We start from the raw sequence: 72089 nt of genomic DNA, 5'->3' as shown, positions 1-72089 counted from the left end.
CAAGATGTTGGAGATCTTCTACCAGTCTGTTGTTGCCGGAGCAATTTTCTTTGCTGCTGTGTGTTGGGGCAGCAGCATCAGAGCCAGCGACACTAACAGACTTGATAAAATCATCAAGAAGGCTGGCTCCGTACTTGGTCCTGTTTCTTTTGAGACCGTGGTGGAGAGGAGGACGCTGAAGAAACTTTTATCCATCATGGACAATGATCAGCACCCTCTCCATCACACAGTAGACAGACAGCGGAGTACCTTCTCTCACAGGCTGCTTCAGCTCCGCTGTCGAAGGGACAGATACAGGAAATCTTTCCTGCCACATGCCATCACACTGTACAACAGCAGCTAAAACTCTGGTCATAACATACAGTCTCTATGCACTTTATATGTTTTTACATTGTTCTGCACCTTATCTGTTCACTGCACCTTATATTTTATTTTGCACTACAATTAATACTGCTTGTGTATACATCAACACTGCTCATTTATACATTTTTATACATATTTTATATATATATATACATTTTTTATATTACATTTTATATTGCTATGTTAATATGTCTAGGTTGTTCTTTTTATTTCACTGTGTTGTCATTCGTCTCTGTGTATAATGCTGCTGCTACACCTTAATTTCCCAGCTTGGGATCAATAAAGTATATCTATTCTATTCTATTCTATTCTATGAGGTATCAAAAAGACAAACTGATTCTTTTTCTTTGCATTTTCTTTGTCATTATGCTAAGACGTGAAGCCATGTAGCATTATAGTTTTCCGTATATTGATGTTAATTTTGAACAGTGCATTTGACAAGTCTTGAATAGATGGGGCAACATTATCCCTGCCTTTACAGAACTTAAGCTTTTTAGCAACAACAGCTCCAGCCAGCACTTCTTATGTTATTGATTAGAGTCTAGACAGAACCCCCATTCTGTGTGGCACTGTAGTGTTGGAGTTTGCTTTATACATAACACCTCTGGAAGACTTCAGCCCAAAACCCATGAACAATAACACCTTCAATTAACATAAGGTTTTTCAAATTTTGTAAGAATACATTTCTAGAACATTTTTGGAACCATAAATCCTTCATACTTTGCTGGGAGCTGTATCTCTCACTTTAAATCTGCATAGACTACAGTTGGTAGGCCTTACTGCAGAGCAAAGACCATACAGACAATGTGGTCTCTTTACAAACCCCTAGTGATTTAATGCTGGATGAGGTCCTGCCAATATATAGCATCTCTTAAGAGCACAACTTAAAGGTCCAGTGTGAAAGATTTAGTGGCATGTAGCAGTGTGGTTGCAGATTGCAAACAACTGAACACCCCCCATTTCACCTCCCCCTCTGCTTGAAATGTGAAAAACATGAAAGGCCCTCTCTAGACACAGTGTTTGATTCTTAGTTGTTTTTTTTGTTTGTTTTATTATAATTTTTTTTTTTTTCAAGAAGCACTTGACTGATTGTTTTTCTGCCTTAACAAACTAAATACACTCTTATATAAAAATTCTGAGTTTGAATTTCTTCACACCCACCGCAGCCACAGGCTGTTCACCCTGCTGCCATCTGAGGAAAGATATAGAAGTATCTGCTGCCATACCAACCGGACTACAGAGCAGCTCCTTAAAAATAAGGGCTTTCACACCATGCTATCATTTGGGCAGAGGCAAAAAGGAGCCATGTGAACACAGAGAGAAGAGGACGGGAGAGTCAGCTAGAGCAGGTCTGAGCAGATAGGTCTGCCCTTTAGTTTCTGGGTGAACTAGTGAAACTCTGTCCACTGTGCTAAGCAAACACCAAAATCTCTAACTTGAAGAAATACAGTCACTGCTTGAAATTAAAGTTTTAAAACTTTAGCAAGATGAATTGAGGTTGGAGATGCAGACAATGAGATAGTAAATATGTAAATACTTCCAATACCTGGAAGTTTCTGTAATTTACGCAAGTTTTAACATGAATTTACTGAGTCTGCTGTCATTAATTGGATTTTGCTGTGGCCTTCTTTGTGGTTATTGTGCTTGTGTGCTTTCAGAGGTGCTCTGGGGAGGCTGAGCGTGGTTTCCTGTTTGGTAGGAGCTGATGACTCTTACACCCCTGTAGCTCATTGGTTCAATCAGCGCCAACCTAAGAACCCTGGTCTTCCCTCTACTCGTTGCCAGATTATTTCTTCCACTAGATGTGGTACATGGTCTACCAGTTAGGGCACATTATCACTTAAAGGATAAGTACCGTTTTTTACAACCTGGACCTTATTTCTGGCAAAATATATGATCATTTACTCACCCAGATAACTTTGGTGTCATTCGGCGTCGTTCGGACGAAATTAGATCCAGTGTAGCGGCGATATATCCATATAATGGGAGAGACGGCGCAGCGACACACAGCCTCTATATAACGCATTATCTGCCACGAAACTAGTTAATTTCACCAATATTTTGTTATGAAATGCTAGCGCTATTAGCCTCTGAGTCCGGGCTCGTCTATTGTCAACATCCGGGGTCTGTAGGCTGATCTACTACCTCTGACCTGGAAGATGTCGTCTCTGAGCTGCGCGCGCACCCGCGACAGCGCGGCTTGTTTACCTGTAGCTGCTACTGCTAGTTTGACCCCGGATGTTGATAACGGACGAGCCCGGACTCAGAGGGGAATAGCGCTAGCATTTCATGACAAAATATTGATGAAATTAACTAGTTTCGTGGCAGATAATGCGTTATATAGAGGCTGTGTGTCGCTGCCCCGTCACTCGCATTATATGGATATATCGCCGCTACACTGGATCTAATTTCGTCCGAACGACGCCGAATGACACCAAAGTTATCTGGGTGAGTAAATGATCATATATTTTGCCAGAAATAAGGTCCAGGTTGTAAAAAACGGTAGTTATCCTTTAAGTTTCTCTTGTTTCTTGTGTTTTTTGTCCAGCACCGCTGCCACCAGCCTCCTCAAACATTGGAGCTTCAGTGTTTCACTCACCCAAGCCCGCCACCTGCGCCACTGTGAGTCTCCCACTCTACACCAACGGATCCATCAACTTAAGCCTCAGCCCTCCTCCACCACTAACCTTCAGCAGTATTTCAATAATTTCCCTTATACCTTCCCTCTGTCTTGGTGTCCGCTATCGGGTCCTACAAATATCTTGTTACATTTAGTAGCAAGGCTAGGAGAGGACCCAAGTGCAGACACACAGGAACACACACAGGAGGCAGTATAGGGGGGAAACATAAGGCGAGCTTTTAATAAGCAAATCTGAACTACAGACAAGGGGGAATACATAAAACTAAAATGAGACCAGAAGACAAAAACCAAAGTAGCAACAAAAGGCTAAAGCAAAGTGCAAACAAAAACAAAGTACAAATCAAAAAAGAAACCAAAACTACAAACATACCAAACGGGAGACACGAGGAGTCACTGGAGGAGACACTGGGGAGGAAGCTGGTGGGGAACACAAGACATCACGGAGAAACACGGACAAACACAGAGGAAGACAGACCAAGATGGACACAGGCTAAGCTAACACACGCTAAAGCGGAGAAGGTCGGGAAGGCACGGAAACAGGAACGGGACATCAAAGGATGGGACATGAAGCAACACAGAGGGAAACGAAACGATCTGACCAAGACATGAGGGACAGAGACACTAATGACGGGATGAGGTACAGGTGGAGTGAGGACGGACATGGACAGGTGAGGGGATTAACGGGAGAACACACAAGAGAAGCAGGACGGGACACACGAGGGTACAATTTCAAAGTGAAACAGAAACCAAACAGACACTGACACTGAACCGTGACATATCTACTACGAAGCATAACAACTGCAGTGCTATATCTCCTTTTGCCATGTTATTTAAAGAGTTTGCTAGTGTTCAACTACACATTGTTTTGGGGGTTTTAACTGAAATCAGAAATTAATTCATCATAATTTATCTGTTTGTTACTTATTTAATTTCTTTATGTAATGGAGGCTCTCTTTTTGGGCTTTTTCTAAAAACAAGCATGTTTCATCTTCAGCAGAGAGCAAAAACAGTGTCCGAAGACAGTTGCACTGTCAACATTGTAAAACTTGCTCCTCTTGTCATTTTATGTTGCAAAAGGGGATCAATATAGCTGTGGGTGTGTCTAACAGAATGGACTTTTGCCAAAGCAACAAAGCTCTGACCTTAGGCTTTGCCAGTGGGAGAGGTGGCTAACTTTCCTATCTCAAATTCAGTCAGTCAATTTAAGAACAGTCTAGGGCCTAGACTTAAACTAAGTTTATGCATCTGCCCCTGAAGGCAACCAGTAGTTTAAGAATAAAAAATATGATTAAGAATTAACGTTTAAGAATGAAAAATAATCGGGGTGTTGAGTAGAAAACACATTAGGTCAGTAGTATTATGTGTATTACGCTCCTCATCTCCTCTACTACTTGCATAACACAACCGAACCTCTAACCGAGCTGGTAGGTCAAGCAGCATTGTAAGTTGTGGAGGCACCAGGTTATGACAAGACAACCCAATTGCCAGAATGAATGTTGGCAATGTACGTTTCTGCAAATCACGGATATGATGAAACTTATACTTCATAAGGTTGAGCAGGAGACTGACACCTTTGTGTCATTTTCTCCTCTGGCCACCTGCCTGTTTGTTATTTGAACAATAGTTTGTTTGACAGACGGTCAGTCAGAAAGCTAGGTGGAGGCACACAAATAGGAACTTTTTTTCTACTCAGGCACCTCAAATACTTGACCTCTCCTCTCTCCCTATGTTTCTCTCCTCTCTCTTTCCTCCAACACACACATGTGCAAAAACACAGCACCTCCTGTCACTTCCTGGTTCCCGTAGTTCATTGCCTGCCTGATGACAGTGCTGACAACTTGCTCAGGCTACACACCCCTCATGCATTAGCCATGACAGGTGTGTGTGACTGAGAGAGAGAGAGAGAGAGAGAGAGAAGGACGTAGAAAAGGTCAGACCATCTCCCACCCCAGGTGATGTGTGTTCAGGGGACACTCTCTCTCTTTCTTTGATCTCTTGCTTCCTCTCACCTCCAGACACACACACACCCACAGACTTGCATGCACTCCATATGTGTGTGTATATATGCCATGTATGTTTTAATTGCGTGTCAAGTTCGGTATAGGCACAACTCTCCTGCCAGACAGTCCTAACCTGCAGTTCCATTAGCCCTCTCTCCCCTCCCACCCAGTCAAATTGTCACCCCGATCTCTCCTTCCCTCTACACCCCCACCCCTCACTCTGTGTCACTCTATGCTAAATAGCATTCCCTTAGTGGAGGGATCTCCTCTCAGTGGAATCTGATAACACTGTAGTGTACTTTAGCTTAAGTTGAATTCAGTTTGAATAGCCAGCTGCAGAATAACTAGCTGTGAGTAGCCCCAACTGAACTCTGGCAGTAAGCTGGAGTTCAGTTGGGGCAACAGTGGCCAGATATGGTCTTTCTTTCTCACCAGTCTACACAACAGTGTGATGTGCACTGTGCAAAATTCAGCTCCTCCTGGGGAACAGGTGACAGAACATCAGCTTTCAGTGTTGTGTTGATGACACACAGCTCCACCTCCTCTTAAATTCTACTCTGTAGGAAAGTGTTAGTGGACTTAAATTGTAGGAGGTTTTTAATGTCTTACAACTAAGTCATAATAAATCTGATACGGTCTAGTACTTATCCTCCCCCTTCCTGCTGGAACAATAAGGACTTAAAATCAACTGAGATGATTACTGTTTGTGAATTTTCATTGTTTTTAAATGATGTGGATGATTGTACGATTGGTCAATGTGTCTTGGTCTTCCCCCTTTATGCATCTTACCTTAATTTTGTCTATACTCTTTTATTCGATTATAACTGAATGCACAGTGTGTTGTATGCTGCATTCTAGCCAGGTTTATTCTGAAGATTTTAATTCAAACCCTCTTACCTGGTTAAATAAAGGAAAGTGACAATGAAAATCATGTAAATACTGCAGCTTGTAGACAATGACCCAAAGTGTTTGTTTTCTATTAGCTCAGAAAATGTGGCAGCAATTTGTCGGTTCCAAGCAAAATGCAACAAACTGACTGTTAGACTGAACCAGAAGATTAACAGGACATTATCTACAGACATTAGATGTTTAAAGTGCAATATATTTGTCACCCCCATTTTGTGCACGTACAGCTAAACTTCACACAGCGATTTGGATGTGAAAATACATTGACACAATTTAAGAATAGACGAGAATTGATAGAAAGGACGAGAAAAAAAGGCAAGAAATATGTAGGGTTACTTATTGCGTGTACCACATTTGGACCCAACAATGAGATCAAGATACATTTTGGAATTGAAAGATAAAAAATAAAAAAGTGTTGTACATGGAGTATGTGTCAGATCGGCTACTGGAGTATATTCTCTGACAGCTATCATTTAATAGTGTGTCTCTCATCAGTACTGTCTGTCAGTCAGCATGCAGAAAGACTCCCTGAACACATGCAATTTGAGGGGTTTCTTAAATGTTTGAATATATATAGCTAGCTCTGGAAAAAATTAAGAGACCACTGCAAAATTATCAGTTTCTCTGATGTTACTATTTAAAGATATGTGTTTGAGTAAAATGAACAGTTTTGTTATTCTATCAACTACTGACATTTCTCCCAAATTCCAAATAAAAATATTGTCATTTAGAGCATTTATTTGCAGAAAATGACGGTCAAAATACCAAAAAAGATGCAGTGTTTTCAGACCTCAAATGAAACAAAGAAAACAAGTTCATATTCATTTATAATCAACACAATACTAATGCTTTAACTTGGGAAGAGTTCAGAAATCAATATTTGGTAGAATAACCCTGATTGTCAATCACAGCTTTCATGCGTCGTGGCATGCTCTCCACCAGTCGTTCACACTGCTGTTGGGTGACTTTATGCTCTCCTGGTGCAAAAATTTAAGCAGCTCAGCTTTGTTTGATGGCTTGTGACCACCCATCTTTCTCTTGATCACATTCCAGAGGTTTTCAATGGGGTTCAGGTCTGGAGATTGGGCTGGCCATGACAGGGTCTTGATCTGGTGGTCCTTCATCCACACCTTGATTGACTTAGCTGTGTGGCATGGAGCATTGTCCTGCTGGAAAAAACAATCCTCATAGTTGGGGAACATTGTCAGAGCAGCATGAAGCATGTTTTCTTCCAGGATAACCTTGTACGTGGCTTGATTCATGCGTCCTTCACAAACACAAATCTGCCCGATTCCAGCCTTGCTGAAGCTGAAGCACCCCCAGATCATCACCAATCCTCCACCAAATTTCACAGTGGGTGGCAGACACTGTGGCTTGTAGGCCTCTCCAGTTCTCTGTCTAACCATTAGACAACGAGGTGTTGGGCAAAGCTGAAAATTGGACTCATCAGAGAAGGTGACCTTACGCCAGTCCTCTATGGTCCAATCCTCATGGTCTTCTGCAAACCTCAGCATGGCTCTTCTTTGCTTCTCATTGATGAAGGGCTTATTTCTAGCTTTACATGACTTTAGCCCCTTGGAGCCTGTTTCGAACTGTTCTCGCCATGCACCTCACCCCAGCTGCCATTTGCCATTTTTTTTAGGTCACTTGATGTCATCCTACGGTTGCTGAGTGACATTCAAATGAGTTTTCGCATCTGCCAGTCTGTAGCTTTGTTGTCCCCAATGTCTGCTGCTTGACCTTGTTCTTATGAACTACCACTTAGAAATTTAAATGATGGAAGCAACCTGACGCTCACAGTATCCCTCTGCCAGTCAAGCCAGAATTGAACCATTCTTTTTCTCACTCAAAACTTTTCTTTTCAACTCTTTTGGCATGGTCAATAGTTCTTTTTTTGAGGCACTACTAGCACTGTAGTGATGACCACAGCAGTGGTTTTTATACTTTTCCTCGTTAAATAAGATTTGGGTACAGGTGATCACCAAATCAGTACCCCATTAAGTAGAATGAGGTGTGCTTGTGTTGGAATTCAACAGACACTGGAATGGAATGGCTGTCATACATGTAGAGATGCTGATTTCAGAAAATTTTGCAGTGGTCTCTTAATTTTATCCAGATATATTTTTCCACATATATATATATATATATATATATATATATATAGGAATCCTGTGTGTGTGTTAGGGCTGGGCGATAAAACAATCTCGATAATTTTCATGATAAAATTTTCCACGATAACGATGATAAATGTATGTATATTTTCGATATAGGTTTTTTTGAGCCCGTTTTCCTTTACCTAGAAAACACTACCTCAGAGGCCAATCGCACAGCAGAGAAACAAATGCATGTTTCCGGCCCCTCCCACTCACAACAACTCAGAGTGACAGTGACCACCTGTGTGTCTCGCCGACACAAGAAAATGAGCGGTCCGGCTAGCGAAACCAAGTGTAAGGAAACTGACAAAGACAAAGAAATTGTACTGAAGAAAGGTCATACCACTTCGGTTATTTCGAAATAGTTCTAGCTACCTGAAGTCTGACAAAGCACAGACCAGCATTAGGTGCAAAATGTGTAGGCGACCACTCCTCAGCAGAAATGGAAACACCACCAACCTCTTCCATCATCTCAAAAGGTACCGTCCCAAACAGTACTCCGAAAGTATGAGTTAGCGCTATCATGCCAGCGCCAGTCTCTCCTCAAGTAGTCAACAGCCCAGCCCCACTGCTTCTTACGGTGGCCGACAAGGGCAAACGCGCCGCAACGGCCAAACGCTGCAAATACACTGAACAAAAATGTTAACGCAACACTTTTGTTTTTGCTCCCATTTTTCATGAGCTGAACTCAAAGATCTAAAACATTTTCTTTATACACAAAAGACAATTTCTCTCAAATATTCTTCACAAATCTGTCTAAATCTGTGTTAGTGAGCACTTCTCCTTTGCCGAGATAATCCATCCCACCTCACAGGTGTGGCATATCAAGATGATGATTAGACAGCGTGATTATTGCACAGGTGTGCCTTAGGCTTGCCGCAATAAAAGGCCACTCTAAAATGTTCAGTTTTATAACACAGCACAATGCCACAGATGTCGCAAGTTTTGAGGGAGCGTGCAATTGGCATGCTGACTGCAGGAATGTCCACCAGAGCTGTTGCCCGTGAATTGAATGTTCATTTCTCTACCATAAGCCGTCTCCAAAGGCGTTTCAGACAATTTGGCAGTACATCCAACCGGCCTCACAACCGCAGACCTCGTGTAACCACACCAGCCCAGGACCTCCACATCCAGCATGTTCACCTCCATATATGTATATATATATATATATATATATATATATATATGCTGAATTTATAATATATGTGTGTGTGTGTATAAGCTCCTCAAAACGATGTTGCAGCAAATGCGTGCCATAATCAAAGCTAAAGGCTGTCCAACATATGTGTGTATATATATAAATACAATTTATTGCTTTTAGGATTAGTTCAATTTAGTAAGTAATTCAAGTGAGTCTCATAAAATTCTGCATGCACTCCCTGTTCCTTCAGTGTCACTACAGTTTTTCTGCATCTGTGCACAACCCTAGTTAATTGCTGCTTACCATTAAGATTTACTGTTTTAATGTTTATTACTAAGAGTCAATGAGGCAGGTCTACAGCTGGACCTGAGAGAGGGAGTCACTCACACAATGCTCTGTGTTAGGTAGCAGTGTTGTAGATTATGCCATTACTGACATTGAACCACAATATATAAATGCATTCACTGTATCACCACTACAGCCCTTTTCAGAACATAGCCAGATCACCTTATTTCTGAAAAAGTCATTGTCAACCACCATAAATCCAAATCCTGAGCCAAGGCTGTTTCCTCTACCGAGGAGATACAAGTGGACAGAGGAGAGCACTGCTGCCTATACTGCTGCGCTAGACTCTGCTCAAATTCACAACATGCTGGATATTTTTCTCAACACCCAATATCAGCCTGAAAGAGAAAACGTAAATCTGGCCACACATCACTTAAATACAATATTTACTAATTTGGCAAAAGAATCTAAATTAAAAATCTCACAAACTAAAAAATCCAGCATGAAACAAAAAGAACGTTGGTTTGATAAAGAATGTGCTGTATCCAGACAAAACCTGAGAAAACTGTCAAACAGAAAACACAGGAACCCAAATGACCTATAAGGACGGCTTGAATATGTCCAAGCCCTGAAAGAATACAAAAAACTCCTTTGTGTGGAAAAAAAATGCATTATATGGAGGGAGAACTCAACAAAATTGGAAAAGCCTTTTGGAAATTATGGAAAAACATCAACAGAAACCCATGTACAGAGACCAACCCAATTCAAAATGGCAAAATCTGGAAAGATTACTTTGATGACCTCTATAAAAATCCAGAGTGTCACGGTCTGAATCATAACCAAATTTTAACAATAGACAAACTGAAAGAACTAGAAAGGACAGTGAAGGACAACCAATGTGCTCTTGACTACCCCATCACCATTAAAGAAATACAGCACAAAATCAAAACCCTTAAAAATGGAAAAGCTTGCGGTATAGACAGCATTAACTCAGAGATGCTGAAACACAGTAACTTAAAACTCCAACTTGCCATGCAAAAACACTTCAACCTGGTGTTTGCCACTGGATATTACCCCAGTGTTTGGAATAAAGGTCTCATTTCTCCTATATTTAAAAATGGAGACAGGTATAACCCCAGCAATTACAGGAGCATCTGTGTTAACAGCAACCTGAGTAAACTCTTCTGTGGCATCCTCAACTCGAGATTAATCACTTATCTCACTGAACATAATATTCTGTCTAGAAGCCAAATTGGCTTTTTACCCAAACATCAAACATCTGACCACATATACACTCTCCATACACTCATCCAACAGCATGTTCACAGAAAACACAAAGGAAAGATATTTGCATGTTTTGTAGATCTAAAAAAGGCTTTTGACACAATTTGGCACAACGGGTTATTTTTACAACTTCTCCGATATGGAATTGGGGGTAAAATGTATGATTTAAGCAAATCCAAATATTAACAGAGTTCTTCAAACAAGGAAAAGGAGTGCATCAGGGGTGCAACCTGTCTCCCACTCTGTCCAACATCTATATCAATAAATTGGCCACTCTTCTTGAACAGTCCTCAAGCCCAGGATTAGATCTACAAGGCAAAGACATCAAATTCCTCATGTATGCAGATGATCTGGTTCTACTGTCCCCTACAGCAGAACCTCTCTCTGCTGGAGACGTTGTAAAGCCCTCTGAGGCAAACTGTGATTTGTGAATTTGGGCTATACAAATAAAATTTGATTTGATTTGATTTGATTTGATTCTGTCAAAACTGGTCGGCATAAGAAAGAGTGGAAGCCCAGAGAATGAAGAGTCTGTAAACACTGCTCTTCAGGAGAAATAGAAACTGAGGCCCATTTCCTCCTCTCCTGCCCACTGTACCAAACTGAGAGAGAGGTTTTCCTACAGCAGATCACTGCAGCAGATCCATCGTATCAGGGAAAAACATGTGATGAGCTGTTAAAAGTCTGTCTGGGAGAAGATCCACAATATGTAAAGTTAGCTGCACAATATGTAACACTCTGAAATGAAACTAGAGACACACACAAATGCTAACCACAACCATTATTGCTATGGTATAATATTGTTGTTGTTGTTGTTGTTGTTGTTGTTTTTCATTTCTTTATTTTATATATTATTATTATTATTATTATTATTATTATTATTATCATCATTTAATATGAACTGTACATATATATATTTTAATTATATATAATAACTTATAACTGTCCAATGACACCCAATCTGTGTATAAGAGAGAGACAGCACTTGATCAACACACACACACACACACATAGGGTATACAGTATAAATGTATATATACTTTTTTATTTTTTATTTTATTATATTTGTACATGTTAGATTCTGTGAGTTGTATTTGTTTGTTTTCATTGACTCTTGATGCTTTGGCAACATAGTTCTTGTAACATTCATGCCAATAAAGCAAATTTGAATTGAATTGAATTGAGAGAGAGAGAGAGAGAGAGAGAGGAGATCATATAAAAGAGGGAATGTGACAGTGGTTAGTGACTGGCTTGGATCCACAGAAGTTCTCTGAGTGAATCTTCTTCAGTTCTCTTGGTGAGACTCTACTTTGTGCGTCTGTGAGCTAGTAGGTCTGCAGGTAGCAGAGCTGGGCAGCAGATAAGGAACCATCTCACTGTGTTTTCTTTTTCTTTTTGTCTCTACGTGCAGTGGGCAGCTTAATGCACACACAAGCTCAGAGAAAAAGAAATAGGAAAAAAAGTACATAAGCAATGCAATACTTGCCAAAAATGAATTTGAAAAGTTGCAAGTTAGTAACCAATACCAATACGCAATCAATAGTTATGTTTAGATTGTTCTAAACTAACTTTGGTGAAAATCTTGAAGCAAACCAAATGTTAAGAAGCATCACACTCCATAACTGCTATATGGAAGTGACAGAAAAAAAGCCACTCACATACAAATTTCAAATTTGACAAAAAAATGATTATAATAATTCTTTCAAACTAACTCATAACTTCTATACATTAAAAGGCATGATTGAAGGTATGTACAATAGGATCATGCTTAAACACGAGAACAATTTTTCTAAATATAGAAAAATAAAAAAGGCAACGTAGAATAGAAAGCAAATTGTAAAATACATGATACAGAAACTTTAACTTCAAGAAAACAATCATATAACAGGGCAACAGAATTTAGAAATCAAAATTCTAGACTATTTGGCATTTATTTCCATCTTCCAGTCCTTCGGTCAACTTGTCATTACAGTTAAAATCTAGACTTTGCATGTACTGACATGTTTTGTAAAAGTATGCCGTTTTTCAGTAAATTCTGTAAACCCTGGCAACAATATACCCCATATATACTTTACTTTACTGTAATTCACTTACAATAATAATATTTTATTGAAGATGTGGCTCATTATATCACCTTCTGGGACTGCCTGGTTCCAAAGTTTGCAGCCTAGTGTTTGGCAACTTAGCCTCCTGTTCTTGTTAAAGAGAAAAATCATCAGGAGGTTAGCCTGCCGTCAAACTTGTCAGTGTGACGCACCTGGCTGCTTCAGTGTGAGAGGACTTGGCTCAGGCCTTCCTGAGCAGATAGCAAGAGAGCGAAGTAAAGGCCTGTTTATAAGCTCCTGCAGGCAGACAGAGAGTGGGAGGAGGAGGCCGTCACGCTGAATCTAAGAAAAGAACTCACTTGAAAGTAGAAATCTAATTATATACAAAGCAACAGTATGATGCCCTTAGGACTTGCACAAGTGCTTAAACTGCCAGTGCCATTAAACACCACGGTATGTTTGACTAACTCATTTATAAAGCCTATTTCACATTGGACCAGAAACACTTCATGTGATTTAGAAATTTAGCTCCCACATCTCTGTTAGTAGGATGATATACAGAATCACTGATTACAAACAGATTTTATTTTTGCTCCTCCTCACAACAGGTCCGTGCTTGGTGGTGAGATGAGACTCCTGAATTTGCACCTAAAATGCTTAATGTCGTTGTAATACAACCAGTGCTTCCCAAACTTTCCATCTAACATAAACCTACTGCCTTATCAGATGAGCTCAAGTAAACATTATTATTATTATTATTATTATTATTATTATCATTATTATATCACACTGTTCCTGTCTCCTTTGCAGAAAATTATCCAGTGAGTTGTAAAACCAATTTGACATGTATCTGTAATGAAATTAATGATAAGAAAGATCTACAGCAGCTGAACTGCATAGTGTAGTTCATGTATGCATGTAGTTCAATGAAGTGCTACAAAATGGGTAGAGATTGAAAAGATGCTTTGGGAGTTTAGTGTCAAATGAATGAATAATAATACTATATTAACAAAAGTAAGACATTTTGTTAATCATCAGTAAAATTAATCAATGTATTTGTGAATTTCAAGTGAATTATTCTTGCAAGTCACACTGAAGACAAAGCTTCTGTATGACATACAGTATGTTAAGTTGAACCAATATTGAACACACAGATTGTATAGTACTGAATCGAAAAGTGAACTTGTATTTTCCATCGTATGTAACACACGCATACTACTTTATGTTGTATATCAAATACTTCTAAATTTTCACATAGGTATTATTGTGAATGGAGGAGCTAAAAGTTCTTCGAAAGTTCTTAGTACTCCTTATCAGCCAATGCATAAAGCTTCGTACTTAGAATCTCGTACATCCAAATGGAAACCTCTGGTTCCTCAAATGGCCACCTGAGGCTGGCTCCAAAGGCGACTCGATCCCTATAAGCCCCCATGTTAAAATGCCCAACTTTACAGCAGAAATAAACATGTAAACAGCCTGGTACAAAAAAACGGTTTGGTCTTTATGCCTAATTTCCCTGCTCATGACAACTGTACGAAGGAGTGCCTTTTTATATAAAAATATTAAATTACTTAGGGCTTAGGGGGATTAGGGCTCTATCTTACACTCGGTACAAAGCAGCGCACAGTGCAGCGCAAGTGTCATTGCTAGTTTCAGACCGACACAGCTGTCATTTTCACGCCCAGTGCTCACGTTGTGTAAATAGCAAATGTACTTGCTCCCACCTGTGCACCCCTGGGCGGGTTGGTCTTAAAGTGAGGTGTGGTCAGGCGCACTGATGATGGATTGCTATCTTGAGGCAGCAAAAAGTGACTGCACCATAGACCAACAAAAAGCTGGTCTGAAATCAAAGGAGCAGTCTATTTAGCGTTATTCAAAGGATGCATTAGATGCGCCTGCACAGGCGGGTTCACACCGTTCATACACTCTAATTTTATCAGCTGCTCCTTGTGCGCAAATGCACGTTAAATGGTCTTGCATTTCTATATAGTGGGGCGGCTTAGCTGAAAAATCGTGCACTTTGTGATAAAAGCATGAAATTTGGTACAGTTAAGGCCAAAGGCAGTCTGAAAAAATTGGATATCAGGCCATCGTGAATTTTCAACATGGTGGCCGTGGTGGCCTTTTTAAAAATGGCCGCCACTGACAACAGTATTCAGATCAACTTTCTCATTTGCATGGTATAAAATATGATGTTGATGATCTTGTTAGTTAAATTTATTTACCATACCTAGTTTAAGGAAGTTTATACATGAAGAATACATATAAATCAATAAAAATTCAAGATGGTTGCCACGATCAGCATGAACATTGTAATTGTAATAAAGTTTCGTATATTGCATATGATATGGTCGATCTCCATAAATAATTATACATTTTATCATGCAGAAATAAAATCTGCAATGTGTAATAAGCCCAGAATCTTCCTTTGTTCTCACAATTCAAGATGGCCACCATTTACGGTAAAGCAGTGCTAATTAAACGGAATTTAGTTTAATTTCAATCTTTTTCCTCAAACTTGACAAATACCTAAGTCTCAAAAATAGTGACATGTTGATGTCACCTTCAAGTCCTTCAATTCATTGGAAAGATCAGAGGTGACTTGACCATTGCAACATGCCTTGAGTTCATATGCTCGGCTCTAGGTAGGCTTACAACTAGATAAATAAAACTTATTTAAGAAAAACCCTTATTTTTCCCTTATAAATAGTTAACATGCTAACGTGCTAATACCACATTTCAAGTGGTGGATTGCTGTTAATATAAGACTACTTGGTAGGAAAACACCTCAGAACCATGTCTGCTTTATTTAGGCTTGAAATTAGATAAATGACACTTATTTTAGAAAAACCCTTATTATTATTTTCCCATTAACACCCTATTCCACATAAATAGTTAACGTGCTAATACCACATTTCAAATGGTGGACTGCTGTTAATATAAGTCTACTTAGTAGGAAGATACCACAGACCGAAAAGTGAACATGCTGATGCTTTCGAAATGTGGATAGCTCTCTCCCCCTCCCCATTGAAGGGGTGTTATTTCTAGCAAAATATATGATCATTTACTCACCCAGATAACTTTGGTGTCATTTGGCGTCGTTCGGACGAAAATAGATCAGGTGTAGCGCCGATATATCCATATAATGCGAGTGACGGGGCATCGACACACAGCCTCTATATAACACATTATCTGCCACGAAACTAGTTCATTTCACCAATATTTTGTTACGATATGCTAGTGCTATTCCCCTCTCAATCCGGACTCGTCTATTGTCAACATCCGGGGTCTGTAGGTTGACCTACTACCTCTGACCTGGAAGATGTCGTCTCTGAGCTGCGCGCGCACCCGCGACAGCCGGCTTGTTTATCTGTAGCTGCTATTGCTAGTTTGACCCCGGATGTTGATAACAGCCAACCCCGGACTCAGAGGGGAATAGCACGAGCGTATCATGACAAAATATTGGTGAAATGAACTAGTTTCGTGGCAGATAATGCGTTATATAGAGGCTGTGTGTCGATGCCCCTTCACTCGCATTATATGGATATATTGGCGCTACACCGGATCTAATTTCGTCCGAACGACTTCAAATGACACCAAAGTTATCTGGGTGAGTAAATGATCATATATTTTGCTAGAAATAAGGTCCAGGTTGTAAAAAACGGTAGTTATCCTTTAAAAGGGCAGTCTATCAAGGAGGCCATGTATGGGGTCAGATGCTGGTGTCAAACCAGACCTTCCTTCTCCTTGTAGATGGGGCTGGTCAAAGGCATCTGAGGGTCATTATGAACCATTTTGGACATGCCTGCCTGATGCAGGCCAGTCCAGCTATAAACTTATCTCCTGCAAATGTAAGAAGGGTTGTGTTAAGCAGTGTAAGTGCAAAAAAGCTGTCTTAGACTGCACAGCTCTCTGTTACTGTGAAGGGGATTGCTGAGAGTCTTCCACGATTGACCCCATGTTTGGATAGTTACTATTGTCAGTTAGGCCTATCTTGCATTGTGAGCTTCCAAATAGGCTAAATACTAAAGTTGCCACCTGAATTCCTAATCATAACAATGTGTGATTTGACCCCAATATCATTCATATCACAGGAATCCATGCAACTTTGAAGCAGTAACAATTTTCAAACCAGTCATGGCAGCCATCTTGAAAAAGAGCAGCCATCTTGGCCCGATGGCCTGATATCTAATTTTTTTTTGACTGTCTTTGGCTATAAGTGTACCAGATTTCACGCTTTTATCACAAAGTGCACGATTCTTTGGAACTATGTCTTTAAGCCACCCCACTTATAGCGCTTTTCCGGTCTACCAACCACTCAAAGCGCTTTACAGCACTTGTCACATTCAAACACACATTCATACACTGATGGTAGAGGGTAAGACTGGCTGGTGATTAACGTGACAGTGGTCGATGGACAACATTTGACCATGCTTTAGCTGTCGGGTGTACTACCAAGAATACCCAAACACACTATGATATACTGAATGTGATTGTGACTTTGAGAGGAAAAAACAGTCCGGAAGGCTTTAAAGAAAATATAAATCATCTCACTATAAACAAGGATTCACTTGTTCTCTTGACATACATAAAGACAAGGGTCTCTCTGTATGTCCTTCAATCATCTAGAGAACCGTTCATCCAATCTATCTATATAAGGAAGTGCAGTGTTGAATTTGATGCAATTTGGACACACATTATAATATCAATAATTTGGAATAAATAGCGAGCACCATTCTGCGCAGCAGGAAGGGCATGGTTTAAGCAGTCTGGCTTCATGGCTCTGCAGACTAACCAAACTTACCTATTACTTTTGTCACACACATAGGATAAACTTTCCTTCTCTCTCATCTTACACATGCACACGCAGATTTTAAAATTGTGACATATCACACACTACAGATAAGGTTATTGTACCAAAGGAAACTCGTGAAGCTGACATTAACAAAATGGAGATTAGCGGGTGCAACAACTTGCTGTAGTAAAGTGTTGCAATGAGAAAAAACAAAAGCAGAAAGTTAAATGAGTCTGGATGAGTTGGGAGACATAGCCAACACAAGTTCTTTATTCTGCAGCATCAACTGGAGGTGAGATTTTAAGTTTCTGTCAACAGTAGTATGCTAACATTAGCATCACGGCTAGAATGTTTACTGTCACTTGGCAGCCCTGCAAGCTGCCCGATAATACCTCTCTCAAACACCTCAGATGTCATTTTGTCACAGTAACCAACCTTCTGAAATGGCTGACTGTATGTTCGAAAATGACACATGAAATGAAAGCCACCATACTCGACTTTGGCCTCATGTTTCATTTGAAATTCAAATTTGATTGGCTCAGACGTGAAACTTCCAATTTCACATATCTGTGCTTATATAACATTACATGATACAGATTAACTGGCCCACAGAACTGAAAGTCCCTGTAGCAGTGACATGGCAACACCAATAGTGAAAAATAACTTACACATGAACTTCAACATACCATAGAGCATATTGCGTTTGCATATTAACAATAATCTGCAGAACAAAGAATGGCCAGCTTCGAGGGATAGAGGTTAATTGGTGTAGAAAAATCTGCAAATCTGTCTGCAAAAATCCCAGGAAGAAACGCCTGTGTAAAATTGCCTGCAAGATGGTGTTAGCCTATCCTAAATCCTTCAGAGATGTGATCCAGGTAGAAGGTAACAGCTACAATTCTATCACAAAAGTACAATGCAAAGTGCACAACTACAAAAGGACAGAACCACCCAGGATAACTCAGTCCAGCAGTGTTGCTAACAAAAAGAATAGACGAAGAGTTGTATTGACCTACAGCTGCAACTGTGAGCAAATATTGAAGTACAGAGGAAAATGAAAGAACTACACAAAATATTTGAGAAAAATGAGAAAGACGAGAAGAAAATGGAGACATTGATGATGAAAACATTTGCCTCCCAGAGAAGACAGGATTTCAATGAAAAAGACACACAGACCTTGAAAAAAGAATTGCTCTACTTTTTGTACACTTGATTGGAGGCTCATTTCAGGCAACACCAATGTATCCATATAAATGAAGAGTTCAGAAAGACCATGAATAATAAATTCAAAAGAATCCTGCAATATTTCAAGTGTCTGCGCTTGGGAAGAGGAATCCATACAGCACAACTACTATCTCAAATACAGAATGCGGGTGAATATTCCTATAGGTCTGTGTTGATGCTTGTAGCCCACTCAGAACAATGTGTCCCTAAATGTTGGTGATACCTGTATTTCAACAGAAGTGAACAAAGTATCTTCCTACAACCCCATGCATAGTGCTGAGTAGTAAGTGACAGTATGTTAACCCTTATGTGAAAGGTTTTTTTGGAATGTGTTATTTGAACAGTATGATGAAAATTCTGTTGTAATCTCACTGTCAGTTGAAACTACATTGAAGTTCGTACACCCTAATATGCTTAATTTGTTACCTCCTGTAGTTCCATCTTAACCTTCACCCAAACAGTAGAGGCCTTTCACAGAAGTTTTGTACTTCTCTTTCCACTGGAACCAGCATTTTCCATGGTAAGAGAATGCTATTCCTCATTCTTAGAGTGATTGGTGCAACATATCATTCATTCATGAAGATTTAGGTCTGCCCATTTAGCTAACACTTCTGGAGCCTTAAAGTGCCACCAGTGCATCAGTTATTGTGATACATTGTTACTTATGGTAGCCATTACTCATTTCCAAATTACCCTCCACAGTGAGTTCCACAGGAAGCTCTTGCATACAAAATAATGGTTGCTATATTACAAGCAACAATGTTGGAAGACTACACAAACATTCCATGCAATGACTCTATAGAACAAATATAGCTTGAGTTTACCCACGCTAGCAGTTAGTCTGAGATGTTGCTGTTGTGTTGATATCAAAGACGCTAGTAAAGCAATATAACACAAGATAAGCAAAGGAGAACTGTCCGATATGTCAGGTAGATAGAACCAATGGCGTCTTTGCATTAGGGGCCGGTGGGTCATGGCCCCACCAGAGGGCGCTGCCATGCAGGGCAGGATTATAAACTTTTGTAAGTTTTCCTGTGTCAAAAATGTTGTTGAGCATAAGTTAATAATAAATTCAACTTTGTCCCCACTGAAATGTCCGCAGTTTTCATTTGATGAACGCAATTTCCTTACTTTTTGTAGTGTAGTTGTGTGTGAATAGTTCGTTGTGCCTGATGCTGTGCTTCCTCTGGTTCCGCTCGGTGGGGCACAGCCGAGATGGCCCTGAGCCTGCAGTGTTGTGGACTGGGGAGCTGCTGCGCGTGCATGCGCGTGTGCAGCGCACACTTCAGTTTCGGCAGTAGGGCCTGAAGTTCAGGGCCCCAGAGCGCTTCTCATTGGCTGATTTGAAGAAAGGGCGGGCACCATAGACATATATATGTCTATGGCGGGCACTGCAACGGTCTTGCTAGCTCGGCTAACGTAGTAACGCAACATAGCAAATTGACGTTTCATTCATTCATTGCATGATGATGAATCGAGTTGACTACCTGGCTAGTGTGCGATTTAGCACTTCACCACTTGAGCAGAAGTTGGAGATAAAACGTTTGGGACCACATCGACTGGAGGATTTAATCAATTCTCAAGAGGGAAAAGACAAAACTCGGTCATTCAACCAGGAGTGGTTTAAGCGGAAAACTTGGCTAACCGGGAGCTCTTCAAAACAGGCACTCTACTGCTTTCTGTGTCTGCTCTTTGGAGGGGAAACCGTCTGGACAACCACTGGATTTAAAGATTTGAAACATCTGTCAGAAAGGCTGGTAAAACACGAAAGCTGTGCGTCTCATGTGGATAATGCCATCAAGCTAGGTCTTTTAGGGAAAGCAAATGTTGCATCTCAGCTTGACAGTGCATACAGACGTGGCATTGAACAGCACAACCGACAGACTGAAGAAAACAGGTATGTTCTTGACAGAATTATAACCTGTATAAAACTTTGTGGCAAGTGCGAAATTGCCCTGCGTGGACATGATGAGTCGGCTGGCTCGTTAAATCCCGGCATTTTCAGGTGCATTTTTGACACAATGTGCGAGGGAGACTCCAGGCTAAGGAGCCACTACGATGCTCAACCCTATTTCAAGGGCACTTAAGTAATAATTCAAAATGAACTTTTGGATTGCATGTACAGTGTCTACAAAGATGAGATTGCTCAACAGTTTGCAAATGCACCTTTTGTTGCCGTGCAGGCTGATGAGACCACGGATGTGTCCTGCAAGTCACAGATGGTCATCGTGCTGCGCTATATGGTAAACAACACCGTGACAGAGAGGTTTTGGGAATTTATCGAGGTGAAGGACAAAACGGCTGCTGGTTTATCAAATGCAATGAAGGCATCTCTTGAGCCCCTGAACCTGGGTAACAAGCTCATAGCCCAAACATATGATGGAGCGGCAGTTAAGAGTGGAAGTGTGCGCAGGGTTCAGACTCTTGTCAAGGAGCGATATCCAAATGCGCATTTTGTGCACTGTTACGCACATCAACTAAACCTCATACTTCAGCAGATCTGCTCAGCAAGAATTTCCGAGCTGAAGGTATTTTTTGCTGATTTGTCAGCATTCGCCACATTTTTCTCCAACTCACCAAAGATAACAGCTGCTCTTGCCTTGACGTCAGATAGGCGCATCCCCAGACCTCCAGCCACGTGATGGAATTTCAAAAGCAGGACAGTCAATGCTGTGTGGGAACGCCGTGATGAGATAAAGGAGTGTTTGAACAACATTCGCACACAAGAGGGATGGGACAGGGTGACCATCAGCGAGGCCTATGGTCTGTCCATGCGCCTGCAGGAACCGAGATTTCTACACTTCTTGGAGTTTTTTTTATACAGTGTACTGCAAAAAAGAGACATCGACGCAGCTGGCATCAACCGGGCCATGGACGTCTTCCAGAAGAACGTAGGGCGTCTCAGGGAACGAGCTGATGTGATTGCGCAAGAAAGTGGAGCAGAGGGAAATAAAAGGAGGAAAACAACCAACACGGCTGCAGTCATGAAAGAGGCCTGCGACACCAGGCTAAGTCAAGTGGAGGAAACGTTCGCTAAAAGTGACCATTTGATTGCAGCAAAACTCATTGACTGCACACTTTTCCCCAAGTTTGTGCAGTCCTTTCCAGAGGCTGAACTGGAATGTGCTTTCAAACTATGGCCAATAAACAATAAGGTGAAGCTGAAAACTGAGTTGAAGTCCCTCTACCAGCACAGTAAGCTCAGCAATGGCAACAATACCGCACTGTCTTTACTGAAGTCCATTCATGAAAACAACCTGCAGGAGGCCTTGTCTGAAACAGTGTCACTTCTGCAAATCATCATCACCACACCGATGACAAGCGCTGAATCTGAGAGAAACTTCTCCACTCTCAAAAGAATAACAACTTTTACACGGAATACAATGGGGACAGCAGAGACTGAACGCCCTGGCGATGCTTTCTATTGAAAGTGAACTCATCCACGGACTGTTGGATTTTAACAGCAAGGTCACAGAGAAGTTTACGCACATGAAGGACCGTAGAGCGTCATTCCTCTTCAAGAAGTGATCCTCATCGGTGAGTCTAATTTATTTTTATTAGGGCCTGGACTTTAACGCGTTAATTAAGATTAATTAATTACACAAAAATTAACACGTTAAAAAAATTAACGCATTTTAATCGCACTTATTTTTGCACCGCGGAACGTTTCTCACTGGATGAGTTTCAGGCGTACCGATTATACTGGAGCACAATTATTTAACGAGTTAAAAAGCCGCCGACACTGGCGCCCTGGCAATAGCAACATAAGCAAGACAGCACCGCTGTCCAGCTCCTCTCTCAGGCCGGCCTTGAAAGTCGTCAGATCATGTCTGTGACTGGACACATGAGAGCAGCTCGGGACGGCGCTCTGATCCGCCCTGGCAACATATAGCAACATAAGCAAGACAGCTGGACTTTCAACGTGTTACACCAACCACAGCACGCTGTCCAGCTCCTCTCTCAGGCTGGCCTTGAAAGTGAAAGTGAAAGTTAAAACTTTACCGAGCAATGGTTGTCGCTGCTGAATCATTGTGGGTGATTATTTATTATTTATTATTTATTTCACTCGTAAGGCCGTGTAATAAGCGGGATAATGTATAGTTACATTACATTATCCCTTACTTACATCAGGCTGAGTTCAACAAATCAATTTATGCTACTGCGATTTAAGTAGTTAAATACAGTAATCATCATAGTGTAGTGGCAGGAAAGACCATTTACCAAATAACGTGTTACTTAAACATTTTTCATTGTGCTGTGCTCTAAAAATAAACTAACAAACTAGTGTAGAGTCCTGTATAAGGAATGTTCAGCTTAAATTTTCCCCTTTAATTTAGGTTCTCGGGAAAATTGCATCTGATCAGGTAATCGTTAATCGATCGATAAGGTCCATCAACTAACGATTAATGAATTAATCGATAATTTGCATCCCTAGTCTGTTGGTCTTAGTTTAGTACCACCTTGAAAAAAAAATAAACAATGTTTTGTTGCTTAAGCTTATGTATTCAGTCATTATTCAATGGTATACTATACTGTTCTCAGGTATACTATACTGTTCTCAGGTCAAATATTTATATGTGATTAAAAATGCGATTAATTTCGATTAATTAATTACAAAGCCTCTAATTAATTAGATAAATTTTTTTAATCCAGTCCCGGCCCTAATTTTTATTCTAAGTGGAATTTCTAATGTAGTTTACATATTGTTTGAATTATAGTGGAATTTCTGTAATGCATAACTGGCGATACGTGTGTGCGTGTGTGGGGGGGACACAACCTCACGTGGGCTCCCTGAGGGAGATGTTCACCTGTCTGTGGTGCTTAAATGGCTGTGGTATATTGTGTGTGGTGGCTTTGTATATTGATTGCTGTGTATTGGGTGTGCGCCATTGTGTTTTTATTGTTGTCACGTTGTTGTTTCAATCTTGAGTATTTGATATTGTGAGATCTTGAACACTGCCATTTGATGGTGCTATTGATATGATAATATATGTCGTCAGATTGGCATTGTTTTTGTGATGGCATTATTCAGCCGCAATTTTGTCGTCAAAGGTGCTGTGGTCCCCTCTCTCACTTGCTACTGTGTTTTTGTTGTGAGGGTATGAGAGTAATATGTGGTATTTCTGGATTGCATTATAAGATTTTCCTGCATGGCCCCACCAGTTTCCAGACCAAAATCGCCATTGGATAGAACTATATGTCTTTACAGGTTACAGTGATTTTGTCTATAGATACCCAAGCACTGACTAATCGAACCATATAGTAGCTGGTTCCTTTTAAGATTTCCCTCAAGAGTTTCACAGTTTTATCTGGTAAACGATTCTCTGACAGCAGAAATGTCACATAGGTCAGACCAATGTCAGAGAGGTCGGACCAAGATGTTTAAATATATATCTTTACACGTCTGGTCGATTTGGTCTATAGATCCCAGAGCAATAAGTCATTAAATATCTACTGCCAATTTCATGGGTAACATGCTGTGTGCACAGCAGGCATGGAAGACTTCACGTCATGCAGGTAGTATGCAGGTGTTTTTTTCCATTCCAAGCAACCACAAGAGACTGTGATATTACAATGCACAACTGATCTTTTCGTTTGATGACGAGGTTGGTAATCTTTTCTTGGGCTCAGGGTTGGACGGTTCTTTAGATAAACACAATATTGAACAAAGAAAATGTATGGTGTTGTCACAGAACTTTGTCAGAATTTGAGGAAGACTTGTGTGAAGCCAATCATTTTGCAGTTGTGAAGGTGCACACATTTCTACAGTGAACCTGCTTACCTACATAGTACTCCAGATCTAAGGACAGGAAATTTTGATCGATATCTGAAATCTAATTCCGTAACACTGTAGAAATGTCTGTTTAATAGAATATGATATGCATAACTAAGCTTAGTTCTTCCATGACAAGCAAGAAACCATGCAACACGAAACAAATATTGTCATTATGAGAACATGACAACTTGAACTACCACTGACCGCCATGGCCAAGAGGAATACCCATAGTTCCACATTATCTCCTTGCCTGGAAATGTTTCCTTTACAGCAAATTACAGCACAAGTACGGATGGGTCAAGCACATTATTTCCTCGTTTTTTTCAATTAAAACTAAATAATGTAAAACAAGTGACTGCATAAGTATTGATCCCCTTCAAGTCAGAATTTAGTAGATGCACCTTTGGCCTCAATCACAGCACTGAGTCTGTGTGGATAGGTCTCAATCAGGCTTGCACATCAGGACACTGCAATTTTACTCCATTCTTCTTAGCAAAACTGCGCAAGCTCTGTCAGGTTGCACGAAGATCGGAAAACCATCTGAGGTCCAAGGTATAATTGGACGTTTTTGACTACTTTTGATTTTACCTTTTATATTTCACCTTAAAAACTGTTTACCTTGCCTTGTTTGGTGTCATTTTTTTTTCAGCACAACCTCACATGTGACTTTACAGTTATTTTTTTCATTTTGACATACTGTATTAACACACTGGACCTAAAATCACACAAAAAACATAAAATCTGAGTAGGAAAAAGTTAGATTTTTTACTGTGAAAACCACAAACATGTTTAACAAACCATTTTTATCACTTAGAATGCAAATATAAATTGTTTGCTAAATTTTTACACAAGTTTTTTAAATTTACAAAGTTATATACAGCTATTTACATTAAAATGCATGCAATGCCTCAGGCGTTCATTGTACAACTATTTACAACCATTTACAAAACAACCAGGTGTCACAATAAGATGCCACACAAATTATTTGTGCCACTCCAAAAAACAGTTCCTGTCCACCACAAGACAGAGAGGCACATCACAGGCCTGACACTTCCATAGTGTCACCAAAACAAAAGATGGATCACCCACTTCATCGTCAAAGTCCTCACTCTCTGGCTCAGACTGGCTCTGCATCTCCCTCAGCTCCTTCCAGCTCAAGAAGAGCTGCACTGCCCGCTCCACTTTCAGTAGTCACCTCATTGTTTTGACACGCAAAACAAAAAAACCACCACACTACACACTACACTGCATACTAACTATAAACTCCAAACACGCTAAATGTCACAAATCTCTCAAATCTCAAAACTCGCTATCGCTAGCTGCTCGCTATCGCTGTCTCTCTTTCGCTGCCGCCACTCCGACAACGTTCCCCTGTTACTCAGCAATCAAATGTCATTTTTTTGATTGGTTGATGTGGTGCATTTTTCCACCAATAGGAAAAATAGGGATAGCCATGTTATTTTGCTTGCGAGCACTTTCCTGTGAATAGCCCATTTTTACCGTTTCTTCCTGCACCAAATGCACACCAAACGTGACAACAAAATTCAGGAAAAAGCATGGCGTGAATTATTTATGAGTCCAAGTTTTACTTGACCTATCAACAAAATTTAAAAACTGGTATATAGGGGCGAGGCTGCGTCTTGCTGCTACATCTACGTAAATCGGTCATGTGATTTAGTTTTAGTTTATTTGTTTATTATGACATGGACATTGTCCTTTAATAAACTTTACAGTAAAAGGAGCAGCTTTAGGCTTTACGGCTAATTTCCGGCTGTAGTCCCCGGTCAGTTGACAGAATAGGCAATCTTGAATAGCTAATATTACAGGTGGATGCAAGGGATAAAAAGAACAAATGTGAAAAATAAAAGAAAGTTAAATAAAATCAAATAAAAAAATGGTACATACAAGGCATGGAGCAGCAACAGATAATGACTATGTCACATAGCACGTTTGATGGGGATTAATGTTTGCAGTTATATGTAGGGTTCTCTAAAAATGTGTAAAAACATTCATTTTTATTTTACTGTGTTTCTGTAATCTTAGTGATGGCAAAAACATAGTTTTTCCCTTTTATACTGCTTCTAGAACACAGAGTAGAGTAGGACTCCATTTCCCAGAATCCTCTGTTTCTTTCCTGTTTGTGTGATAGTCTTGTTTAAATTAATACTGCCATATATTAACTTTGTACTTCATGTATTATATTGTTTAAAACATATTCTATGGTCTTTAAAATTGATAAAGGTTAAGTTTTTCCTGGTTAATGAAAACTATTCTTTTCGCGGGAGGAAGTATCCCAGAATTCCCCGGGACAGAGGAGAGCTGCCTGTGTTTTTTCCTCGGCAGAGAGAGAAGTCAATTTTTGGAGACTCGAACTTAATGTTGGCCCAGATATTGAACTGCCCAGAGAGACTTAATCGTTCAGAGTATTCTTTTCACGTATCTCAGTCGAGCCGCAACAGCGCGGTCTCCGCCATTAGCTCACATATTAGCTCTGTTAGCGAGTTAGCTCGGTAGCCGAGGACCAGCCTGCTTCACAACACGGACACAAAGAAGTTTCCAATCAACATCCGTGTGGGTCGAGAGGACGGAGCGGAGCGTGGACGAGGTGACGGCAGATAACCAGGACGTGTCGGACGGTAGCCTGGGCTACGGGAGTCGTCACAGGGCTTGTCTGGACATCGCTCTACTGCCTGGCGGGCTAACGCCATTTGCATCTACATCAGGAGGTTGCGTGAGTACTTGACATTGGAGCGGGACTGTGTTAAAGCAGACTGTGTGAACGTCCCGGTTTCAAGGTTTAACTTCCTATGACTGGATAAACTTTCATGTGCACCAACGCTACGAATGGGCCCCAACGGTTAGGGAAATTATCCAAGCGCTTGGGTTAGGTTTTCATGGTATCATTATCATCTATCCTTATTTCTATGTGAACTGTGAAAATACATTGAGGTCTGGGTACTATTACTGTGTTTGAATACACAAAAGCACAGGTTTGATATTTCTATTTCATGTTATTGGTATCATATGTTGAACATTCAAGAGGTGTGAATAGAGTTAAAATATTAAGAACGCATCTAATTATTTCATAAGTGAATGGTTTATTAAAGGAGAACCACAATTTGATTTAGTTTACAAATAAGCTAAGAATCTCATAGGTTTATTTTCATTAAAAAAGGTTGAGTTTGAGCTCAAATTAAAACACATCATTTCATTGATGTGAAGGAACAGTAAGGGTTAAAAGTGTACTCTATTGAGTGGAAATTATATCTTTTGATGTAAAATTACGCAATTCATTATTGGTTTGTTGAAGAAAACTGAAACTGTTCTTTTGATCTAAAAGGGTAAGAGGAAGAGCATTTTGATGCTTCAGGTAATAACTGTCTTGATTCAAAGCATACAAGTGTTTTGTTTGTTGTTTTCTATTTACTTATCCATCTCTGAAACATTTCTCTTTTAAAGGTATTCTAAAAATCTAAAAGGTTTTAAACAAAATAAATGTTTGTGGTCTACCTTTACATATTGTTGTTTAACATTCTTTTAGAGTAAACTGTATCTATTTGAGTTCTGAGGACTTACATCATTTTGCTAGAACATAGCATAGTAAGTTTTCAGTGGAGGCACCGCGCTAGTTATATGCTATTTCCCTTTTTCTCACTCAAGTGATAAAGTCCCTTGCTTAATTCGGTAGAGAAGAGACACAGCGAATTCACCATCTTTAGCTGAGAACCTAGGACCTGTTTTATTCTTATTGGGTGTGACCTCAGTGTAGATTTGTAAACACTAAGGAAAAAGGGGTTACATATAGTTATCTGATAGCCATGTTTTGAGGTGTTTAGTGAAGGTGGAGTATGTATTTATGTCTTTGATAATGGCACAGTGAATTCCAGTTTTGTATGACTTTTGTATGACTATGCGTCCGTCGACTCCAGAGAGTTAACAGCAACGTAGAGCGCCAAAAATGTTAAAAATATAGCCTCCACTTAATATATATATATACGGCTGGGGAGTGGATATGGAGTTTTATACACAGGAGCGCAGAGCAGAGGACTCATCTTGCAATTCCCCGCCATAATCCAGTATCTTGGGCTGGATAACAACTGCCGTTAAACATGAAGAAGAAGAAGCTGTTTGCGTGGTTTGATACAGACTAGAAGACTCTGCTGGGTTACGCCGTCGGAAGAAGCAAGTCGCAAAGCGCAAGGGAAGAATGTAATGAAACACGAATTGCTAGCAAGATATATAACCTTGGTGTTAATGTAACCCACCTGACAGGTAAGTAACACTGGGCCAGAACACTCTAGATTTGCAGGGAGGAGTGATGATGAAGAATAAAATTAGACACCGATTGAGTAAGAGGAAAACACACAGAAGTAAGTTTTAACAATGTCACTGTATTAACACATGAAAATAAAACACTTTTACAAATATGGCCAGCCTTCAGTTTGTTTTCTTTTTAAAGTGTCTTTTAATTGAGTGCACCCTTTAAAAAAAAAATAAAATGTCTCCTGTTTTCCAAGGAAGAAAAAATAAAGATAGTCCCTTTAATCTTTCTCAGTCCTACCACACCGACAGGATGACAGATGAAGAAGAGAGTGTCCTCTTCAGTCCAATCCAGCCGTTCACATGGTTAGCTCGCCATGTCCCTTGCCAGGGAGAGAATCCAGAATAATAGGCTCGTTCGAGATGAACTGCGCCTCGCCTGGAAGGTGGACGAGACCAGGCGGCAGCAGCAGGGGGCAGTGACAAAAAGCTGCAGTCAAGTCGGACAGTATCCAGCCGCCGTCAAGGAAAATACAGGAAGTCACAGAAATATTTACATCCTGTTAGAGCCATCTGTAGGCTATCTGTAGTTTGCAGAACACGTTCGGATAGCTATGGCTGAAGACATTGCATATGCGTTCTTGATCGCTGAAGAAATTGAAATAGAAGAGATCCCCCTACTTATCCATGAAGATGGACTAGAACGGAGAAGGTGATATGTGTTATGTAAATATTGAAAATGAACCAGAGCATATGGCCACTATCACTGTCCATTTAGTCCAGTGCTTTGTATTTTTGTCTGATCGACGTCCAGTGAAAACCATGTATCTTCATGTGTGATGATTCTCAAGTTATCAGTTAATAATGGGTTTAGAAGTTCTCCTACAGCTCAGGCAAATTAAAACACTCTAACAAAACATTTGAATAACCTAGGAATTTTACTCTCACAAAGTTTAAAACAAGGTTGTATTTTTATTATCCCATATAAAGATGACATTGTGGAGATACATGGTTATCATCGGTCAGCAAATGATATTAATTCAATAACTATGCCCTACAAGCCCAATGACTCCTTTAGAATCCTGTATATAATCAACTTAATAACCATTCTTCTAGGCTGGTTCCAAAAATACCACATTTTGTGGAGGAGGTTGTACCCTTGTACAGTGTCACTGACTTCAAAAGTCATTTCAGACTTTCAAGAGGACAAGTGGAGGTAGGCTCATCTAAAGCATTTCAAGTAGTATCACTGATATTTGCATGTTAGTGTGATCATTTTCTCTTATTTGCTAACTAGGACCTTATGACCACTTTGGGACCGTTCTACATGAACAATCAACAAACCAAGTTGCCAGTCTCAAACAGTGTTCTCGCCTGTCTGTGGACTCATATAGGGGTGTGGCAGACAGATTCAACATATCAAAATCCACAATGTCAACACATCTCCATCACTTTTGCTCCCTGGTCAACACATATCTGTCCCATCACATTTCATGGCCTACAGTAGAAGCACTTCACACATCATAGTTACGGTTTCAAACAGCTGGATTTCCAAATACAGTCCGTGCTGTCGATGGATGTCACATTCCCATTGTAAAACCACATTGCAACAATCCCATAGCCTATTATAACAGAAAGCAATTCTATTCTATCATCCTCACCGGATTCTGTGACAGTGAACGGCGCTTCTGTCACGTTAATGCAGGTCACCCTGGTAGTTGGCATGATGCTAGAGCATTTCGCAACACAGATGTTGCACGTCTATTGGAAGAAGATCCCCAGGCCCTGGTCCCAGACGGAATGCACATCATTGGCGATTCAGTCTATCCTCTGTTGAAACAACTGATGAAGCCCTACAGGGATAATGGGCACCTGACCGCCAGGCAGAGGCGCTTCAACCAAAAGCTTAATGCAGCTCGTGTGGCTATTGAGCATGCTTTTGGCATCATGAAATCAAAGTTCAGGAGGCTCAAGTGTCTGCACATGAAAGATGTGGCAAATATCAGTGCAACAGTCACAGCATGTTGCATTCTTCACAACATTTGTTTAGATCCAGGTGACCAGTGTGATGAAGATGAGCAGGGTCTTCATCAACTCGGAGAGGATCCACACCCACCACAGCCCGACAACCAAGACACATCTCATTACAGAGACATGATTTGTGCCCACATTTAGGGATAGGAAACACCTTCACACGCATGCCATTTTCGTTACATTTTTCCTCTTTTCTTTAGACATTTTGTGAGCTGGTGTGCAGTATGCCACAGGGTGATGTGAGGCACCTCAGGTCAAATGTCAGGTCTATCATTGAAATCAAACACTACCACCTTGTAAAACTTGATAAGTCTGTAAGGCATGAAGTTAATTACCATTTGATTGAAGTGCCTCTACATCATCAAGACTTCTGCTGTGCCTCCAAGTGGCAGTTCATGGTAACTGGGTGGTAAGAACCCAGGCGAAATCAGCAGGGGAATGTGAACCAGCCAACCACTGCTCCTTTTGGGGAGTTATTAAGTTTCTTGATGAGATGTATTAAAAAGACAGACACAAAAATTATTTTAACATTTTTAGTTTGTGTTTATTTAAGTAACTCAATAATTTTTTCTTGCTGCTTCCCAATTTCTTTTAATTGGGTTAATATTTCACCCATGCATGTCAGCATTTTCTTCTCAAATCCTCTTCTTCTTCTCTCCTTCAGTCTCCTCCACCTTGCCAATTCCGGCCTCGTCAGGGATTCCAGAGCAGCTGTCCTCCGTTCAGCATGGGTCTGATAGGTATCATGAAATGATTGTTGGCTGTTGCCCTTTTTTGGTGCAGTTGCTCTTTGTCCAGGTGCTTGTGTGGCAGTTGTGGCAGTGGCAGTTGAGGGACCAGGCTGCTGATCGTCAATGCCACATGGTTGGTCAACAGATGGAGGGTGGGGAGTTTGACTGGGGAAGAGTGGTGTGGAAATGATGGTACCTGGTGGTGCACTCCCCACCCCGGAGCCACCAAAAATTTCTTTCATTTGCTGTAAGGACACAACAGAATTTCAGTCAAAATTAGACAGTTAGACAGTAGTTATGCCCCATAGTTAAATTGTGGGTGGCAAAATACTGAACAGGACAAATGGGAGATTGATACTCTTCAGAAAGTCCCACTAAAATGTAAGATGCACATACAGAGCAAACCCTTACCAAGTAATATTCCCAGGTAATATTGCCTTCTCCTGTTGCCCGAGAACGGTCTTTGGCCCTTTTGAATGTAGTGAGCATGTTACCCAGTTTTTTTCTTATTTTTGCATTGGTGAATGTGTATCCTTTTGCAGTAAAGGCTTGTTCCAATTTCCTGTAAAAGGCTGTTTTGTTATGGTAGTAAAGGTGTTTGTATGTCCTGGTCAGCTCAAGCAGGAATAATGTAGTCTTGTGTTTGAATTTTGTAAAACATTGTAGAATGGTTAAAAACATCCATCCATTCTCTCCCGCTTCATCCGGGGCCGGGTCGCGGGGGCAGCTGTCTGAGCAGGGACACCCAGACTTCCCTCTCCCCGGACACTTCCTCCAGCTCTTCCGGGAGGATCCTAAGGCGTTCCCAGGCCAGCCGGGCGGCGTCGTCACCCCAGAGTGTCCTGGGTCTTCCTCTGGGTCTCCTCCCCCCGGTGGGGCCTGCCCGGAACACCTCCCGAGGGAGGCGTCCCGGGGGCATCCGATATAGATGCCCAAGCCACCTCAGCTGGCTCCTCTCGATGTGGAGGAGCAGCGGCTCTACTCCAAGCTCCCCCCGCGTGACGGAGCTCCTCACCCTATCTCTAAGGGAGCGCCCCGCCACCCTGCGAAGGAAGCTCATTTCGCCCGCTTGTATCCGGGATCTTATTCTTTCGACCCAAAGTTCATGACCATAGGTGAGGGTAGGAACGTAGATTGACCGGTAAATCGAGAGCTTCGCCTTTCGGCTCAGCTCTCTCTTCACCACGACGGACCGATACAACGGCCGCATTACTGCGGCGGCTGCACCGATCCGCCTGTCAATCTCACGCTTCATCTTTCCCTCACTCGTGAACAAGACCCCAAGATACTTGAACTCCTCCACTTGAGGCAAAAACTCTCCCCCGACCCGGAGGGAGCAAGCCAGCTTTTTCCGGTCGAGAACCATGGCCTCAGACTTGGAGGTGCTGATTCTCATCCCAGCTGCTTCGCACTCGGCTGCAAACCACCCCAGGACATGCTGGAGGTCCCGGCTTGAAGGAGCCAACAAATCAAATCAAATCAAATCAAATTTTATTTGTATAGCCCAAATTCACAAATCACAGTTTGCCTCAGAGGGCTTTACAATCTGTACAGAGACGACACCCTCTGTCCTTCGACCCTCGATTCGAGTGAGCAAAAACTTGCCCCAAAAAAAGGCCCTTTTAACGGGAAAAAAAAATGCGGAAGAAACCTCAGGGAGTGCCACAGAGGAGGGATCCCTCTCCCAGGACGGACAGACGTGCAATAGATGTCGCATGTACAGAGCAGATCAACGAGATCACAATGCAACAAGACAACATCGTCTGCGAAAAGCAGAGATGAAATCCAGTGGCTCCCGAACCGGATCCCCTCCGGCCCATGACTGCGCCTAGAAATTCTGTCCATAAAAGTAATGAACAGAACCGGTGATAAAGGGCAGCCCTGCCGGAGTCCGACATGTACCGGGAACAGGTCTGACTTACTGCCGGCAATGCGAACCAGACTCCTGCTCCAGTCGTACAGGGACCGTACAGCCCTTGGCAGAGGGCCCCCGACCCCGTACTCCCGAAGTACCCCCCACAGGACGCCATGAGGGACCCGGTCGAATGCCTTCTCCAAGTCCACAAAACAAGTTGTCTGAAGAGGACGTGTGCGTTTCAGGAGTGGGGCACCGGGTGCATGTGGCAGCAGGCTGGGTCCGAACCTGAGTGGGGGTGGTGGAAACTGTAGGCTGGGGAATAGGAGTGGGGCACCGGGTGAATGTGGCAGCAGGCTGGGTCCGAACCTGAGTGGGGGTGGTGGAAACTGTAGGCTGGGGAATAGGAGTGGGGCACCGGGTGAATGTGGCAGCAGGCTGGGTCCGAACCTGAGTGGGGGTGGTGGAAAGTGTAGGCTGGGGAATAGGAGTGGGGCACCGGGTGAATGTTGGAGGTTGAGGAGTGGGAAAGACAGCACTGCTTGGGTTTACTGCAGAGAAGGAAAGCCAAAAAATTGAAACTCATCAGCATGCATTTAAATATTCATGGCTTGATAAAAAAAAGAAAACTTACCTTAATTGTGTTCTGCAGCTCTTATTTGCTCCAGTATGTCAGTAGCATACTTGTTATCTGGAAGAACAGATCTCATTTAATAAATGCCATCCACATTTCTAATGGTATCAAGTGTTGTCATACTTTTCTTTTTTACTCACCAGTTCTCAGTCTTTCAGCAGTTTCTCTGCTCACTCGTAGCTGAATGGCACCTTTGTCATCTCTCAAGGTAATTATGACCTTCTCCAGTGTTGCTGGTCAAAAAACCGTGTTCTGCAGGTGCCTTATATACCCAGCTGCATTACAAGACCTTCTTACCACACACCTGCTTGAAATTGAGCAGATCTATTGTGTGGGAACCCTCATAATTGGGAACAGATTATGCCCATCACAGTGATTGCTGTTGTATGTTTTGATGATTTTGCTAATGATGTCATTCAAGAATGTATTTCTTATGCTTTCTGCAATTGTCCAATAAATAACCAATATATTTATCAGAACTGAAGTTTGACTCAGTGTGAATATTTTTTCTTAAGCAGTTACTGTTACGTTATATGTAGCCAGAGAATGATAGTCACTTTGCACATAAATTCCACTGTGTTAATCCTCTTAATGGGCAGATGGGATGTGGTGTGTTTTTTACTATTTAATCTCACAAATGTAACAAACAGAAACTTTGTACCAATGAATTGATCATACTTTTTTGGTTCACAGTTTTGAGGTCATACAAAGTGGATTTTTCTAAAATGATAACTACTTTTCACTGTGGTCTAAATGTGTCAATCATAACTTAATTTGTTTTGTTTTGAAGCCACTGTTATGATTGACGTGAGAATCAGAATGACTGGGCAGATGTTAGCCCTTGGAAGTCATTTATTGGATAAGAATTGCCTACAAAGTAGATTTATGTAAAGGTACTGTCATTTATGAATCATACAATCCCTAAATTTAAGAAATTGACCTACTGAATTAACATGTCCAAACGTTCTCACAGCTACATATATAGGCTACACATGGGGAGGACAAGCTGCAAAGGTTTCTTATAATCTTTATTTACTGATGTATTTATATTTGTAATTATATACAGTATATCAACCACACAAAATATGTGTGTTAACAGATTAAACCTTCATTGCACGAGATTCATATAATCTAACATTAAATATAACCATTACACAGAAAATAAGGATTGTCGACTGAACGTAGTCCTAACTAAGAGCCAATCAGCTCTTTGATCAGGCGACAGCCAGGCGTTTCCCATCATGCCCTGAGGTCTTGCAGTCGGTGGAGAGCAACTGCGGCGCCTGGTTCTAAAAACTGCGGCTGCCTTGATCTCGTGAGGTTATCGTTGCAGGCGCGTCCATGACGTCAGAGCAAGTTGGGATCAAGTCGGACACAAATCTAACCAGCATGCATTGTGCGGTGGTCGCCAGTGATCGATTCTGCGCAGGCCTGGCTCATCTCAAACGAGCCTAATGCTTCGGCTCTGTGGCTAACACACCACAAGGTTATGCTAACTCGCGGAGCTAACCGCTAACCACCCGCACTTCACAGCACTCAGCGGGAAAGAAAAGAATGAACACAGGTAAAGTTCCCAGGTCGCCTCTCCGTAGTCCACCGGACGCTGAAGCATCGGCCCAAACAATTCCTCTTTCTCCACAGTTCCTCAGTATGCACAATATGAAGTATTTTTCCGACTTCTTTCACTCCAACTTCTGTGTCTCTGCTCTCGTCCTGCCACCACTCGGTGCTCTGTGTGTGTATCACTACGCGTCTCTCTAACCCACACCAAGGGGCGGAACATGAGCCGGTCTCTCCAATAGCAATTTAGCTACACTCTATGAGCGAATGAGATTTCTTTCCCTTCACAGAACCACTCTAAAAGCGGAAATAGACCTCTGGGATAAAATTAATAAATAAATTAAATACAGGATGAAATAAAGACTACAATTAGGAATTCTCAATGAAAGAAAAATATTAAAAAATAAAATATTTCTACTTCTCTTTTTTCCAACAGGTTACATTAACATTGCTACATGGTGACGTTAGATACAGTAGGCTACTGTTAGACATTAGATACAGTACTGTTAGGCGAGCTAACAGGTACTTAGCGAGCTGTTAGCTAACATAGCTAGCTAACATTGGACGTGTCCCTCTCAGTCTGAGTAGTTGTCAATTGTGTAATGTTTGTTAGATTAGACAGCAGTGCCAGGCAAAGCTCCCTGTACTAGGGCTTTGACATCGAACTTCGGTATTCGAATATAATTCGAATATTTAAAAAAAAATGATATTCGAACGAATATCGGGCAGCTTCTAAATATTCGAACCTATAATAAACATTATTTTTGGTAAATGTGTTTGCCTGAAAACGTAGTTTTCAATCCAGATTCGAGGCTTTTTTCAGCCTGTTTTGTGAAACGCGAACTCATTAGCATTGATCACCTGGGGCTTCTGTACTGATGACGTTATCACGTCGTTAGCGCCTGACGCCTGTTTACACTTTTTCACAGAAAAACAATGGCGGAGCAAAAGGCTGCGAGGGCGGAGGGAGAACCATACACGCCGGAAAATTTAAGGAGTAATGTGTGGCGTTCAGTACATAGCCTGACTGGCTTATTTTTTGTATTTATATGTGTTTTCAGTACTTAGCCTGACTGACTTATTTTTTATTTATTTTTGATAAGAACAGTGGATACAACCTGTTTACACCATGTGTAAAGGTCTGACTCAATAAAAAAAAAAACTTGACTGTTTTTCTGTCAATTGATTGATACACTGCCCTCTGGTGGACAGAACATAGAACAACAAAAAAACGACATTCTTTTGATACCAATATAGGTCTTACTGGAGGCATTTAATAGTCAAAATATTATCAATAAATATTCAAATATATTCGAATATTAGTATTAATAAACAGACAAAGTTCGAATATGATTTTTTGGGCAAATGCCAAAGCCCTACCCTGTACCTACTTGAACCGCATAGCAAATGCAGAAGTAGGTGCAGGCCTGTTAGTCAGCACAGGCAGCATCACTATTTAGGCTCCTGTCTTTCCGCTGCAGGACAGAGAGATACAGAAAATATTTTGTTCCCACACCCATCAGACTTTATAATTCTTTGTTAACCCTCTTGGGGCCTTAAGGACATTTTTGTCCAAAGGGAAATTTTCACTAATTTTTTAGCCATAACTATACTACCAGTTCAGCAAAGCAGCACAGGCAGCATCATCACTGAAACGAAATACACTAGCTTTTAACTAATTACATAATTTGTGTTCTAGGCAATGGTCCTCGGAGTGATAGCAAAGCATTCCCTCCCATTTTCTATTGCTCCAGTAATTGTGGAGTTTGCTCAGACTCTTGCCCTGGACAAAGTGGGTTTGCAGGGAATGAAGCTGTCGAGAACAGCAGCATCATGTAAAACGGTCCATGGTCTAGGTATTTATATTTCTAGTTTATTATTTAGCACATCATATGAGCCAGCAGCCAACATTTCACTTTATATTATACCTGTTAGAATATGCATGTGACAAATAAATCTGTCTGACTTTGACTAGGGCAGACCTTCTCTGAAAGGATCTTCTCCAACCTGAGGAGATTTCCCTTTTCCTTAAACTTGGACGAGAGTACATCAAACAACAACAAAAAGGTTGGTCTCATATATTACAATAGACATTGTAATCCATTCTATTGTTTGTGCTTGTATGTGTGTGTGTCCAGTCAAAATATTGTGTGGCAAATAAACCCTGACTTTACATTTGATTTGATTTCCTCTCCATGCTCGTCAGCTACTACCACGATGACTTGAGGAAGGTGATGGTGGAGCATTTGGGGTCCATGGAGGTCATAAAATTGAACACCGCCACCTTGGAGAGGGTGCTCTGCGAGTTCTTCAAACAAAATAAGATCCCGTGGAAACATCTAGTGAGCATGCTGATGGATTTGTGTTCTGTCATGAGGGGTAACAAGACCGGCCCTGAGACAAGGATCCACCAGTACTGTCCAACCCTGCTCGACATAGATTGAGACTCCTGTCACCACATCCACAACGCGGTGAAGAAGTTCGCAGAGCCCTTTGACCATTACCTCGAGCAGCTGTTCAGAGATCTCCAAACAGACCATCAGTGGTGTTCAGATCAGGTAAAAAACAATCAAATGTGTTGAATGTCTTTCTTTCTTTCTTTCAAAATCTATTTCATAATCTCTCCCAGCTGGCACCAGACGTCAATTAGACGTCATAGAGACGTTGCCCTCTTACGTTGAATAGACGTTAGTATTTAGTTGAGAATGAAAAAATCGGGTTAACGTCTAAACTTAACGTTGATCTGATATCAAAATCCAATGTTGGACAGATGTTACATTTTTATATTAAATCAACATCGGGTTTAGACGTAAACCCGATTTTCATTTTCAACTAAAATATAACATCTATCCAACGTTGGACTTGGATATCAAATCATCGTTGGCTTTAGACGTGAACCCGATTTTCATTTTCAACTAAAATATAACATCTATCCAACGTTGGACTTGGATATCAAATCATCGTTGGGTTTAGACGTTGACCCGATTTTAATTTTCAACTAAAATATAACATCTATCCAACGTTGGACTTGGATATCTAATCATTGTTGGGTTTAGACGTTAACCCGATTTTCATTTTCAACTAAAATATAACATCTATCCAACGTTGGACTTGGATATCAAATCAACGTTGGGTTTAGACGTTAACCCGATTTTCATTTTCAACTAAAATATAACATCTATCCAACGTTGGACTTGGATATCAAATCAACGTTGGGTTTAGACGTTGACCCGATTTTAATTTTCAACTAAAATATAACATCTATCCAACTTTGGACTTGGATATCTAATCATCGTTGGGTTTAGACGTTAACCCGATTTTCATTTTCAACTAAAATATAACATCTATCCAACGTTGGACTTGGATATCAAATCAACGTTGGGTTTAGATGTTAACCCGATTTTCATTTTCAACTAAAATATAACATCTATCCAACGTTGGACTTGGATATCAAATCAACGTTGGGTTTATACGTTGACCCAATTTTCATTATCAACTAAAATATAACATCTATCCAACGTTGGATTTGGATATCTAATCAATGTTGGGTTTTGACGTCGACCAGATTTTCATTTTCAACTAAAATATAACATCTATCCAACGTTGGACTTGGATATCTAATCATTGTTGGGTTTAGACGTTAACCCGATTTTCATTTTCAACTAAAATGTAACATCTATCCAACGTTGGACTTGGATATCAAATCAACGTTGGGTTTAGATGTTAACCCGATTTTCATTTTCAACTAAAATATAACATCTATCCAACGTTGGACTTGGATATCAAATCAACGTTGGGTTTATACGTTGACCCAATTTTCATTATCAACTAAAATATAACATCTATCCAACGTTGGACTTGGATATCTAATCAATGTTGGGTTTTGACGTCGACCAGATTTTCATTTTCAACTAAAATATAACATCTATCCAACGTTGGACTTGGATATCTAATCAATGTTGGGTTTTGACGTCGACCAGATTTTCATTTTCAACTAAAATATAACATCTATCCAACGTTGGACTTGGATATCTAATCAATGTTGGGTTTTGACGTCGACCAGATTTTCATTTTCAACTAAAATATAACATCTATCCAACGTTGGACTTGGATATCTTATCAACGTTGGGTTTTGACGTCGACCAGATTTTCATTTTCAACTAAAATATAACCTCTATCCAACATTGGATTTTGATATCAAATCAATGTTGGATCTAGACGCCTACCTGACTTGCATTTTCAACTAAAATATAACATCTATCCATCGCTGGATTTTGATATCAAATCAATATTGGGTTTAGACGTCAACTCTTTTCAATTACAATATAACATCCACCCAACATGTGAATTTTAAGTCTAAACGACATTGGGATTTGACGTCATCCCTTTTTCAACAAAACTCCAACATACATTATATTTTGATGTCAAACCAATATTGGAGTTTGATGTTTGAACTTTTGTTGGTAAGTATTCATTTAAGACACTGTTTAGCTGTATGGGTAAATGACAAACTGGTTCACAAAAAGGCTTTTTAATAAAACATTTAAGAATGTTTAAAATTTTAACATTTAAACAAAATTTAACACATCTAACATTTAGGGAAAACCAGTTTCAACATTTAAAAACAACAACAGCAACAACAACAACAACAACAACAACAACAACAGGACAGTGCAGTTATTCCCCAGAGTGAACAGAGGTGGAAGTAGAATAACAGTCACTGCTGCATCTGGCTTTTCCTGCCACCTCCGCCCACCCTGTCTGGGGCATATTTAAGGCAGAAGGCAACAGCCTCGGAAATCTTCGCCTCCGTTTCCTCCTCCCTTCCTGGAGTCTTCAGGACACTCTGTAAGAAATATTTGAAACTTCAGAGTACAGGACAAGTAAGGCTACAGTAAGAGTAAGGCTGAATCCCAATTCTTATTTTCATCCCTACCCCTACCCCTACCCCTAGCCCTTAACCCTTGCCCCTTGAAACAGAGCTACAAGGGGTAGGGGTTGAAAGTCAACCCCTACGAATTGGGACACCCCTTCAACAATCACATAGGTCATCAGTAGTCTCCGTTGGCTTTCACGTAAGCAGACATGACAAACTTTTGCCACAAATGCTGTATTCAAAACCATGTTAACTTATTGATGTAAATGTGGTGATTTATGTACGTAGACTACAGAGCCCCCAGGCAGCGCTGCTCTTCTGTCCAATACACACATGAAGCTTCACTTTTAATTCAAACAAACTAATGCGACTGCCACAATTCTTACATTTCATCAATGAGACCAGCACAGACCAGCCAACCTTGAACAAATTACATAACGGTGAAACGTTGCGGTTAGCCTACTTGTAAAGACATCAACTTAGTGCATGTTGGTTTTTATTTACTATGTATTATTTTAGATATATTATTTTGACACTTACTGTTAAACGGATGTATTTTATTTTGAAAGGGTTTGGTAAACTGAAAAGGAGCGAATGGATGGTAAATTAATTGAGGAAGGTAAACAAGCATCACATGGATATAAGAAAATTCACAGATAAAGGAAAATAACTACGGTGTTGAACTAAACTACATGATTTATTAGCCCGGGTGAAAGTGGCAACAAGGTAAATGCTTATGGTACATTTATGTTTGTGTTGAAATTTAAGTTTGTTTTATGTAAAGTAAAGCTTAATGCCACAGGCTAATTGTAGATGCATGGACTAATGGCTTTTTATTTGTATTTATTTGTTGTTGGTCAAAGAATTGCTTAGAGGAATAAAATATACTTCAGACCACCACCAGTAAAAGCTTCATTCATTTTAACTGGCGCTACACTACTATTTGCAACACACACACACACACACAGTAACTTTGACGAGTGGTTAACAACACCGTCGGGTAAAGTCAACATCTTTATTTTACCTTTTCAATGCTGTTGGCTGAGATCTATAGGGATGCAGGCGATTAGCAGTGACAGCAAGCGGGTGAAGAGGGATCGGTTATCCGGCCACCCTGGCTTGCTTAAGGCACTGAATTGAATCGAACGTGCGAAGCATTTGGCTCGGAGGGGCAGGTGGGCGAGGGTGTTAAATGTAGCGCTCTGATTGGCCAAAAGCTTTTCACTCCACTTACACGCAGATTGTTGTGGCTCAGCGGCAGAATCAACTTCATAGATTGAACTTGCATAGAAACTGAAACTGGCGAACTGCGAGATGCAACAAAATGTGTACGTGGAGAGCAGCAAGTCATACAAGCGTAATTAAGGGTCAAAATGCGTGCCGAGTACGAAAAATGCGTACATGTTGGCAGGTCTGCCAGCATTTGTCTCCTAAAAAGAATGTAACCAGCTGGCAGTAAACCTCTAAAAACCTGTGGAGTTAACTGCACCAGAGCTTTGTGCTCTGTGCGCGTTCACATCCAAGGAGCTGCGATCACGGGCTGCTGATTTCAGCCGAGAGGAGCAGGTTGTTTTATTGGCGAGCTATGAGGAATAAAAAAAGTGATCACAGCCAAATATGACAAGAGATGAGGCTAGCTTTTATTCCTGACATCCAGAGGAAACTTTGAGGTGAGAAAGTGATCATTCACCAGATCAACTGACAACACCCTGACGTTATTCCCGTCAGTTTCGCTGCCTACAGCCCGTCCTCCCCCGACCGGCCAACATATTCACACCGTGATAAACATCAGTCACCGTGGGGAAAGCAGCTAACACCTCCGGACACACACGTAAACGTCATCTTTGACCAGAGTCTCCGTCATAAACTCTTTCGTGACCTCAATTAATTGATCATTACATCTCATGGAGACTGCATGTTTTTAGCTATTTGTTTTCCTTTTTTCCAACGTCAAAGCAAACTCTGTACAAGACCTAGAAAGAAATGGTTTTGGGGGGGTGTTTAGCTCATTTGGTAGAGCACCCGCCCCATGTGTTGAGGCCATTGAGAGCGAAAAAGCCCCCAAAAATATACTAAAAAGAAATGTTTTTTGCATGGTTGAAGAGTGAATTTCCAACGTGCACCTAAAAAAAACAAAAAAAACAAGGCCGAGTTTCTCCGCCATTTCGTCTGTGAGCACGAAGGAGAAGAAGGGAGCCCGCAGTTTCTCCAAAAAAAAAAAAAAAAAAAAGGGAGCTCCCGCTCTAATCTCAGAGAAAAATGTACTTTTGTGTTAGGTGGCAATCTACACATTTTACTGGCAATCCGCAGTCTGACATGTCTCTCAAACGATTTCTACAGGTCAATAAGTATTTGTATAGATATATATATAGTCCAGCTGTGAAAGCTGCTGTTAGTTTGTTTCTGTGTTATTAGACGGTGTCTGTCTCTGCAGGATTGTCAACACTTGTTTACTTGTTCGATGGAGACGTTAGCCTCTATGCTAGCATTGTGAGCTAACATTGCTAACATGCTTACACCAAATTAGCCTATGTATTTGCTCGTGGCAGCTAAATGAAGCAGCAAGTAATATGAATGAATGAAATCCCAACGCGAAGCGGAGGGGTTTCAGATTTATTTCCGGATTTTTATTTTATTTGTCCGGATTTATTTCTCCATAACAACCTCTTGCCCGGTCACTACTCAACTGTTTGCTAACCCTCCTCCCTGGTCTTGCCTTTTTCAAACCGTTCTCAGATCGTAGACCAGAGCTTTAATCCATGCTCTGGTCACCATGTGTTATGATCTGACAGTCAGAAAGTGGAGGAGAAAACTCTGAGTGTTAAAACATGGAAGTGCTCGTGTGCCAGCGCTGCGCACACACAGACACACATACGGGGCGTAGTGTCAAAGTGGTGACGTGAAACAATAACCTGCAGATCACAGATGTAGATGTAGCCTACTGCTGCTTCATCCCTCTGACTGCAGGTAGTAACTAATGCAGTCTAACATGTTTTAGAGAGACATGATTATCTTACTTTGAGACTGACTGTGTGAGTGTGCAGAGCAGAGGTTAGCATGTCGCTATCTGGCAACCTCGAGTCTGGGGGCGAGGCGAGGGGGAAACGACTGCAGCAACAGTTTTGGCCACAGTCTTACATACAGCTCCTTTAAGTAAAAGTTCAATATATCCACCGAATCTGGTCCATCAGCTCCTTTCCTGTAGCAACAACCTGCAGTGTAATTCTGCAACATTACAAAAATATAGTTCTGCAAACTACAGGGAGAGATGGGAGTGGATTTTCATTCCTGTCCCATCACACTCCCATGAATCAGTTTTTAATTTTTTTTAGCTAGTTCTTCCACCAGTTAACTGCAATGGTCGCTGTCTGCCATTGTATGTTTTGTAGATTTGTACTGATGTAAATATTTTGACATTTGGGCCAATACCGGACCAGTTATAGCCAACAAAGTTTTGTGCAGCAGCATAGCCAACTTGGTGACATCTATTTTAATCCTCACAACCATTCAACTGAGCGTTTCTTTTTCTGAGTTTTAAATAGGTACACTACTTTTAATTGTGAATCTATAACATTAGTATAGTAGCATACCACTGTGTATGGGTCCCTATCCTGTTAGGGCAAAATATTTATGTAAGGGAATTAAGTCCTGAAGAACCTTTTTTTGGCCTGGTAGCCTGAGGTGTGGAAGAGGAGGGGGATTGCAATCCTCTGGAAAGATCCTTTTCCTTGGAGACTGGAGTGACTTCTAGGATTGGAGAGATTGAGGGACTTGATGGTGTTGACAACGATGACAAGCACGCCTAAGACTCCCTCTCTTGAACACGTTGCAGCTTCCTTGGAGGAGCAGGAAGCTCTAGCTCTGTAAAAAAAAGATCTTTTTTTTTAAGCAAAGACAATGGAGATGAACAATATATTACACGCAATATTACATCCTGCTGTGAGTGTCAAAGTTTAAAATCACTAGTGCAGGCAGATCCCTCTTGTGTTTGTGTGTCGCTCGGGTGCTCAAAGCAGGAAGTAAATATCGGTGTGTATCTATCGCGAGTCTCATTCATCTTGTCCGGCACGACTTCCGTAGTGCAAACGCTGTGAGGGAGACTCGCGTGAATACGGAGCGTGCCTCCAGGCAGATATAGCATAGTGAATGTTTAGGCTAGAAAAATGTACTAAATGACGTTGTTTCGAGTAAACTCTGGATGTCGCCACTTCAGGACACTTGGATTGCAGCGGACAAGCAGTATGGAGGAATATTACAAAGTTTTTGTGTAGTTTTATGGACCTTTTCCTCTCGGGCACAATTGACACTCGTTATATGGATTATCGTTGCCGGAGGGTACCCCCGCGGGTCTCCAGCTGCACCTTGAGGAATAAGAAACTACACCGGAGTTCTCATCAGCATGAGGGTGAGTCGATAATGACTGAAATTCGTTCTAGAGTGAACTATTCTTTTAATGTCCGACTATCAGAATAAAGTGACAGTTCCAGCAAATATGACTGAATACTTGTTACCTACTGAAGCTTTAAATACCCACATGGGCAGTTTAACAGCCCAGTTTTAAACTGTACATTGTTCCCTCGATATTGTTTCCTCACATAAACTATGTATCACTGCATCTCTAAAAGACATGTCATTTGTCACATTTGTGCAAATGTTTTCATATCCTCTGACCTCATCACAAGTACTCATTACAGAAGAGGACAAAACAAATACAACCAACCTTCACTTAAGTTGGAACCTTCGCCATCTTCAACTTCCGGTTCACTGTCACTTACTGCACCGTCAAGATCACCTAATTCAAGAAACAAAAACAAAATGATTCTGTTAGGAGCTGCAATTATTTTCATTACCGTTTAATCTGTCATTCACTTCAATTAATTTCAATTTCAGGAAAATATTTAACAGTGTAAAAAAAAAAACAGTGACACAATGAATTCAATCATCACGCGGTTGGGTATTTACATGCGAGATTATAGAGTTTAAATCTAGCGGTCTAAATGACCGCTTACGGCCGTTCTAGTAATGTTGAATTCCGGCCCTTCTGAACTGACACTTTGGTCCAATCAGAAACATAATTTTACCGGATCTAACTCCAGGGTTGTGGAAAGCGCACTGTTATGCCTTCACCAAGATATCGATCATTAAGATTAATTGGATCAGACCTGACTGGACTGAACTCGCCACAGTGGCTGGTAAACTGATTCAATTCACCAGCCAGTACACAATTTCAGCCGTATTTGGGGGGTGGCGGGTGCTAATTTCCATCCCTGATAATGCAACCACATAAAAACCTCTGGGGCTATTTTCATCATTAGGCGATTACATTTGATTTTTTCTTTTTTTTAAAAAAAGGCACAGAGATCCGGGGCTATTCCCAAAACATCCGGGCCCAGGTCTAACGACGCGCCGTCCGTCACGGGCAACGGTAGCCCGGTGGTAACGAGTAACGTAAGATGGCTGTTGTGAGCTGGGAAGCTAATGCTAGCGGCGGATGCTAGCCGCCACCGCTAAAACCAGCTCACTCGACGCTAACTACCCTAACGTTACTCTTCGAGGCTTCTGTTCTTGGTGGCGGCCGGGTATCGGTCCGCGGCTACTGAGCTTCACTTGGACTGTATTTTTTCTTTTTCACTCCTGAGAACTGCTGCTGGCAGGAGGCTGCAGTTGAGCCCGAGAGAAGGGGCTCAGTTTGAATGTTTTAGTTTACAAACGGCAACGAACAAACCTCCAGACTTTGTTCCTGCACTTGCATGATGAATTGAGAAAAACAGCAAACTCTCATTACATTCACCCACACATACATGCTCAACATTTAGAAGACACTTACCTGTGGTAATTATCCGATGGCAAGCAGTCTCCTCTGACGTTGTCGTGCCGTCTCCGCTCTTAAAGCCCCCCCCGGCGCTTACGCCGGAAGTGACATTTTTGTGGGCGTTCCCTTGGTTGCCGACTCAATCTTGTTTTTTTATGTTTTTGTGGTTTTGTCTGTTACATTTGAATGGGTTTTTTGGTGAAAGTTGATGAATGAATAAATAATAATAATAATAATAATAATGATAATATGTCCCACAGTTCATGGTGGCCCAGAGCAATATTTTGTGAATGTCATGGAAATTACTGTGATGAAAAATACATAAACAGAAAATAATATTGTAATTCAATAATGGTTACAGCTGTACTAGAAAACAAAAAATACCTACTATAGCATTGCGACAGTTTGATACAAAGAACATCAGAATCACAATTTGAATCATGACAGCACTATTTGTGATTCAAATCAAATGGATCAAACAGTGATGTGTTTAGAATCATGTGACTGTAATCATCAATCAACACAAAGAGTTCATGCCCGAGGCATCCCGAATTCCTGTACTAGCACTGCAGCCTCGGCCTGGCCTGATGGAAGCTGGCTGCTGCTGGAGCCAACTTGGCCTGGTGGTACTAATGCTCAAGCCTAGTTTAGCCTAGCGGTAGCTGCTGCTGCTGAAGCCTGAGTTTAGCCTATTGGTACAGTAGCTGCTGCTGAAGCTTGAGGTGTAGCTGGTAGCTGGCTGCTGCTGGAGCCTGAGCTTGGCCTGGCGGTAGCTAGATTATTTTTTAATTTTTTAAAATAAAACAGTCCCATTTAACCCTATCCCATAACAGCTAGTCTATCACCTCTGCACCAGGGTTGAAGTGAGATCCACAATATCTCCATGACAGTCCATACAGTTTTACAAGCTCATCTCCTCACGCAGGGCTCTGTGAATGGTGATATGCAGTTTGAACTGAAGGAGCTTGTAAAGATGCAATGCATAGGCCCAATACCACACATAGTGATCACCAAAACACAGCAGAGCTATCAGACTGTATTTTAGTTGGATAATTTTATTTTGAATGTGACTGAAAAATTATTTTTCTAAACTCATTCTGGCAACACTGGTTATAGGTCGATTATGAACAGGAAATGTAGTTCACAGTTTGTGTCAAGCAAAACAGGCCGACAGTGTAAATTGTAGATGGAGATACACTTTAAAGAGATTCTCTTGCTTGATGTTAAAATGTATCATCCCAGATACATTTTATCATCAAGGGTTTTGAAAATATTTAGCTCATAAAACACATCCCCAGACATGCATGGTCAGATCCGCTACTGACGCTGATCCGCTACTGACACTGACTTTCTTTGGTCAACATAAAATTACATTATTGTACGTCATTAGACGACTATATCTTATGTCAAACTAACATTATTGATAGATGTTGTCCAGACGTTAGAATTTAGTCATCAAAAAGGTCATTATTCAACGTCAAAGTTGGGTTAGTACAAGACGTCTGACATACGTTGGGTTTTGGTTGCCTAACACCACAACATAAAAACAACAAAATATTAATGTCACTTGACATCAATATTCCTATGTCAAAAGATGTTGAAAGTAGACGTTAAATGGACGTTGGTTTTTGGTCACCATAAAGGTCAGAATCATATGTCAAAATGACGTTGGCACCAGACATTGGTCCGATGTTGGATATCAGTTAAGTAACACCCAAACTTTAAACCAACAAAATTTCAACGTCATTAGACGACTATATCTTATGTCAAACTAACGTTCTTGATAGATGTTGTCCAGACGTTTAAAATTTAGTCATCAAAAAGGTCATTATTCAACGTCAAAGTTGTGTTAATACAAGACGTCTGACACACGTTGGGTTTTGGTTGCCTAAATTCACAAAATAAAAACAACAAAATATTAACGTCACTTGACGCCCATATTCCTATGTCAAAAGATGTTGAAAGCAGACGTTAAATGGACGTTGGTTTTTGGTCACCATAAAGGTCAGAATCATGTCAAAATGACGTTGGCACCAGACATTGGTCCGACGTTGGATATCAGTTATGTAACACCCAAACTTTAAACCAACCTAATTTCAAAGTCATTAGACGACTATATCTTATGTCAAACTAACATTATTGATAGATGTTGTCCAGACGTTAGAATTTAGTCATTAAAAAGGTCATTATTCAACGTCAAAGTTGGGTTAGTACAAGACGTCTGACACACGTTGGGTTTTGGTTGCCTAACACCACAACATAAAAACAACAAAATATTAACGTCACTTGACATCAATATTCCTATGTCAAAAGATGTTGAAAGTAGACGTTAGATGGACGTTGGTTTTTGGTCACCATAAAGGTCAGAATCATATGTCAAAATGACGTTGGCACCAGACATTGGTCCGATGTTGGATATCAGTTATGTAACACCCAAACTTTAAATTAACCAAATTTCAACGTCATTAGACAACTATATCTTATGTCAAACTAATGTTGTTGATAGATGTTGTCCAGACGTTAGAATTTAGTCATCAAAAAGGTCATTATTCAACGTCAAAGTTTTGTTAATACAAGACGTCTGACACACGTTGGGTTTTGGTTGCCTAACACCACAACATAAGAACAACAAAATATTAATGTCACTTGACGTCCATATTCCTATGTCAAAAGATGTTGAAAGTAGACATTAAATGGATGTTGGTTTTTGGTCACCTGACGTCATGACTTGAATCCAACCAAAGACCAACGTCTATTGACGTCCGGTGCCAGCTGGGCTGTCTTTGTCAGGGGATGTACCTCAAGGAGGTATGTCAGATCCTCAGTGTCCCCGCTTCCAGCCCTCAAAGGGGCTCTGTATCACATGGCTGGCTGTCCACTTATGATGCCAGCATGGCAACCCACACAATGATGCCAGCATACAAGGTTCTCTACTATGGCTACCTGACCCGCAATGATAAGGAGCTTTACAGAGAGCCCCTCCAACTGATATATGCACAGTTTGGTGTTAATCAGGCAGCAAGAGCCAGAATCAACACTACACATGAGGACCTCAACCGGAAAGGTGAATTCCAGTTGAGGTCATAGGACTCAATGTTACAATCCCTTAGAATAATCTGCACTTTTATCTGTTGTCTGGTGTTTTGAGTGGGGGAGGAGTACTCACTTCATTGGGGTCATCGTTATTTACACCTATGTTAATGAATCTCTTCACAGGCATGACACAGCAAGGACGTGACAGAAAAAAGAGGGTCTGGCAGAAGCTGTGGCATGAGGAGACGACAACAGTGCTACAGCTCAGCATTTACATGGGCGTGCTGGCTCTCCTGAAGGAGTATGTGATGGTTTTCCAGGTGGGTGTTACTTTGTGTTGGAAATTACTGCGACTGTTGACTGTACTTGTGCATCCAATGATGGTGCTTCAATTCACAAGAGTTTATTTTACATTGTCACAGTCTGGCTCATGAACTGGACAAGATAGGAGGACACATGAGGGGTTGTGGAATAACAATGAATAATTTATTTACAGAATAGACTATGTACAAAATTGTAGATCTACAAACTAAGGAAAATGAGTCATAATGGGAGGTATAATAAGAGGGAGAAGACTGGCAGCTCCTCAGAATTCAACAGTTAGGCTACGCCGGGCCCTTGGTGCAACCCAATCAGCAGCCAGCTCTGCTTCCTCTCTGGACTCGGCATGAAACTAGAATAACAGAGAGACACCTAGTGCCCTGGTGGAACTCTGCACCTCCATGAGGGAGCAGCAACACAGGCACCCCTCTAGGGCCGTGACAACATACAACAGGGTAGCCAAACCTTGGTACACAAGCTCCACGACCGGCAGCTTGAGCTGTTCCTGGCTTTCCTGGCTTGCTTTGTGAAAGCAGAACACATTACTCAGGTAATGGAATAATTATAATCACTCCTTCTGTTGGACTCTACCTAGAGCTGTGAATAATGATAACTCTGTCTCCATTACTCAGCTGTCTCCCAGGGCTCTGGTAGAGATGGTGCTAGAGGATAACATGCTGTTGCCTTCCACGGAGATGTATGTGGGACAGAAGGCCGACACATTCAGGAGCAGGAATCCCAATCATGCTGTTAGTACCCTCCATATTTAATAACTTGTGATACGTTACCTTTTTTTCTCAATTGTTTTTGAGACATATAGTAATTGTCAGTTTTCTGGTGTTCTATATTTCAGCTGCTGAAGCCATTACTGGAGAATGTCAAGAAAGCATACACCATCACTGCTGTCTACATGCAGAAGAAGCTCCCCTTGGCCAGTCAGACTCTGAGTCTGCCCTGTCTGCTCTAGACCCACTGCTGAGAGGCCACTCACAGGCAACCACCCAGCTGAAGAGGTTAGAATAAAATGGAAAGGTTTTTTTCTGCCATATATAACCAGGCATATTGGGATTCTTGTTACCAGATATACTTACAGTGACTTCAGATTCTCATCTATTCCTTGGCAGGTTGAGTGGCATGCTGAGGCACCTCTTACCAGCTGACAAGGACATCCACCAAGAGCTCCTACAATACGGTGTTGATGTGAGCCTTCCCAGTTTCAAGGAGGGAGAGAGCATTGTGGAGTGGTGGGATCATGTCTTTGACAAGCCAGAGAAGTACCCCGCCCTCAGTGCAATGGTCAAATGCTGCCTCTCCATCTTTCATGGACCCAGAGTCGAGTCTTCTTTTAGCTTGATGAATGATGTCATTGATCATAGAAGTGGAAACATGAAAATTTCAACATTCAATGCCATTCAAACAGTCAAGTAAACCCTCCAGTCCAGGGAGAAGACAGCTGTGGAGTTCTTCAAAAGGGAGGATGTGTAGTACGGGGAGGTGGACCGCACATTGTGCAAGAACATCCGCTCAGCAGCAGCTACTGACAAACATCAACGGCTGCAGAGTCTGCAAGAAAAACAACAGCAGCAGAGCAAGTATGGTTCCCTACCTTCTGGCAGTGCTCAGGAGACCAAAAAGCAGACAGCTGAAGAAGAGAAGAGGGCAAGGCTGAAACATATGGCAAAAAAAGCGAAAGCAGGCCATGGAGACACTGGTCCAGGCCAAGAAAAACAAAAACTGAGACCCCTCTAGTCCTGCCCCCTCCCAACCACAGACATTTTGTTATGCTGCCAACCTCCCACCCTGGCGCCACAATACCCCCCCACCCCCCATATCCTTCTCACCTTTTTCACCCCTGACCTGTTTGCATGCCTGCATGTAAAAATGCATCCAAAAATGTGTAAATCTGACTGTGAAGGTAGTTGTCGTGGTGAAACTATCTACATTGCATTTGGCCTATAATATTTCTATGTGAAATTGAGAAACATCTTTACAAAGTAAGTGTTTCATATTTGCAAATCATGTTTTTTGTGTATATGACTTTACAAAACACAAATAAAACAAATACATGTTTGTGGATAGTGATATATTTGTGGATCATGGTACATATTTATATATATATAGATAGATAGATAGACATAAATAGATACACTAAATGTGGTGTGGGCTTTTTGGTATGGTAATATTGTGATATGACATAAGTGTTGTCTTTTGTCTCTGGCTGCATTACAGTAAAGTGATGTCATGTGCACTTAACAGACTGTTGTAGCTGTTCTGTTATTTGCCTTTGCCCACTTTCACCCACTATCAGACATTATTGATGATTATTTATCACAGCACCAATGGTCATCCCCACAATATAACCTAACAACTAGTCAAATAAAATCTGGGTCCCGAATAAACTCCCTGCGCCTATATAATTTGCATGCCAAAGCATAATGTATAACATTGTTATAAATCTTGGGATTTAAAAAATTTATTAAAAAAAATACATATATTAATATACAACTGAGGAGTGAAATTAAATATCTTGTGTTATTAAATAATATTAAAAGAAAGAAACTGTACCTTTGGAGGAACTCCAGTGTTGAGCGTAGTTCCACTGGGTAGTGTATTTTGAAACAGTAGTAACTCCCGAACAGCAGGCAGGATGGCTCACAAAGGATGGAGCAGGGCTGGGGGTCCTCACAGAGGATAAAGTTGGGCTTGGGGTCTTCACAGGGGACGGAGGAGAAGGAAAAGGGCTGTCTCTGGCTGAGTCCTTCTAGCCACTAAAGGAGAAGAATAGGATGAGTTAAGGAGAAACAATAACGATGAGTTAATTTTATGATGCAACGGTAACGTTGGTTATCTAAACTTAGCCACGTTGCTGACATTAGCTATATTATATAATATTATAACTATATAAATATATAGTTATACACGAGTGTCTCCATTCATTGTGGTATCGGTAACGTTATTACAGTTAGTAACATAAGCAAGGGCTAGTTATGATGACTGAAGTTGCTGAAAAACGTCATGACTCGCCAACAAAATCATAAAATTAGCCGGTGTGACAAATGGATATATAAAATGTATAATCATTCGATCAGAAAATACAAACATTGAATGTACTTACTGTGAATCAGAAGTAGGTTTGCGCTTGCTTCACAGGGACGTTAGCGGGTCAATGTCATTCAAAAGCAACATGACTAGAAAGAACCGCCATGATTGGCCCTCCTCCAACGTGATGCCGAAGCGTGATTTGCCTCCGTCAAATCTTGAGAATGGAGAGGGAGTCCCGTGATTGAATGATGGGTTTGGACTTTGGACCGACTCTCCTGAGCCCACTAGTGTGGGTCAAGGGGATTGTAAAAACTGTGAAGTTTTGCATGTGAAGCTGTACATTAATATGTCTTTGTTTTTATGGGACAGTAGTGACAGAGTTCAAGGGAGACCTTGAAACTGTCACAAACTGCCTGTGTTCCCTCCATATTTTCCCAGGTTTCCGTCAAGACAGGCACCTGTTGGTCTTTGAAGTGTCATAGGGAATCTCAAAACAACAAGAGTAAAACAGCATAGGCACATAAGAAAAAAGTAGAGTACTTGCCCCGCTTCAGACCTTTGAATCTGCCCTCTCTTGCGAGTTGATTGCTGAAATGTGAAGATGGAAATGTGTGATGACTGAGGAACTGTGACTTGGTAATATTAGGAAAACAAGAGTGAAAAAATTTAGTGAAAAGTTATAGTTATATTCAGTTAAGAGTGGCCTACATTTAACGACCGTAAACTGTCATATCTCCCCAGCTAAGTGTTTCCCTCTTATTTGGTCAGTTTCTGTCTTGTGCTTCCTGTGATTTATTGTGTTACTTACCTTGTTGTCTCTGTTCTAGGTCCGTCACTTCCTGCCCCCGTGTCCTTACCTCCTGTGTGATTACCTGTCCCGCCCTGATGTGTTTCACCTGTGTCTCATTGTCTCACCCCCCTGTGTGCTTAAGTAGTCTGTCTCCCCCATCTTCTGTGCCACTTCGTCTTAGCTTGTCTTACGTTCCAGCGATTTCCCATTTCTTCGACCCTCCCTCTGCCTGACCCCTTTGGATTTGTTTGCCTGTTTTGGACTGATTATCTGTGTACCGAACCCATTTTTGGATTAAACTTTGTCTTCTCTGAGATCCGTGTCCTGCATTTTGGGTCCACCCTCTATTCGGTCCTGACACAAACTGTAAATATTTTTTTTTTTCAAAACATAAATGCAAAATTTACAATGCTAGCTGTTATATATTATGGCATATATCTGTGTTTAACACAAGGTTAGTAAACTTGACAGTGACAAAATTTATTTTTTACAAAAAATAGATGCAAAAATTACAGTCCTGACCATATTTCTGTTATTTAACAGTGGAGAAATTTATTTTTTTCAGAAAAAAAATTATGTAAAAATTACAGTTTTGACTGATATAATTGTATTTAACCTTTTTAGAGTTTACTTTTTTTTTTTACTGCAGTAGTTTCTGTTTTTTACCGTAAAATCTACTGACATTTTTTACAGTGTAGCCACAGTGTGGAATATATTGTAGTGTTTGGATACTCAGCAGAGAATAGCATTAGCATACTTCACCCAGTTGACATCTTTGAATTGTCAACAGAGTATCCATCTATAACTGGTCTTACCTATTCACACACACAGGCATGCATGAATATATGAATGCGGTATGTTTGCCTTTGCCTTAACACAGTTTTACTGAAGCCACTTTATCAAAACTCTTCATACAACATTACCAACTTGCATCTTGGCCAATTTTATCTCCAAAACTCACTCAAAGCACCAAAACACAGACTCAAGGGGCCCAGGAGGTTGGGCCAAGTGGCAGAGCAAGTCCAGAGGGCAACCAGGAGATGGGGCCGAGGAGCAAAGCAAGTCCGGGGGGCAATCAGGAGGTTGGGACAAGGGACAGAGCCAGTCCAGGGGCCAACCAGGAGTATGTGACCAAGGGCAGAAGCCCCCAGGAAGACAGGCAGAAGGCTATAGGTAAAGGCGGAAACCCTCTGGAGACCGAGCAGGAGGCCAGCGGCGAAGGTCCTCTGGAGGCCTATGGCGTGAGGGCAGGAGCCATTGGGAGGCCGGGCTGGCGACGAAGGAACAGGAGCATTACTCAGCTGGGACGCCAATCGAGGAACAGGAGCTTGCCTCTGCTGAGCCCGCCGACTGGGAACCAGAGTCTGATGTGGGGAGGGGGTGCCGGGATTTGGTGGCGAAGACAAGCAGCTGGGCAGCGGTGAAGACCAGGGAGCTGGATGTAAGGGAGTCTGGATGTGGTCGGGAGCCTCGCTTTCTTGAGGGAGGCCCCTTGTAGCGAATGAGCTCCTGCCCCAAGCGTAGGAGCGTAGGACAAGAAGTTTGGTCAGCAGTACTGCGGGTGAAGAAGCAGAAGAAAATGAATGGATGGATTGATGGATGGATGTTGTGGACATTTTAAAATGCATAAAAACAACTGTTTACATTTAACATGACTAAACCTGACTCAATATCAATTAATTCCTTTGAAACACTAGTATTATTTCTATCCATGAGAATCACATAGTCAATCAGCGCAACAGGAAGAGTTGGTACTGATGTCTAATGCCAAAACTCAGCAGGTACAGGGCAAGGCAGGTGATAAGAACAGCACAGTTAAATACACTACCAAAGTCTCTTCACAAAGTCACTGGTAGACCAGCTGATACAGCAGGCGAATCAGGCTGGGAAACAGGCGAGTGAGCAATGGCGTTAGTCAAAACACACATACAGTTCAGTTCTATATCAGGCAAAGGAGCAGAAAGTCAGCGCCACCTGCTGAAGAACAATCTTGCTATTAGTGTCTGTGAGGAATGGGCTTGATTAGGTGGGAATGGCTGGTTGACTGGGCATGCAGAAGTGAGCAAGTGACCAGTAATGCAGTACTGTGACAATAACAGCTGGCATTAAAAGTGATTTACATGTTTCTGTTCAATCTGAATAATACAAACAAATGAAATTCCACGTTTTTAAAATTAAGTCAGGTCGTATTTGTGCCAAATACACAAATATGAGTCATCTTCAACTGTGTAAGCAATACTTTCTCCACACCTCCCCTATTGTCTTCATTCACTACTCATTTAGCCAGCCACACTGGGGGTTCTGGCACTGGATGACTAAATGTTAGTCATCTGTGGATACTGTATATTGTGATCAGAGCAATCTTTTTTGTGGGTAGTGAGAATGGCAAATTTGGGTGTGTTGAGCTGAGTATTTTGCTATCTTGAATGTGATGCCTTGTGTTGCATGGCCTTGCAGTGAAATAATTATTTCCCTCATCCTCTGTTCCTTCACCAGGAAGAGACCAGCTGCTGCAGTTTTTATCTGGGTGTATGTTCAGACAGAGGCTTACCCTGTCTAGACTAACCTTTCAGGTATCGACCACAAACACTTTTATGTTCAGGGTTACAGAGGGTTTTATGCTCCTCTCATGTTATGCTAGACAACAGTAAAGCAAAAAGCAGGTTTCTTATTTCAGCAGGAATTTTCTAAAAAAAAACAATGCATGGAGTCTTACCAAAAAAACATTTCAATAATTTTTAATCCCTTTCAATAATTTCTCATGACCCACTAGAAGTGTATGGTAGTGTCTTTATTTACAGAGACCCTGGCCTTTGTTTGTTTTTTCTTATTTTCTAAGGGCATCAGCTTCAGCCAATAACAGTCCGCAATCAGGACTTTCTAAAAAACATATCAATGCCGTTAAATCATCTGTCTTTTGCCTTTGTCTATGCGAGCAGCAGGTCCGGGTGTGCTACACACATTAAATCGGGGGTGGCTGTAGCTCAGGAGGTAGAGCGGGTCGTCTAGTAATTGGAAGGTCACTGGTTTAAATCCCGGCTCCCCCCAGCTACATGTCGAAGTGTCCTTGAGCAAGATACTGAAGCCCAAATTGCTCCTGATGAGCAGTTGGCGCCTTGCATGGCAGCCTCTGCCATCAGTGTATGAATATGTGTGTGAATGGGTGAATGTGGCAAGAATTGTAAAGCGCTTTGAGCTGTCAGTAAACTGGAAAAGCGCTATAGAAATGCAAGACCATTTACCAAAACGTCAACATTTGTTTCAGTGCCAAAACAACTTTTGTGTTTCAATACCGTTGTTTCTTTTTTCTGTTCAGGTTCTGTTTTTAATGACAAATTTTATTTACAATACCAAATACCAAAATTCACTGTCGCTACTCTAGCCCCATACACCTTTACCTGAAGAAGACCATTTGCGGTTCAGATGCTGTTGAGTTCATACAGAAGAACTGGGAACACGATAGCAGTGTGCAGATTTTTTTGTTTTGTTTGTGGAGCTTATTGTTACCCAGCACCTGCAAAAAGATTTATGGATGTGTGTGTGTTTAAGAAATTTCATTAGCTATTACTTATTCCATTACAGCTTCCATAGACTTGATATCCAGGATAGTAAAAAACAATGTCATTTAAAAATGAACAGACACACAACAAAATATAAAATTAAAAGAAAAGCCCTCTTGATAGGTTACTGTGCTCACCCACATAACTCCAGTTTCTCTTAGAGCAGATCTGATGTTAAGCCACTGCACACCTTCAGGAAATGTTCATGGCAGTTGGGGATAGGCCCTGCAATTTAGCTTCAGCTAGACTTTCAGCTTATCTGTATGTTACAAAGTTTATCTGTATGGACCATATTTCATAAACAGATAAATAAATTAATGGACTCACCAAAAACTAAGCTAAACCTCCTTATAATAAAAACCTATTGTGAGGAGGGTTTTTTGTTTGTATTTGTGATTTATATGCCCCTTCAACAGCTTTCCACTGTACAGTACGGTTCAATCTGCCAACTGTCTGGACTAAGCCCAAGATGTATTTGTAGTCACAAAAAATTATGTGAGCATGACATTTGTCTTGTTTGTGAGAATGCACAAATGGAAAAAAGGAAGGAAAAAAATACAACCAATTAAGCGCAACCACTCCAGTGAGTACAGGGAAGACATTTTAGTGTCCAAATGAGAAATGCCTCGCTAATATGACAGACGTATTACCAGTAACGATCCACCAGACAAATGATGCAGCAGCCGATTCAATTTAGCATCTACATTAGCCGTGTGATGTGATTTAGGGGATGCATGCACTCATTTTCCACCACATACACACACAGTCACCATCAATACAAATGCATGTGCTTTTTTTAAACACTTGTGCTGAGTAACACGTGAATTCCCTGTTCTTTTCCCCTTCTCTCTTATGTACACACAAATGCATGTATATGCACACACACACACACACACGCACATTCACACACGTTGAGGCTGTTACGAATGCCATGGAGCTAAGCACAGAGGGGTAGAGATAATGATAATAGATGGAGAGAGCCTGAAGATTATTTGACTACAGTGCCAATATTAGCTCCTTGTCTAGCTAGCATGCTGAAAGTGTACCTCACATTAAGCCAGTCAAACTCAGTAGTTCTGAGACAAACAGCAGACTGTTTTCTGTCCCCTCTCCAAAGAAACAGTGGCTCAAAGAGGGATGAAGAAGTATGATTTTTTTTTGCCCCACATGGAATTAAGTTTAAAGAACTGCAAGGGATAACACACTGTTATCCTGATATGCAAAATAATTGCATTAATTAGCTTAAAAAGATTTAAATAAACAAATATTTTGCTGAGCTTATGTAGTAATGTTGTCATGACACTGGAATTTCTAACTTCGATACAATACCTTGAAAAAATATTGATTATATTTTTAATACTATGGGGAAAATTGACATATCAATGACATGAATTCCTTTAGATTTCTGTCAAAAGATAAATTTAATAATGCAGTGCTTAACATGAAAAGATTCTACTTTACTTTATTTTGCTAGTAGAAAGGTAGGATGACTGTAGGCTAGTAAACATTAAATATCACATAAACATGACCTTTTTTGTCTTGAGATCAGGCCTTTAAAAATAATTATATTATCTAATTTTTTTATCTTTTTAAAATTATGTTATTAGTACTGTGTGTTAAGCACCACAGCAACTGGGTAAATGTACATCTGAACATGGTCAAAGTCTTTTCCTATCAACTGAAACTGCTCCCAGAGATTAATGAGGGTCGATAGCTGTTTACTGGCCTACCTTTGATGCTTTCTTATTTTTTTCTTATAGAGGTTGGTGTGCTGGTCTTTCAGGTGCTATTTTATTACTGTGTTGTGTTAGCACCTTTTGTTAGCACTGTCCATTAGGATCACTTGCATATGAACAGGCTTTTATTCTTTACCTTTCCTTTTATTATTTACCTTTCCTTTTATTATTTACCTTTCCTTGTTTAACGAATGGCAGTGAACATGAGAAGACAAAAGTACAGTGTGAGTGCGAGAAGGTAGGGTTATATGTGGATACTGCAATGGTGTGTTTGTCAACTCACTGTCAGAGAGAAGAGACTTCTGCACTTCTGCTTTGTGTGCTACACATTATTATTATTCAGATTACATAAGAACAGAAAAAAAAACTTCTGATTATAACGATAAGCTATTCTATGATTTGGGGATGATATCAAAGCCAATGACTGATGCAATTAGAAAATTCTGCCTTTTTGACAGAGTTTGCAGAAACAATAAGAGAACAGTGTAATGTCAGCAATAGCACAAACATCATTTCTATGTGGACATAATCATCTGATTAGTATTTGTATTGACCTCTTATCTGGATTAAACGAATGGTATGATCACCAGCACCTGTAAAAATCAGATAATAATCCAGAATTTACTGACTGAGTGGAGGGGAGTGGACAGGGCAACAGACATCAAAATAAATGGGAAGGGAGAGAAAGAGCATGAGAGAGAGAGAGCATTGTGTAATCAGTGCAGTCCTAATCTTTCATGGTTTTAGGGCAGTAATGAACTTACAGTTTACAAATTAAAGCTGATGCATTATGCAGCTGTATAAGGACTGGACTGTAGAAACTGAATTGCTAAATTGCTATCACTGCAGCAGTTTTAACTGCGCTGCCATGACCAAAGTTAAGAAGTAACTTATGTCTTATCTCTACATTGTAACTAACTTGCACAGTATCACCAATATCATACTAAGTTACAGCCTAACTGTTAACAAAGCTGCTTTTGAACTTACACACAGTCGATGCAAAGGGCAGCAGGCAACCATCACTCTACACATAACAGATGGAATCATGGCAATACATTTTTCGCATCTATTTTCCCAACAGCCTAGGTGTGAAATGGTCGACCATCCAACCATCCTGACAGTCTGATTGTGCTATTCTTAGTCGGTCCGTCTGCCACTATGGTCCCCCTGGACTCTGTGCCTTTAGACAGACAGTTCCCGTCTGACACACCATTCTTGCCTCCCATCCAGACAGGATAGATTAAATTGGTCATGGTGGAATTCAGCTGTATTGTGTTTAATTAACACCTGATGTCATTCTATAAGGGCTGCTAGGAGACGTAAACTTCCTGAGGTTCCCATTTGGCTCCCCAGAGTGATATTAGATGACAAAATGCTATATGGAAACTGAAGCGTTCAACATGTGTCAGAAACCCAGAGGAAGGCAGGGAGACACTCAAACTGCAACGATTAATGCTGCACCATATTTGAACTGATACAACATGTTTGTCGATCAACGGATCATTGATTTAAAAAAAAAAATACTGTGAGATTCATCTGAAGATGTCAACCTGCAAGAATACCAACAATACAAACAAGTGACTGTGCTTTTGCTATCAGGGACCCTCGGCTTTCTAACGGCAGACTTGACTTGATTTGAAGTTTTTCAATGATTTTAGTTTTTCCATCATTTTTTAATTATTTTCATCTTTTTATCTTTTTCTAAATCCTCTTATGTGATGTTGTCTTTTTATCACCCTTTTATTTCTTTTCTTTTTTTTTTACTATTTATTCATATTGAGATTTTGTGTTTTGCCTTCTTGTTGTAACCTCTCCTTAGTCTGGGCCTCTCTCTGTTTGGCTTGACTGTTGAGTGTTCCATTATATTGTCTTCAAAAGTATCGTGCTTTTGCTTTGTCTGTTAAAAACAATGTTTTTAATGCTGTTATAACAATTATTATTATTATTATTATTATTATTATTATTATTTTAAGATTCAAAGTGATGAGCCTGATTTCGTAACTATGGACGTAGAAGGAAATTCACTCTCTTCAATGTTATTTTTTTTACACACAGGCCCGTTACACATATGCACAAACAAGACTTATACACATGCATTAGTGTAAGGAGAGGTGTCAGAGCGATGGGGCTGTACTAGGCAGGCACCCCACTGGCACCTATCCAGCTACCAGCCCACGTTCTGAAGTGACTGGTCCAACTGGGTCTTGAGCCAGCAACCCTGTGGTCCCCATGGACTGAGCTACTGCCACCCACCTCAATAAAGATGCTCGGACACAATACTTCCTCTCTGGCAGCTTCATTAAGAATGTGTTATTTCCAGAAGTAAGTACAAAAGCTCTTTCAATATGAAATGTTGCCATACATTTTGCCATATCAAGGTCAGCTTTCTAATTTTATTTTATTTTTTCTTTCACAGGTAAATGAAAAAAATGATAAAAAATAATCTAAATTCTGACTTTTAATTTAACAGATAAAATCATATATGACAGGTAAGTACTCATGAAAAAATGATCTATTAATCAATAAACAAACTTAAATTATCCAACTTGAAAATTAAAAAAAATGCCATGTAAAACATTAGTAGTCATCTGTCTCATCTATTTGTTGTATTCCTTGTTTCTTATCACGGACAATTACTATAGCTTAAACATAATAATGATGTTACTTATGGACCCATTCTCCAACTTGGCCTTCATTCTGATCTCAACTGCACACCTGTAAAACTGCATGTTGCATGACCCTGTTGTGTTGACAAAAGTCTGTCCACAAACAGACAGACATCTGGCAATTTACTCAAAGCTGCTCCTATGTTTTTTTACAGAAGGTGACTCCAGGACCACGTTTCGAAATAATGACACACACGTATGCACACACAGACTCAAAGGTGAAAACAATACCAGCCCACACTGTTGCAACTCATACTAAATTTCCTCTCGTGTAGCACACCTATCTTGATTGCTAATGTGTATTTTACATACATATTTGAATAGAAAACAATATCAGTTTTTGCAGTTTTAGCTTGCATATCATATGACCCACTGACTACACACCAACTGTGTACACCACACATGCCACACACACATTCTCCAGCCTTCATCAACCTGTGTTGGAAAAAAGTCCAGGGAGAGCAGGTGGAAGAGAGAGGAGAGCATAAAACTGTTGGTCAATGACCTTTTCTGTCCTCAGCCACTTTGTGGAAGAAGATGAGAAAAAGAAAGTAGGCAGAAAGAAAAAAAGAGAGATGGGAGAGAGTGAGAGAGGGGAAGAGAAAAGAAAGAAGATGCTGTGAACAGATGTGGGGAAGGAGAAAGAGTAAAAAGTGGAAAGTGACTTGACAAAGACAATCCCTGGGGTTGTCTGTGCTCTATTTGTGTGTGTGTGTGTGTAATGAGCATAGTGGGCTGGTGAAGCGCTCATATTGAATCCCTCAAACAGAGAAGAGACAATAGTCTGGCTGTGAAGGGAGAAGAGAGAGAAAGAAGTCGTTATGGACACAATAACACATACATATGTAGGCAGGCCCATGCACACACACATTTGCACACACACCCCTAGTGAATCAGTGAGCTGAAACTGTCACAGTGAGAGAAGGTTCCAGTGGGTGCCAAGTTGTGTCCCTGTGGATTAGAGAAATGCTGGTGGCATTTGATACACACACACACACACACACACACACACACACACACACGCACACACACACACACACAGAAACAACTAAAGGCTCAAACTATTGTCCATAGCAGGATTCACAAACCCCCGGCTGCTACCTCTCTCCCCCCTTCAGTCTGCTTTCTAATTAGTTTGAAGCTTTTGCTATCATCTTAGTACGTGCAGCAGTTTTGGCTTTTTTAAATTATGTTTACAGTGTTATGACATCTCTCATAGCTGTTAGGCTACTTCTGGTCACACTATTAATATCTGTCACAATGTCACCAAAAACTAAATTCTACAAGCTTTGTATGGTAGTTTTGCTGGATTGTACAAGATTGTGATCCCATTAAACTGGTAGTTCAGTGTATATCTGAAGGCATCTTTATAGGGTGCTGTAGGGATGACATATTTTTATAGGCTATCCCAGAAGTTAGCATAGTCCTGGTTCCCTTGATAATAAACTGAGGGATTTTTTAACTGGATTTTGGATTATTACAGAAAATAAGCTCTGTGGTAAAGACAAGTTTTATGACAGATGTTTTGTTTAGCATGATAAACTTTGCAGATGAGCACCACAATGCAATTCAGTCAGGACCACGTTTAGTCAAAGACTTTTATTCCCATTGCAGTAATATATATTTGGCTGAGTTAGCAGCAGCAAAGACCCCTGAATGGGTACAGAACAGAGCAGGCATCAATTACATTGATTAGTCAATGAAAAGGAGGAGCTGGGGTGGAGGCGGGTTGCAAAACAGCTTGCAGAGGAAGCAGCAAGGGTAGGCAGGCTGAAGCTGTTTAAATAGGGCGCCCTGTGTGAAATTAGGCAATTGGATGCTTAAAGGGGAATCAGCTGATGGACCAGCTGATCCATCACCTGATGTGGGCTGGCTTGAGATCAGTTTCCATCAGCTGATGTAGCTGGATTGTGAGCTGAGCTTGACTTTGTGGCCTGTCTGAACTAATACTATGCTCAATTTAGCAGAAATAGAGAGCTAATGTTAGCCTAGAAACAAACTACAATGTGGTTGCATGGCTTCAAGGTCACCAACACCAATACAATAGCTTGTGACTTAAGTCAACCAGTAAAGACGGACTAGTGAGTAGATTGGGTCACCGTGTTTAGTGTGACAACGTTTAATGTCGCTTCTGTTGTCCGTCACTTCTGTAGTCTTATGTAGCCACTTGTTAGCAACCACGTTTCTGAGACACATTAACGCTTTATAATTCAAATGTGGGGTACTTACTAGCGTATTTAATGTCGTAGAACAAAACATGAAAATCTCTTAAAGCTCTGGTCTACGATCTGAGAAAGGTTTGAAAAAAGCATCCCCCCCCACACACACCCCCCTCCCCTCTGTGCTCCTTAACCCCTCCCCTCCGAGCTCGTATCGCTCTCCCCTCGGAGTCCCGCGACACACCCCCTCCGGCTACAAGCTTTTTTTTTTTCTCTTCAACGAACTTTATACCTCCTGCAACAAGCTTTTTTTTTTTTCTCTTCAACGAACTTTATACGTCCCGCAACAAGCACCAAGAGCAACAAGCCGGCAGAAACCAAATACAGCCCAGCTTTGAATGCGGAGTAACGATGTCGGATTCACAGATAAAGTTATTACAATGCACGTTGAAACTAACGTAAATCTTGTAAGTCATTACAATGTCCACAGCTAAGCTCCACAGCCAAGCTAGCGTAACGTCATTAGCATGCTACAGCTATGTTACGTTACAGCTACGTAATAAGTTACAACAGCTAAGTTAGCCACTTCTAAAAGTTACTGAGGGCCAAGAGACTAACAGATGCTGCCGTCAGCTTTCAGCACAACGATCGCTTCCACATTGTGGCTGAAAAACAAACCTGTGTGAGTCTCGGAGCAGCTGTGTGTGTCCCAGCTGCTGTCTGAGTAGCACCAGACAGCAGCTGGGACACACACAGCTGCTGCGAGACTCACACAGACCGCGACACAAACTTGTCCGTAAACCGTAATCTCTTGTTTATGACAGATAAGACACACAAATACACACATCGTAACGCGTTTATGATAATCCATCATATTGATTTAGCAAAGGCTTCGTTGAAAACAAACGGACAAGACCGGGAGGAGGGTTAGCAAAACAGTTGAGTAGTGACCGGGCGAGAGGTTGTTATGGAGAAATAAATCCGGACAAATAAGATAAAAATCCGGAAATAAATCCGAAACCCCTCCGCTTCGCGTTGGGATTTCATCCATCCCTTCATTCATCTTACTTGCTGCTTCATTTAGCTGCCACGAGCAAATAAATAGGCTAATTTGGTGTAAACATGTTAGCTTGTTGTTAGCTTACAATGCTAGCATAGAGGCTAACGTCTCCGTCGGACAAGTAAACAAGTGTTGACAATCCTGCAGAGACAGACACCGTCTAATAACACAGAAACAAACTAACGGCAGCTTTCACAGTCATAAGCAGCATCGGCATGAAAGTTATCTGTGTCACAACATCCACAATAAAGACGAAGGTTACCTGCTCAACAGAAACTCGCTGTATCAGCACCGGGTCCATCACGGACCTTTCGCCACCGTTCAAACGATGACCCGATGTTTACTCGGTTTGAGCACTCTTTGTTTCACATCTCCGCTTTGTGTCTTTTCAGTGACAGACTTTCTTTCTTTGACTCTTTGTCAGTGGGGCGAGCAGAGGCAGCTGAACTGCTCAGGGCAAAACAAACCTCTCATCCGCTTGTAGTTTCAAATGCGGAAGTGGGTCGGGACCAGACGTGAGCAGGAGCAGGAGAGTGAGCGAGGATTGGATCGGAAAATTGATCCAATAGGAGCCATCCGGGCCGGATGGTTCCTATTGGTCAATTTCTTTTCAGTTTTACAGACACTAGAGAGAATGGATTTTTTTGGTTCTTTTTACTCTCCACATTGTGTAGGTGGTACTATTGGGTCATAACCACCATCTAAATGATGTTAATAATAATAACAAATCTTTCAAATCGTAGACCATAGCTTTAAGCTTGTGTTAACCACAAACCTTATTCAAGGAAAAAATGCTCTATTGTTAGTTTGATGATTTATGACTACAATGTTAGCAGATACAACAGCAACAGTCCATTTAGTTCCAATACTGTTTAGACTACAAGATAGTAGCCTGATAATGTGCCAATCAGACAAACATAGGACAGTTTTAGTGTAGTGCAGTATGGAGCCAGAACAGGGATAGTGAATTTCAGCATTGAAGGTAAAATACGACATTGACAACAAAACCTGAACTAACAAAGGTAACATTGGCATTGATAAATTTGTATTTGAAAAGGTTTATTGGCACTGATACAAGTATTTGGCACTGAAAAAAATATTCAAATATTTTGATATTCTTATTGAATTGTGTTGTTTTGTCAATGACAATTTTTTTTCAGTGACAGGTTTTTTTACAATGTCAGTAATTTTTCAGAATCTCTGATTTTCAACTTTTTGTCATTGCTTTGGCATGGAGAGGAGTCTCAGGAGAAGGGCAAGTATCTATGTGATAAACAACAGCAAAAATAAACAGACTAAATATACTTTTGCAGACTTTTGAAGAGTGAGAATGAATTGCGGTGGATTTCATATAGACAGTATGACAGTGCTTAGCTTAGCTAACAGGATGCTAAATAGCTAACAGGCTATTTCCTTCAATTCAGTTGTTTAAGTTGATTGTCAAGTGAGTTTGTATAATTAAAAACTAGTGTATATAGTTCAAAAACATTGTGAATCTGAGAAATGTTCTTCTGCTACAATATAATTATACATTATATACAGTCAGGTCGTCTTTATCAGTTTGATAGGAAATACAGTCAGATCATCTTGACGTTTGATATCTCCCTCCAGTTCTACCGCTGTTTTTCCCCTCTATAACTTCTCCCATGGCTTAATGGTAGGTACTTTCTATCCATCCATAAAGAAATGCATTTCCTTGTGTTCGACAATAGGGGCATTATCTGTCTATTTAGAATATTGTCATTACTGTTGGTAAACTTGGCCCCTCCTCTCCTGCTCACAGTCGAGATGGACAAAGAGAGAGCATTGGTAGAGGAGCGAGATAGAAAGTGAAAGAGTAAGCGCCATTCGCAAGAACAAAGCAATGAGTCAGATAAATTAAACGTTATTGTCTCATTGGTTCATGGTGGTTATGTTCAAAAGCTCAAATTAACTTTTTCTTCAGCGCTTCACAGCACTCAAATTCCCCTATTCACACACACACACACATCCATACACTGATTGCAGAGGCTGCCATGCAAGGTGCCGATCTGCTCATTGGGAGCAGTTTGGGGTTCAGTATCTTGCCGAAGGACACTTCGACTACACTACTTACAATTACTACTACTGCAGAAGACTGGACTGCACTGGCTACAGTGTCTGAGCATACACATGAGGACACCATGCTACCAAAACACTGTCTCATGATATTGCTAACAACACTGTAATAAAATAATGATGAAATGTAAAATAGTGCAGATAGAGTGTGGCTATTTTTCACAAAGATAATTCATTTTGCAAGGTTAGAGAAAGAATGTCAACCTCTGTTATCACCCCTCAACCATCTTGCCCGAGGTAAGCCTCAGAAGAGTTTGTTCTCAGGCTGCATGCTGTTGGGACCGTCCACATGGTTCTGACATCAGATCGGCCCGTGTGTAGCTCAATGCTTAAATGTGGCCTCCTTGCACTAATAAAGCCTGGTAAACAAAGGAAAGCGCACCGACCCTAATGTCCAGTAGGTGGCGCCTGCTTGTTACAGTCCCCCCAGGTTGGAAAACTCCCATCTCCCATTGTCTGTGAGCACACCTGAACGCATCACTTCCGCCGCAACCGGAGGAGATAAGTACAACTGCAGACTCATTTCATCACAGTCCCAGAGTTATGTGTTGCTGGCAGCATCAGCTTTCGCCTACGCAACCATTACTCAAATTGAGCATACAGACAATTGGATTTTACCCGCCTAGGCCGCAGTCTTTCATCTCGCTGGACAAGCCAAAACTGCCCCGTGTTCACCTCACACGCTCCGGATCCAGAAAAGATGCTGTGTGACCAGCCTCTTTCCCCGCCTGCAGAAGGAGGATTCTTCCTTAGAAAACGCCCGCTTTGCCCGTTTTCTTAATGCCCATGTCGACTACGCTGTCTTAACAACCAACTGCCTTTAATCCACGCCGAGAAAGCGAGCTGGATTAAAGAAGACAGACTACAAGTGAGGCTTAATAAGCGTCTGGGCAGTTACTATAAGTTAGATTGTATGGTATGCTTGTGAGCTACATTGTTTGTTTGTGAGGTTGTGGACTGCCGTGTCCCCTTTTCATTGCTGTTAGTTTTACGTTGTAAAACATGCTGTTTGTTTCTCCTTTTCGCTCATCACGAGCTGATTTGAGCCTCTCCACCCTGTGGAGCTAAAGTGTTAGCTTAGCCACCGCTAAGGGCGTTAGCCCTTTGTTTTTGTCTTCCTCTCTCTCTTTCTAACTAACCCAGATGTACATGTACACACATATTAGGGGTTACGCGCACACACACGTAATCTTATTGTAAATATTTTACAAATATTTACATTTAAAGTGAACCCTTCTTTTGAGACTAATTTTGGTCTGGTTATTGGTCCCTGATTTCAGGGTGGTGCCCTGTTTTAACAATTTGAAAATTAATTTCATTAATTTGTATTTATTTAATTTAAATAATTATTATCAATAATTATTAATTTCTAATAACCACACCTGCCCTACCATCAATTCCCAACAATGCTTATCTTGTCTCCTTCACTGGGATTGATAGGCCCTAGCCTGGACCACAAGCATCAGTGCCTTAAATTTAAGCAGGAGCAAGAGCTGGGTACAGAGAAGGTGACAGGGCAGTAAGAGTTCTGAAAAACGTGTTCTGGTCATAGTCTGGTAGAATCAGTGCTAGCAGAGCAGTCTCACCCTGCCGGGACCCAAAAAAACTAGTAGTAACTTAAAATGATCTCAACTGGCTTGATTTCATCAATGCAAAGAAGCAGTCTTCTGATATTTTGGTCCTGCTGATTCTCTGACATTTTCCCAGTGTCACATTATATGCTGATTCTACAGAAAGAAATAAATAAAAGGAACAGAATGATCTTTTGTTGCCCTTTATTCTGTGTGTGAATTTGTTTTTAATTCCCAAATTGTATCTAAATCTAGCAAAATTCAAAGTCTTCCCTCTCGCTTCCTCCTCCAGGTGTTCAATATCAGATCGTAAACATTTTGCAAACATTCCAGACATCCAGACAATACCAAGGCTTCATTTTACGTTACAGCTGTTCTCCTCTGGTCATGTGGCCAGTGCATTACTATCTAAAGAATTCAGGTGTTGCGGATAATCCCTACTTTTAAAAGATTGCTGTTACAATTATAGTCAGCTACATAACATATAGTTGTTACTTTGCAGTTTTAGGAAACCTTAACAAGTGTAGGCCTGTTTCTAAATTACCACACCAAGCAAAAATATCAGAATCTGTAGTAAATAATCATCATCATCATTGCTTTTAAAAAGCTGTCATAATATCAGATTTGATCAAATAACTTATAAATGGTTCAGAACTCATGACAGACAGCAGTGTGTGACTATAGATAATAATGCTTCTTCTGTAACTGGGTGTAATATTCATCTTTACGCAGATGATACTATTTTGTTTTATTTTGTTTTTTGTTCAGTTTTAGATACTGTTGTTAAACCCTTTCTGGTGAACATGTTAAGGGGCATTGTAGAGAGATGCTTAGAGGCAACTTCACTATCACTCTTGAATTATTGTGACATTTCATATATTTAATAGATTTCAAGACTTATTACTGATGATAACTAAAATATACTCATTCTGAGCTGTATGCTAAGGCTTGGTCACCCTCTGTCTGTGGTGTGACAAGCACTGGGTGTTAGGGAATTATAAGGCCATTACCAGATTTTAATACCTTCACATTATTTCATTGTTTTCTTTTAATTTGTGTCCTATCAAACAATTTCAAATGATAGATTGGAACAAAGATTGGTCAGTTGTGTAATAAGAGCTCTGTTTTTGTAGTTCAGCTCTCATCATGGTTTCATCATAGTTTGATTACTGCACCTGATGCTACAAATCATCTGTCGGTCTCACGGTGATAGATGCCTGAACAACTCAACTGGATTGAGCACTCCATCCTTTTCCTCAGAGAGTTTTCAGCCTCTGACAGGCTTATCCTCACTCCAAACTTGATTGTTTATGTTCACTTTGCAGGTCAAAGTCGCAAATGCAAACGGTGGTTTGGATTGTTGACTCACAGCAAGTAGGTCCTGAATGTTTTCTCTATGGAGTTTGTATGCTCTCTCTTTGTGTGATGGGGTTTCCACTGGGTTGTCTGGTGTAGGGCCTCAGACCTGCAGAACAGGGGAAATGGAACCTGTAACATTGCCTGTTTGTGTGGATAGTTCTCTCTCTGTTAGCCTTGTGATAGACTGTCCAGTGTGTACCTCACTTCTTACCCCGTGTGTTGGGATTTGTGCCAGCCACCTGTGACTGGATAAATAGAGTTAAAGTAAGTAAAGTGATGATACCCTACTAATGAAGTCAAGTTTTCATGAGTTACCACGTACCCTCAGTGCTAAACTATGCAGATACTGCTCTGTTTACAGAATAAGAGGTAAAGTTAGCAGGAGAGAGAGCTGACATGGATGAAAGGAAACAGTTCAACTTCCAAGAAAATGCGGAGTTTGTTTTCCCAGAGGTGATGAAACATTCAACAGGAAGCAAAGTGGATAAATGGAAAATAAGCACAGTTTTTCATGCAGCAATGGAACTTCAACTTCAACCCTTTTCAACAATTACAGTATGTGTTGCACTGAATACACTACAGTGCGCCACACACACCTACAGTACAGTTGAGATTTGAAAAGGAGTCGTGTTTTGTTGAAGTGCTCAGACTCCATTAAAATACACACTACTTTCTTTTTTTCTCCTGCTTCACTGACAGCTTGTCAGCTAGGGTTCAGTGGTCATGGGAATTACAAATGTGTGTGAGTGGAGTTATATGCTGATCAGTCTAGCCAGTGCGCCATACATTTCTTTCCTGTACTCAAGAATGAACCTGGCTGTTTGTCATCACTTTACTGTATGTACTGTGTGTGTGTGTGTGTGTGTGTGTGTGTGTGTGTGTGTGTTTGTGTGTGTGTGGTATGTGTATATGTGTTGGGGGGTATAATCAGTCCTTCAGTATAGTCAATTCAGACAGCTCCCAAATTATATATTTTGTGCTGTTTAAAAACTTTTCATGACAAGTTGTCTGAAGTTTTCATTTAATCTGCGCAAAATGCAGTGAATTTCAAACTAAAATTATCCTATATATTTTCAATACATTATATACCTTGGAAATACATGTTTATAGGCCATGTAGTGCACTCATATGTGCAGTTTATCAGTTGTTGCCAAGGCATATAATTAAGTCACAGTAAGTTTAGTCACAGAGTAGTCAACCCGTTGCCTAATTTATTAGCCTACCTTTGCCGAACTTAGTAGGAGATTGTGAACAATGTGACTTCTCTTATCTAAGCAGTTTTGAGCTGGTCAATTGAGGGTGCCAGGGCCCCCTGTCTTCACATAGAATTGCATAGACCTTCATTGAAGATGGCTTTAAGGAACTAGTTTAGGATATTTATTTTCAAGGAGAAGTGTAAATAAGTTTAGGGTTAGCAAGTAAAATGTAGATAATCTCAAATAAAAATGTAGATCTGATCTGAAGTTAGCGATGTGTGATGCATTTCCTGGGGTGCAAAAATCTTTGTATAGTAAGTATATGCGCAGTTCTTGCTTGCTGGGTGCAGCTTTTTAGTGCCCCAAAAGCATTTAGCTGAGTTACACACTGAAAGCAGAGAGTGAGTGGCCTGTTGCTTGGACCTGAGCAGCTTGACAGAGGAAGATAATACACTCTTGAGCTGGACTGAGAAGTAGTCTTAGCTAAATGTTTGATTTTGCCCCCATTTTCAACCATCCGGATCAGATCCAGTTTGGATTCAGACAGGTATGATTGATTTAAAGCATTTTTCAGAAAAGTTTGATGCTAAGGTTCTTCTGTCTTGGTCCAATATTCAATGTACACAGCAGCAAGGCTGGTCATTGGGTTGTATTATTAAGTATTATTCACTCTAATCTGTTTTGAGTCTACCTGTTCCTATACTTTTGCCCACCTAAAAATGTGGTGTCCCGTTACAAATGATGCTATCTTCTATGTTTTTTAAACAGATCTAGATGTAAATACCTGGAAATGGAAGCTGACATACTGATCTTTTGTCTCATATTCATCTTTTGGTGTCAAACCCAAATGTTTTCAGTGTAAAGCAAAAATAAAGGAATTGGTATTGCTGTTCCAATAGTTTTGGAGGGGACTGGATATCATTAGATAATGTGTCCCTAAGATGTTTAGGGCCCAACACAATAACTGTATTCTAATGATATTCCCGAAAGGAAGCATATATAAAGTTAAGAATTTGTATTGTCTCAGAGCACAGAACCTTGTGCAACTCTGTGACTAACTTTGGTATGCAATAAGGATTCATTGTTAACAAACTGAGATTGGTCTGACAAATAGGACTTGAACC

The sequence above is a fragment of the Pagrus pagrus genome (assembly GCF_965226575.1).
Source record: "Pagrus pagrus genome assembly, chromosome: 2".
NCBI classification, from domain to species: Eukaryota; Metazoa; Chordata; class Actinopteri; order Spariformes; family Sparidae; genus Pagrus; species Pagrus pagrus.
Note: the sequence above shows the minus strand (reverse complement) of the source record.